Below are 72,089 nucleotides of genomic sequence, written 5' to 3' on the forward strand. Positions count from 1 at the left end.
AAAGGGACAAATTCCTTACTGTGCTTGGGGCAGATTAGAAGTGGGTCTTTTCTCATCTTTAAAGTTCTTTCTGACAACCTATTGTTCTTGCCCTTAATCAATCAGTGGGACTGCTGTAGAATACACATCACTCCCTGAGTCTGCCACAAAGACACACACACACACACACACACACACACACACACACACACACACACACACACACACACACACACACACACACACACAAAACACAGGCAACAGACATCAAAGTTTCCCCAAGCAAAAAAAAACAAAAAAACAACTGTGGATGATGCAATAGAACTTACACGACAATTAACAAATAAGAAGAAATAAAAGGAATATATATATATATACAATTTCTTAAGCCAGCTGTGCTGTACAATAGAAAACACAATGCCTCTTTCCTCTACATTCACAATGCTTTAGCTGATCACACAACAAGTTCTCACAGTTCTCCAACCACAAACATTGTTCTTCAGGGCAAGATTCAACATGTTAAGACATCGTCTTTCATTACACCATTCTCCTTTTTAAGGGTGATCTCGCTATAGTTTGAACCAAGTTCAACAAGCCATCATTGAAAAGACTCCATGAGGTCTGCATCAGGCAACTTCATGAGTTCAATAAAATTCCTCCTGCTTAATAAAAAGCTTAAAAACTGACTGAACATTGGAATCAATGATAGTACAGTTGTATAGTAAAAACATTTGTATAGTAACAAAGTATAGTTTAAAGTTAACAGCCCCTATGGTCTGTTTGATTAAAGCATTGAATGAAAATATCTTACATTAATATGTAACATGTATCTTGACTTCAAAACCATTTGCTACAGAGTCCTTTGTACACAAATTTACATGTTGGTTCAGATTGACAATGAGATTTAGATGCTAAAGGCAGGCAGAGTGGGTGGCCGAGAGCTTGCACGCTCTCTGAACTGTCATGTCTTAGCCTCAAATTCCATTCAAGGATGTGGGGGAGTTTCCAGCATCAAAATATATGAAAAAAAATAAATCAATAAAATTATAATATGCAGCTGATTGAAAAACATCCTTACTGTTTTTTTAACCTTGTTAAATACAATATCCTATGGCGATTAAATGTTGTTCATTAAAAGTCTTGCTTATTGTGACTAGTATAATACATGAAACCCTACTTTTACAGAAGAATACAATGTACACACAAAATCTCAGGGACTGTAAAATTCTTAGGTATAATTAACACTACAGCACCGCAAACTATACGTTCCAGAAGACACAAATTTGGGTCATTCAGAGAAAGACATGTGATGTTTCTCTCTTGACAAGTGGGTTCTATCCACAGCTGTGTTCAAGTGGAGACACCGGCTGGAGCCTGCAAAATCGGAAGCCTGTTCTTCACAGTGCTGAGCCCTGCTTCTCATCTCACTAATGACAGGGTCCCAGACAGCCAACTGTTTCCAAACCAGAGATGAGTAAAGCACAAAGGGGTGCAAAGGGGGAGGCAAAAAAAAAAAAAAGCTGCTTCTCCTCTTGCTAAAGAGCCTCAGCCTCCATTTTTTGGCAGAAAACCAGGACAGCCTTGTCCAGTGTACAGAAATGTTAAAGGCTCCTGGGCAAAAAGGCCAGTGCCAAATTCAAGTGGAGGTTGTGCACTTGTCTTACGAACACTGCTCAAGTTTACACGTAACACTGGTCTTATGAAGATAAACTTTTGTTGAATAATGTCAGTATAGTCCGTATTATAATGCCTCAAGTTCTGAGCAGTCAAAAGTAAGCACACAAATATGTATAATAGTCTATTAAAAATCTATCAAAGTAATACCAAGAAAGAATCATTAAACCTGCATGATTTTTTTATCAGGAAAAATTGACCAAAGATGATTTCATTGCAACGTTAAAAGCCAAAAAGTCAAATAGTATAAGAACATTTTATAATATTTTGTTATGAGCCTTCAACTTTATTAACACAATTCTTTTAGCAACAAATCTCTGCTTGACAGCTGTGAGTGGATGTGTGGATTTTCTAAAAAAACAGTCACACTACACTGAAATAATCCATCATCATGCCTGCATTTATCTTAGACATAGACACAAGAACAAACAGTTGTGTTCTTACCTAAAGCGCAAACAGCAACTCTCTATCTCCAAAAACACTCCACTGCCCCTGAGCACTCCTCTACCCTGCACAGCAACTGTCTAATTGAGCAAAGAGCCTGAAGCAGCTTGCAGAGAGACAGAGGGAGGGAAGAGGGAGGCAGTCTGTGTGAGCACATGGGGAGGGAATCAGAGATGTTGTCCCACTCCACAGAGTCCAGAGGGAGGAGTGCATGGAGAAGTACAGAGTCTCCTAACAAAGGCAAAAATAGAGACACAAACACAGACAATGTAAGATTAAAGAAAAGAGGATAGTGAACGTGTGCAGGACGTGACAAAGCATGCACCATTAGATAATTAAAGACTCAAGGACGAGTGTTAAATCTTTCATCATGGCTGTACAGGAATGCAGGCAAAATGTGTGCAGACAGTTACAAAAACACTTTCAATATAAAAAAAAATTGTGTTCGTTGTTTGTATTTTTGCTGAATGAATTCCACTCAGGTTATGAGAGAGATTTGAATTGTTGGAGACCAAGGCAGATGCGACAAACACCTTCTTTCTATAAACAATCATCCAAAAACTATTCAATAGTAAAACCAAAATGTTTAGGTGTAAACGAAGTACGTTATGGTTAAACCAACAGCTGTCAAGTCTGGACACATTGCTGACACCAGTTTCCTTTGCCCTCATGTGACCTCTGACTTAAAAAATCCCCACCAGTTAAAAGCTCAACTAAATCTAATTATGAAGAATAACATTCTCCTCTGTATTTGTGGTGTGTATGATTAATGAGGAAGAGGGCAAAGCTACAACTGGAGAAAAAAGCTACGTTTCTTTATAGGGGTCCACATAAGAGCATAAAAAGCTATTTTTCTAGCATGTTTAAAGAAAATTACAGAAGATCACAAAATAATCACTGGTTTAAACAAACAAACAAACAAACAAACAAATAAATAAAAAGCAGACAGCTGTTGCACTCTTGTGAATTCAGTCGTGAAAATCTGTATTCAATTAGAAAACAATCTGGATACAAAGACCAACACCAATTGCTTGCAGAAAAGACAAATACCACACACCCCTCCTCCCCCCGCCTATACAATGTCCCAAACCCAGTCTTCCCTCCTTACAGGAAAGGAGTCTGTATGCACATACAACCTATTATCTGCTTCTTTCATTCCCTGGGGCTTGTTGGCACATGACAATGTTTTAGGAAGTAAAAGATCCAGGTTCACCTTTCTCACTGAGAGAAAAGGTCACTCTGTTTAATGGGGGCATAAAGATATTCTGAATGACTAACTGAGAATGATCAGAACTGATGAATTTGGATATACAGTTTTAAAAGCCGCATTAAATGTTTTATGAGTTACTTTTACTTAATGAAAAATGTGTTTCTGCTGTAGTGAATACTGAATTTAAAATGAATTTTAAATTAATTTTGAATTTGCACTTAAGAAATGATGCTCCCTTACTAGACTACTGCAACAAGTCTGAAGTATTTTGAAAGCCAGCCATGCTAAAAGATGACGTTTATGCTACTAAGCACTTGATTAACCCATTAACCCATAAACTATTGATTATTTTTCTGTGATGAGTTTGTATTTGTTGTTCATTTGTTTCTTAAAAACGAATGCTTCTACAAACAATATTAAATTTTCTAGACATTCCACTACTTGCTAAAAATCTTAAAGATCCTGTGACAGTTTTCACCAGATGACAAATCCAATCATATGTTTATATGTATTTATACGCATATTTTGATAGTATTTATTAACTGTTGTCCTTTAAAACGTTCTTTAAAACCCACACCAAACTTGGGTAAATTAAATGTGTATTAAAATGATATTCTGCTAATTCAGTTGTAAGAAAGCACAATATTTAAGAGGAAACAATGGACTACTGAGAAATGCAATAGTTGACTGAATTATTCAACACTGACATCTGCTGTTTAAACATGTGGCCCAGAATTTCAGTAATTGCTTTATTCTGGTCAGGGTGGTGGTGAATCCTATACCAAGAACCCTGGTAGAAAAGACATATGGGATGACACTCTAACAATAGGTGCAATATTGCGTTACCAGTTCATTTACCTACAAGTTTTCTGACAGGGGATCGACAAGGAAAAAAACACAGATCCAAAAAGTCCACAAACCCAGAACACTGGAACTTAATCCTTTTATTCACAACCAATACGTAAACAACCACATACAGAAATGTTATATGAAAACACATACATAAGCTTTCTGCTATCAAATGTTTAGTTTCTCTACAGGTAATAAACAATTATCAGATAGAAAAGCTTGGTAAAATGTTCAGACAGCTGAAAAGCGAGTGCGAATCCACAAAAAAAAAAGAAAGAAAAAATAAAGAAAAGTGATCGCCCCCAAACCAAAACAAGACTTGTTGCTTTGCACTGCTGCCAGAAACAGCACGGACACAATGCATGTCAAATGGACTGTAACATTCCAGGCATTTTCAGTGTGAGTGGTAATTGCTTTCTCTCTAAGTTTGGCTGTGTGGTGTGCATTTTGTGAATCCTTCCTACACCCACAATTAGTAAATGAGGTTCAGCTTTCCTACTGTGACTTCATCTTGTGAGGTACAGACCAGAAATCTCTTCTTTATCTGTCTTTTTAACATGGAGTGCAAAGGATTTTTTTGTTTGTTGTATGTGGTTGTAACCCTAAATGCTCTCAGTGGCTTGAGGTTTGTAGAGAAACTTCCTGAAGATTTTGAAAACAGGGATCTTAGCAAGGCCATTTTGGAGATGCTTCACATCAATAAGCTGTCGGTTCCTCAGCAAGCAAAGCCACATCCATATATGAAGCAAATTTACCATCTTCTGAGCACACAGGAGTCGAGGACGAGAAGCAATTCAGATGGGACTCTGGTGCAGAGTTTCCGAAGTGTACAAGGTAAGAAACTTCCCATTTACTCTTTAGCACAGAACCTTAAATAGCGTTGATTTTTATCATATGTAAAAAAAAAAAAAAGATTTTTCATTTCATTGAAACAAATCAAGTAATTGCATTAATGCTTATTCATATGGCTACTATCTAGGCACAAAATATAGCAAACCTGGTTGGATCTGGTTCAACTTGTCATACATACAACCCTCCATGTCTGTTGCTGAGTTGATCTTACTGAGAAAAACCCTACACCCTGAACCACTTACAGTAACCGTGGCTGTACATAGCCTCTCATATGGAGCAGGGAACCTGAGCATAAGTGGCCCCCTCACTGAGTACCTGCTTACTCTGGACCAGCTTCCTGCATCAGGCTATGATGTGTTCAATGTGACAGAGTCTTTACCTCACCACATCCATGGACCACACATCCTGGGCTTCCAGCTGCGCTTTAGGGATGAAAGTGGCAGCCTGGTGCTCCATGAGGCCCTAACACAGAGCTTGTACTGCCTAAACACAAGCTCTCTAAGCCAGCCTCTGCTGGTGACTTACAAGGTGAAGCCAACAGAGCGGCCGATTTCTGAGCGCAGGCAGAGACAATACTGTAGAGAGAGCACTCATCTGATAAAACAACATTCACAACTGAGACAGCAAAGAAGCACAAATGACACAACATGCATGCTTTATGAACATCTTGTTGAAATAAATAAAACTGAACTGAGTCAATGGATACTGCAGCCAACTGAATTTAACATCAGCTTCTGCAGGTAGCTGACATGTTTTATTAATTTTTTAACTTTTTTCTATTCATCTATCTATTTATGTATTGTGTTACAATACACTATATATCTATTTCAAAGGGGTTTGTGCATGAAGGAACAGGCAAATCATACTCTGGCTCATCAGAAAACAAAGGATAAGCACTTGGAAAATAACAAAAGGTACCTGCACATGAAACTACATTTTAGTTGTATTTTAAACAGAAATGTGAAACAGAATCTGTTTGTAACCTTGTGCTTCATTCCAGTCCACACTGCACCTCACAGGAGACGTCTCCTCTCACGGTGATGTATCGGACCGCCTCAAATGAAATCGTCATAAAGCAGATAAGAGATATCAGGGCACAGAGATGTGTTTGCTCAGACAATATTAGATCAAGTATTAATGGGTGAAATAAAACTTTAATGTTTACTCAAATACAACACTAATGTGCTGGCAGAGTAAGATATATATTATCTGAAGCTGTTTAACTCATTAATAAGACTTGATTAAGTGTTTATGGGGTATTCGAATAATAACATGGTTCCTAAGGATGGTCCATGTTCCTGCCAATTATTATGATCTCCTTTAAGAATACATTAAATGGGAAACACATCTTGTTACAATAGATGCTGAAATCCATCATGTTAACTGGGGACTGAAGTTTAGGTGACTTCATGTGAATGGTTCAAAATTAGGGTCTTCATAAAATATTGCATAAACATTGCATAACTATATTTTATAGCAATACTGGCATCACATCAAAACTCAATAGATAATATTAAATAAATTATGTGACCTGGAAGAGAGAAAAGATAACCACTCTTAATGATCATTTAACCCTTCATTTAACCCTTTCATGATACTTAGTTGTAAGGAAATATATAATGTGTGTACAAAGATGTAGAAGATACCATGCAAACATATACAAAAAAAACCTATCTGATTTTTATCAGCTGATGCAGCTACATAATTCAAAATAAATATGTATTACTGTTGTCTTATGTAGTTGCATCAGCTATAATACAGTTGAAATGACAATAAAAGCCTCTTGACTATTAGAATAGCACTATATGGTAGTTTTAAACGAAAACAAAACACCAACATTTCAACTGAGCAGCATTTAATTTCATGCTCCTATATGACTCAGATACAGTAAATACTCACCTTTCAGCAGATAAGATGACAGGTGGACACTTTTATGAATGTGCTATTAATAAGAACAAAGCTATATATATATATATACTGCATCTCAAAGGTTTTAAAGCATACATAACTCCCCCAGTAGTGCATTATAAAGTATTTATGCAATGCTTATGAATTCGTTTAAAAGACAGCCTGCATGGATGTACATTTACTCTTTTGACCACAAGAGGACAGGAATTCCTACATTTTTACAAGGACATTGTGGATTTTCTAATGTATAACTATGTATAATTTATATTACTTGTATATGGTTATTCTGTCACTTTTCAGTTCATTTAACTATAATGTTAAGAATAGATAGTAATCTTATAAGAAAAAAGTGTCAGTAAACATCAAGTAACAAATTTATATAAGGAACTAGCTCCAGCAAAATTACATTACTGTAATATAACCATTTTCCAATAAACATATATTCTTTTGGAACTTATTAAAGACCACTTGAAAATAAATATTGCTTTTTACACTGTATGCCATCCAGCGGTCTCCTTTAGAGGTTTGTAGTTAATGGCTTCACTGTCAAGAACAACTCGTATTGCAAAAAATGCCAAAAAATGGTTGTTCATTTCAGAGATTTAAAAGATTCAAAAATGAAAAATGAGGCTGAAGCATCTTAACTGTTTAAAAAGCATTTCTTTTGCTTTGTAGTTTCTTCTTTAATTTGTTAGCCTTCCTCTCAGTAAGTGTAATATTATAACACCTGTTAAATTTAGCAAAGTTTGTATTAAATTTTACCCGTACATTATCATGAATATGAGCACTGTTTGAGAAGCTTGTTTTTGTCAGTTATACTTTAAATGTACTTGAATGTGATTTCAAATTAAATGTGGGATGTGGTAGCTCAGTGTTTAACGTGTTGTACTACTGATCGGAAGGTCATGGGTTCATACCCCAGGACCAAGCCCCTGAGCAAGGCCCTTAAACCTCAGTTGTAATTCACTCTGTATAAGGGTGTCTGCTAAATGTAAATTTCACCTTTTCTCATTTATATGCACAGAATAAGGCCTGAAACACTTAAGAGCACTATATGGTAGCAGGTTGTTTAGCTAGCAAATGACAATGTGATATTATATATTATGTGTGTAATGTTTCTTACAAAAATCATTCCAGCTAAAAAGCTTGTCGACTCTAATTGAATTGAACAGATTTTTTTCAGATTACATTGAAATAGCTTTCAAATAATCGTGAAAGACTAAATAAGCACAAGGGTAATCTTAATTGGTCATTATAAACAGTCGACTAGCAAAGACCAGAAAGTTTGGGTGGTTTTCGGGGAAAATTTGCACTGAACCATTTGGTAAGTCATAGAGTCGACTCTTATTGGTCAGCTGAACCGACTCACTAATAAAATACGGAATATTCATCACACAAAGGCGTTTGCTGTCTCCCCCTGCAGAAGTTTCTGACCTTCACATCTTCCTGCAGGTTTTGCATTAAACTCCTCTGCACAACTGAGCCATTTTGAGACCGAAGTAATACCCTCTTATAGGAGGAATCGTGTGTTACTTCCAGATGACTCGGATCCATACTATCAAATATTCATCTTTTGCACTGAACGAGCGACAAAAATATAATTTATACATACGGTTAGGTGCTTAATTATTAATTAATCTTCTATTCATTTTTAATTAAAAAAAAAACGCTATTTAACAAACGCACGTTGAGGTAAAGTCTAAGAATAACAGTGATGCAGTCTTTAGTCCCGCCTACCGCTTTTTCGCGAGAGCGCATTTGATTGGTCGAGATTTCGGTCAATCAAGATCAACCATGTCAAGTGTAAGCAGAGAACTAATGGTTTAGATTAACCGTGAAAGTAAGCCGAGATTCATTGGGTTTATCAGGTACCTTTCTGATTGACCGCACGTCCCGTGAATATATACATTAAAGTCTATAATATTTAGCTGAGTCAAGGACTCCATCCTTAATGATGTCTCTGTGTGTATAAACCACAATGCGGGTGCTTCTATTAGACAAAAAGCGGTAGTAAACAAACTGAACCTGCTACACTGTTCCTCTCAGAAAGGACTTATGTGGACGAGCATCAATGATGTCAGGAAAGAATTACAATGGACAGGAAGTCAGCTGCTGCATCAAATACTTTATATTTGGATTTAACATAATATTTTGGGTGAGTGTATATTTTGTTTTGTTTGAAGCTCGCGCTCGGGTGGCGGTTTGTTCGTGTTTAACGATTTCCAAACGGTGCGGTCTTTGTGAGAGGAGTCTGTGTGAGAGGAGTCTAGACGACGAGGAACGATATAAATCGGTTAACAGGACATTTCTCTTTTAAGAAATATTCCCAGTAAACACCGACAGACCAAACGTCGTCTTATTGAGTCAGGTGGGTTTGTTTATTAATACAAAACACGCTGATATTCGTCTCATCCTGCTATTCTATACTATATTGTCTTCTTCCGTCCATTTTAAATCCCCTTCTTGTAAACGAGCTTCTTTTCTTCGTCCTTCGGAGACCAATAAAACTTTTTAACGTCCGGTTTTTACACGCTTTTTCCCTCCTGGAATCGTTTCACTTTACTCAGGAGAGTATTTTCCAGCCTGCATGCAGAGTTCACTGTGTCGAGCGCGTTACTGTACACAAACATAATCGCCTTTCTCATGAGCTTAGGTTCGAAACCACTGAGCTAATAGCATGTCAACGGAGTGTATAGTAATGGCACATTGTCGCTCAATCTCCCTCTCAGCTCACAAGCCGTTTAAACCAAGCAAAGAAAACAACGTGTGCTAGAGGACACAAATATAATAATAATAATAATAATAATAATAATAATAATAAAAAAATATCTACCATCTTCCTGTTTTTCTGTCCTGACGGTTTTCTTTCCATATTTAAATCAGTTAAAAATGTAAATTTTTTATAGTGGACAGAGTATTTAAATTTGTGTGTGTATTATTTTTATATATATATATATATTTTTTTTATATACATTATATATATATATATATATATGTGTGTGTGTGTGTGTATATATGTGTGTGTATGTATATACAGGAAAGCAAAACAGAAAAATTCTAGATATTTTATTATTATTATTATTATTATTATTATTATTATTATTATTATTATTATTATTATGCTTATAATAATAACAACAATAATGGCATTGGACAGGTATATGTGTGTCCTCCAGCACACTTGTTTTGTTCTTTGCTTGGTTTAAACGTCTTGGGAGCATCGACAATGCGCCCTTACTATAAACTGTGTGTGTGTGTAAAAAATTTACATTTACACCAAATGAGCAAGCCAGAGGTGCTGGTGGCAAGGGAAAAACTCCCTGAGATGCCATTAGGGCTGATTTCTCTCACCTAACATCTGTTAGTACTGCATGCCCTATGTTTATTATCTACAGCTAATCTGCATTACAGTGTCTCTGTAACGTCACTCATTACTCAGTCCTCTGACCCTCACCATTTTTATTTCTGTTTTAATCCAACATGAGAACTTTCAAGTTTAACTTGGTTTTTGTGCGATTGCAGCCTTATAATCAGGCTGTTGTGGTGTTTTTCTGGTGCATTATTCTTTATCTTATTTGTTAGAAAGGTCTTGCACATGAAATGTGCACAGGTTTCACTTTAAGGTATAATGTTAATATTCAGTTTCTAAATCAGGTACAGATTTGGTGTCCTATAAATTAGAGGCTTACTCTGATTCCACTGCCGGCTGATGAAATAAATACTCTTTATTGACCTCATGCCTCCTGTAAATCCTAACACTTCTGCTGCTGTTGGCTTTTTTCCCTGAGAATCCTGATTAGCTTAGGCAAACCCAATCTTAAATAATTTATTAGAAAAAATCAAATTCCACTTAATTGGTCCTATTTTCCAGCAAAATGTCAAGGAAATGTTGCACTCCCAAAATTTGGGGGCAATAACATGCAATAACATAATAGGCTTTACAGTACATAAATTACACCTAAGGGTTTGTTTTATTTCGATTTTTTTTTAATAAATGCTTGGTTTTATTCAAAAGAAAAAGAAAAAAATATAATTCATGCAGCAGTATTTACGGTGTACATTTGCTTCATATTGCTCTCACTTAATATTTTCAGCTTCACAGTTACACTTCAAAGCACTTCCCATGTTCTGTGTGTCATCAGAGTGGGTCTCCAGTGTCGTGCTCCACTAGTTCGGTCTTTCCAGTGAATGTAGTCCTTTGTTTTTCTGCATTACATTTCCTGGGTACATGATGTAGGTCTTCTGGGGCTTTTTTCCATTTTGTTTCCAATTAAAAAAATGTATGCAAGGGTGCAGCATGAGGACACAAAGGAGGCTTTCATGTGAACGGTTAATGGAGATAGTGAAGCATTGGAAAGATATACAAAATGTTTTAGCATCATGTCTCATCAAGGTGATGGTCGTATAATTATCACTAACTTTGCCTTTCACTAGGTGAATGCTGTGTTTCAGTTTTCCTTATAAGAATGAAAGTAAACCTACTAGATAAACAGTCCTGGAAACCTCACTGAAGTACAGGAGGTGCTCATATTGTAATAACTTGAGGATTTGATTAGGAGCCTAAGCCAGCATAGCTCTTGAATGGGCTAATACGATTAGAAAGTCCCCTAATATCTGTAAACACTATTTGAATTTATAGTACAAGATGGACAAGAAATAACCTGGTTATATCTTTGCATGCAGTTCATGCAGTATATTGAGTCGACTCCTTAGTAGCAGTTTAGGGCATGTTGTTGTGTCCAGACATTTAATACAACTAGACAGATTAAACGAATAAAACAGCCTTGTCCACACAGTATCTATAGCGGAGTTTCTAACATGTAACAACAAGGGAATGGAAAATGTATGCTAATGACCAAAATTGTATTACAATTAATCTTTGTTCCTTTAATTGGGTTTAACATGTAAATGTAGACTCAGAATTCGATTACATTCGATTGCATTAGGTTCGACTTTGTTGTTGTGCCGATTACAATTACAATCAAAATGCAGTACAGTTAGCATCTAAGCAGAAGTGAAAATCACAATGTAGTGTGTATACAGTGGTTTACAGAAACACTTTTCTGCTGGCTACAGACAAAAGTGTCTTTTGTGAATTCTGGATAGTGTGAAAATGTTGAGCAATAGTGTACTACAGGCCCTTTCTGTATTTAATACTCATGTACAATATTCAAGCCCCCACAACACCAAGCCACTGTTGGGCCCTTGAGTGAGAACTCTCTCTGCTACGGGGATGCTGTTTCATGGCTGACCCTGTGCCCAAATTCCAAAGCTGGTACATATGCAGCAACAGATAAAGAAAGAAATAAACAGAAAAAGCCTTTGTTTGTTTCAACTTCTAAAATAAAACGGGGCTGTGGGTCTTGAATTTAGCGCATGACACTTCCTTCCTTCTGATAAGCATGACTTTTAGAACTGTTACTTCCTAAAGGTTATTTTCAGGAACAGAATTTTCACTTGCACTATGAAAGCTTTTCAGGTGAAGATGAAACCGGAACGAACAAATCACTGTGAGTTTGTACAGTAGCAATGATGCACAGATGCTGCCTCACTCTCTTGGACACTCCTGCACAAACTGACATCTGAGGACATTAAATATTCAAAATGTGTCTTGGGCATCATTCAGAGAAATAATCCCCCGGTACAGCTTCTGGAATTCATGTCATGGTTTTATTGCACAACACACTAGAATTGGTGTTTATTTGGGAGCACAGCAGTATCTGTGGTATGGAGCTGGACACACCAGACAGGGTGCAAATACATTTACATTTACAGCATTTAGCAGACACTCTTATCCAGAGTGACTTACATTTTCTTATTTCAGTTTATGCACCTGAGCAATTGAGGGTTAAGGGCCTTGCTCAGGGGCCCTGCAGTGGCAACTTGGTGGATGTGGGATAAATAACGGTTGTTCACAAAATTTGTAAAAGTAAGATTGGCACATCTGGAAAACAGAACAAACCTATTTAAACATCTTCAAAAAGTACAGCAGTAACAATAAATACACTTGGAAATACACTCCTTGTGAGAAAAGTGATTCTATGACATTTTACCTGGCCAATGATGATGGTCATAAATGGTTTAAAAAAAAATCTCTTGCGTATAACTTAGCAAGTCACACCACGTCATCTCAGCTGTACATAGCATGTGAAGTGCGATCAAATAAAACACGAGTAGCTTATATTAAATACTTTAAAGTACAATGTTGACTCTGTGCAGTAGTTGTGATAAGAGCTGTTATAAGAGCAGATCCAAACATCCGGTTTCTGAGCACAGTTGGATGCTTCCTGTTTTACTCTTGAAAGGTCCCTTGTCCAACTTCAGTCCCACGTAGGGACATATCGTTATGTCAACAATTCATATCAACTAATATAATAATCATATAGCAGAATAAGTAATTCATGTCATTTTATATTGCCATAATGTTCTGTATTCCCAAAGGCATTCATTAACTGATGATTGATGATTTTAGATCAGAAATGTGTAATCTAGCTAGGAAAAGAGGTATTCGTTTTTAACTCCGATTTCCTATATGAATGTCAGCAGCGTTAATGATTGAAACAGGAGATGACAAAAGCATCCCATAACCACTCCAGGCCCTGTTTTACAAACAGCATCAGCTTACTAATCACATTAAACAGTCAAGTCGAGTGTTGGTGTTCTCACTGTCAGACCGTGTGTGTGTGTGTGTGTGTGTGTGTGTGTGTGTGTGTGTGTGTGTGTGTGTGTGTGTGTGTCTGTGTGTACTATGATACAAAAAAGTGTTAAAAATCCTGCAGCTGTATTTATTATAAAAAGAACTTTATTTAAAGCCTGGTTAGTGTTTGGTTCCTATTCAAACTGGTTAGCATCAGGAGCTTTTCTGATCTCATTAACTACACTATATATGGCCATATATATGTTTGTGCACCGCTTACCATCACGGCCATATGTGTTTTTTACCCGAACTCTTGGTTGGAAGCACAGAATTTCTGTGTCTTTGTGTGCTGTAGCTTTACAGTTTCTTTTCCATTACATACAAGCTCTAGGGAGATGAGCTGATTTTAGTGTGAAAGAATTGGAGTGTCCTGCACAGAACCCTGGCCTCAACCCCACTGGAGACCTACGGGATGAACTGGAATGCTAAATGCACATTAGGTCTTCTTACTTTACATCAGCACCCAATCTCACGAATGCTCTCGTGGCTGAATGAGTATAAATTCCAACAGCCATGCCCTACAATCTAATAAAAGCCTTCCAAGCAGATCGGAGGTTGTTCTAGCAGCAAACTGTATATTGGAATGGCTAAATATTGTTTTCCACATCCTTTAGTCAGTATGCAGTGTGTATGTCATCTCATAGGGACTGAAATTCTTTGAAACACTATGTTTCAGACTGAACAATAAATCTGATCATTTGAAGCATCACTGTCAGTCAGTCCTAATCTCACACTGTAAGAAATGCAGATTTTCCTACAAGATTAGGGTTCCTGGAGTTTTCTAGAGAGCTTGGCACACTATTGCTGCCTGTAAATATATTTTGAAAGCTGAATCTCGGTTCACTTGGTTCTAGATATTTCTGTAAAGTTGCTTTGTGACTACTGTCTGCTGTTAAAAGCTCTATACAAATAAAACTGAATTGACCTGAACTGAGTTTTGTCAGAAATATATGAATTCAGAACATAAATTATTCATTTATTTTTAATGAGCAAGCCAGAGGTGATCGTGGCAAAGGTAAAACTCACTGAGATGATATGAGGATAAAGCATTGAGGGGAACCAGACTCCTCTGGTCTCATCTGTGTGTGAACACTGGCAGTTTAACCCCTCATATTCTGTTGGTTACTTAGCAGTGGTGTGCTCTTGACTTTTATGTGGAACATTTATTAGGTAAGAGAATCACAATCATTAGTATATAAATAGTATACTGCATAAACATCAAATAAATGGATGTTTGGGTGTGTGTGTGTAACTGTGCATGGGTGTAGGCATGTGTGAACACGTGGCTTTTACACAATCATTACAGAAAGCAAGCTTATTATTTTAACCTTGTTATTCATACAAATACAATAGATTATATCATCTCAAACCTCACCTAGGTATTAGAATTATATCAGTTGATAATCGCCCTGGAAATGTGTTTGTACTTGTTAATATGTCTTGCATTGACTCCCTTCACTTTAAGGCCTGATCGTTACCAGGGTGAACTGTTGCAATCATAAATTCAGTACACGTTCACTCTCATTGACCCCGGTTTCATTTCCTTTCTGGTACATTCCGTACATTTTCCGGGTGGAGTGAGAGACAAGACTTCTGTTTGTAAAGAAAGATGTTGCATTGAACTTATCAGGTCAAATCCTGAACACATGTTGTATATTAGAATAAAGTGTTGAATTACAGAACCTTTCTTCTGTTTTGTTTTTAGTTACTGGGGGTGGCCTTCCTGGGGATTGGACTATGGGCATGGAGTGAGAAGGTAAGAATGTGTCAAAAACACATTTGTTAAGGAACTATCTTAGTGTTATAGTTGGTGGGCTATTCTGTATTCAGCTAGTGGGGATTTGGCAAACATGAATGTATAATAAAGTGTATTCTTATTATTGTTCTATTCGTCTTCATTTTATCTTCATATTTTATTAATGTAATCTAAATTCATCCCAGCAGGGTGTCAGACATTTCTATGGTTTAAAGCGAGCATCTTTCCACAGTAAGGTCAAAAGAGTAAAGTCAATTGTTTTTAACTCTTTCTGTCTGCCTCTGTTTGCTAACCCAGAGTGGGTATAATGACAGACCTCAGCTTTCTAGGTGCTGTATAGCAAAAAGAGCCAGATATTAAGCAAAATGTACAGAGTAGGACTGTGGCGGTCTTTAAGTGGTAGATAATTTTGGTCTTTCTCATTAAAGCCAATGCACCTAAAAAAATCTTTTCTGGAAAGTTAGCATTTGTCCTCAATTGCCTGCCTTCACATTTTTACTGATCAGAACACATTGTAGCATGGGGAGGATGTAACTGTGAAAACAAGCACGGTCGACACTGAAGACAGAGAAACTTCTCCGTGTACATGGAAGAGAACTGGATATTTCGGTTGCTCAGGCCGGGTTAGTCTGTTCTCAGCAGACACGATCGTGTTTTTGAAACCACTTCAGACAACATCAAAGCCAATTCTCATGAAAGAATTTTATGCACAAAGAATGATATAAATCAATATTTTATTCCATTATATAATGATGCTGGGGGCACGGTGGCTTAGTGGTTAGCACGTCTGCCTCACACCTCCAGGGTCGGGGTTCGATTCCCGCCTCCGCCTTGTGTGTTCGGAGTTTGCATGTTCTCTCCGTGCCTCGGGGGTTTCCTCCTGGTACTACGGTTTCCTCCCCCGGTCCAAAGACATGCATGGTAGGTTGATTGGCATCTCTGGAAAATTTTCCGTAGTGTGTGAGTGAATGAGAGTGTGTGTACCCTGCGATGGGTTGGCACTCCGTCCAGGGTTTATCCTGTCTTGATGCCCGATGTCGCCTGAGGCACAGGCTCCCCGTGACCCGAGGTAGTTCGTATAAGCGGTAGAAAATGAATGAATGGATATAATGCTACTCTCTTCACATTTGGTATTGACATCTAATACAAAAGATTTTAGTGAACTAGTTACAGGTGAAGTGGGGGGCACGGTGGCTTAGTGGGTAGCACGTTCGCCTCACACCTCCAGGGTCGGGGTTCGATTCCCGCCTCCGCCTTGTGTGTGTGGAGTTTGCATGTTCTCCCCGTGCCTCGGGGGTTTCCTCCGGGTACTCCGGTTTCCTCCCCCGGTCCAAAGACATGCATGGTAGGTTGATTGGCATCTCTGGAAAAATTGTCCGTAGTGTGTGAATGTGTGTGTGAATGAGAGTGTGTGTGTGCCCTGCGATGGGTTGGCACTCCGTCCAGGGTGTATCCTGCCTTGATGCCCGATGACGCCTGGGATAGGCACAGGCTCCCCGTGACCCGAGTAGTTCGGATAAAGCGGTAGAAAATGAGAGAGAGAGAGTTACAGGTGAAATATAGCAAACTGGATACTGCTTTATTAAGAGATCCTGTAAAAATGTTGCTGTGTTTGACTTGATGTTAGACTTCAAAATGTGTGAAGATCAGTATTAGAGTTCTGTTAGTCTATATTTAGCTGCCAGATGTTTCTGTTAAAGAAAACACTACACTATTAAACCATAAAGCTGTCAAGTGAAATTTTTTAACTCCCTGAACACTGACAGCACAGACGTAGACTCTTACACTCTCCCCCACACAGTAATGAATAAGTGTCTGTAAATTTGACTTTATTTCTTGCTCTTTTTTTTTTTTTTACTCTTTATTCCTCAGTGCTGGTGGTGTAAAAAGCACATGAAGAGAGATTCATAAAGCAAATGTTTGGCCTTCCATTGATTGTATGATATCTTGTTGACCAACTGGTCAGTAACATTGCTCAACAGTTTAATGAGATGTTGTGCAACAGCATTTTCTCTGCTCGTTTTGAACTGATGTTAATGTTTTGGAATTTCTGGTGAAAACTTTGGTCGAGAAATGTGATGCCCTGTGGTCAGTGAGGACATAATCAGGACACGTGTGTGAAACTTCTGATCAGATCTTAATACTACATCTGAACAGGACCTAACCCTTTCTCTCTCTGTCAGGGCGTGCTCTCAAACATCTCCTCCATCACTGATCTGGGTGGCTTTGACCCCGTCTGGCTCTTTCTGGTGGTGGGTGGTGTGATGTTTATCCTGGGTTTTGCTGGATGCATCGGAGCTCTGAGAGAGAACACTCTACTCCTCAAATTTGTGAGTCTTTTTTTTTTTTATCTCTATGGTATCCTCTTTAAACAGTCAATCTTAGTCTCCTTAACACTGGCAGCTCGGGTTCAAGCCCCAGCACTGACAAGATGCCAATGATGCCAATGAGCAAGACCCTTAACCCTTTCTGCTCCAGGGACACTGTATCATGGCTGACCCTGTTCTCTGACCCTAAGCTGGGATATATGAAGGAAAGGATTTTACTGTGCTGTAATGTACATGTGACACATTTCTGAGGTGTGTATATGTGACATACAAGAAAGAGGACAGTTCACAAGATCCGCACATTAAAGTGTTTAACTTCGTTAAATAATGGAGTTATAAAATTAAATTCATACATCATTCTTGTATTGAAATAGGACTCATTAGCTCTAATTAAACTTTTGAGCTCATGCCAGTTATTCTGTACATTTTCCAGTTTTCCTATGTAGCAGTTTTCTATCATGTCGCTTTTCATCTGTTGTAATTTTAGTATTAGAAAAAAAATGTAAAAAGAAATTAAGCCTTGAACTATTATTATTATTATTATTATTATTATTATTATTATTATTATTATTATTATTATTATTATTATTAATACCTCATGTTCTTCCTGCCCACTCCAGTTTTCAGTGTTTCTGGGGATTATCTTCTTCCTGGAACTGACGGCAGGGGTTCTTGCCTTTGTCTTTAAGGACTGGATCAAAGACCAGCTCAACTTCTTCATTAATAATAACATCAGAGCCTATAGAGATGATATTGACCTCCAGAATCTCATCGACTTCACTCAGGAATATGTAAGTGTGGAAAGTTTGTGTTGTGTTCATTGCATGATGCTGTAAAAGAAAAGAATCAGAAGACGCAATAGAGTGAACGTTGCTTAATGAGTGTGAATGAGACCGAGAGTGAGAGGAAGATGAAGACAAGAACCTAGATGCCACAATTGCAGTATATCTGTTTTTCATAGGCAGTTCATGGAGCCAGTTACCACAGCAATATGTTCTACATCACACTGGCTGTAATGGGAGGAATTCCCACAAGGCAATTCTTATTTATTTTCTGTATTGTTAGCTGACAGGTTTGATACTGTACGTTCATCCCAGCAGGTTGCTGAAGCTCATCTGTTTTTCTGAATTGATCCGTTAATGTTTCATTTTTTGTTAAACAAACCATCTTAGAAAACTGGAAGCTGTCAATAGTACTTTGGCAAATATAGTATACGCACATTTTGATGCCACAACACTACATGTGATTAAACACGCATTTGTTTTACACTTTAGCATAGTTAATGTAGTTTCACGACACAACTTCTCAGCTCCATTTTGAGGCCTCTTGTATCTGACTGCAGTTGCCAGGTCAGCTCCTACCTGATGAGTCACTTAGGAATATAATTCAGTATTGGAGTTTAGCAGAGAGCCCGGAGCCTGGTGCTGTCACAGAGATGATCAAGCACTCTAGATTAGCATAAACTAACATAGCAATTGTTTTAGGTGGCATCCTTAAGAAGTGTATGTATTACATACTTGAGATAAACGGACTGTGGATACATTAGTTTTACAATGGAAAAAAAAAAGAAGAAGAAAAACGTTTCTTTGTTGGTTCGACTGTAGATTTTTATTTTTACTGAATCAGATTCACTTTTGCACGTATTATAGAGTGAAATTATGCCAAACAGTTCTGCTGCTGAGTGCACTGAAACAGAAAGGACGTGCACACACTAATTTCCACACCCATAAAGATCCATTGCAATTGATGATGATGATGATGATGATGATGATGATGATGCAGAGCACATTTAGATGTCGTAGTCATAGAATTGACCAGTAATCGAATCTTTCCAGCAGCACTATGAGAAGCAATGTAGAAATAGCTGATTAAGGCACAACCAGGACATACTACATGCTGTACTGCCTGCTCAGTTTATTTACGCCAAAGCCACTGTCATACTTTATGTTTAAGAGTAACTCCTACTCCTCTGAAGACCTTCATAACACATTTCACTCCCAGCTTTTAACTAGGAATTCTTTCAGCATTAAGTAAACATCTGAGTGATTCTCATGTTCTTTTCAAGTATTTGATGATCTGATGTGTGCAGTGGGAGTGCTGTGGGGCATTTGGAGCCAGTGACTGGAATATGAACATATACTTCAACTGCACAGACACCAACCCCAGCCGAGAGAAGTGTGGCGTTCCTTTCTCCTGCTGCACCAAGGACCCAGCGGTAAGAGAGAAATGAGTTGGAGTAGAGATATCAGGAACAGTACGCAGTGAAATGCGACACCGTTTCTCCAGGACTCTGGTGCTATATAGAACAAAGACAGAGCTAAGGACTTAAGTAAGTTAGTCCTAGCCACATAAAGTGCATCTGTGCAACCTGGTGCATACTGCATATTCTATATTACATGTTCAGAAAATACTGGAATGAACACTTAATATAATAGCCGCAGTTATATGTGGTATTGTAATGTACCTCATATAACTCACAATGTACCTCATAAGTCACAAGTAATCTGCCACATATATGATTGGCTAGCGTCGCTCTGATTAACCGGAGAGAGAGAGACAGAGATAGAGACTCCTAGTCATAGAAGACTACAACATCATCAGGATACAAATATCAGATGTAGGATTTAATGACAGGAGGCGAATTAGATGACGTAGGACGAATTCTTATCTGTTGTGCCACTCAGGAGTCATAGACAGCAGTTAGACTAGTAAAGTTACAAGATAATGAGTGCATGGATGATGAGTTCACACATTTCCCACACAGCAGATCTTACTGAGCTTACAGTGCAAACCTGCAATAACCATATTATTTTGTTAACCATATATCGTGCAACGAGCTGAAATGCTGAGGTTAGACTGAGGTCTCCTCTGGGGAGGACATGTTGAGCTGATATTCTTCAGCATAGCAGTGATCAACTGCAGGAACCTTCCAAAAGAGGAGTTGTATTGTGAAATAAGGACAGAGCCAAGCCTAGATCTCACCAAACATCACTCTATCAAACTCCATAAATCTCAAAACAGAGAATTATCAGGAGAATCCGATTACAGATTGTCTTTTTAGATTACAACACAAAAACAAGTGAGTCAGAGAAGGCCATTTAAGGTAAAGAGCATTTATTAGAATATGCCATGAGCTGTCAACCTCTTATTGTTTAATCAGCTGTAACTCTTCATCTGAAATCGTTAAACATTTTGGCTGATTGCTGAAGTGATTTAATTACACACAGGAAAGAAAAACCAGTCAGTCCTAGTAGATGTGTAGCATTTACTGTTCTTTCTAGTTAAATAGGAAAATGACAGGAAAACAAAATTAGGATTTTCTTAACCTGCAAATTGGAGTAAATACTGAACATAACAGAAGAAGCCTTTTTCATCCAGCAGAACCAGCCCACATGTACCACAGTACTGCCTTATATGTCTAATCTTATGAATGCCTTCTACTGTGCTAAAGAGGAACTATTATTTCTGCACTACTTCCCTTTCTTTAGGAGGATGTCATCAATACACAATGTGGATATGATGTCCGGGCTAAATTGGTACGTCGAGCTATTCTTTTCTTCTGCAGTCCATTCCTCAAATTCAGGAGAATGAAGTCACATTTTATAAAAACACTAGAAAACATTCTATTGTAACATGGAAAGATGGAAACGATCTTTCTCATCTTTATACACAGATTGTGTAGGGTTACAGGATGCAAAAATGAGAATTGATCACCCTTGGAAAATTTTTAGAAATTGCCCTGATTAAGGGGGCCTACTATCTGTTGCAAGTAAATGATCCAGTATGTCACAATGGGCATGTGGAGCCCTCTGCAGGCCAGGAATCAGACCACAGATGATGATGATGATGATGATGATTCTTCTTCATCATTGTCTTTGTCTTCGTCTTCTTTGTCTTCATCTTCTGCTTTGTCTTCTAGCTGTTGTTGTTTATTATAATAATAATAATAATATTACTGTTGTTATTGTCATTGTTGTTGTTAATAATATTACTATTGTTGTTATTATCATTATTATTATTATTATTATTATTATTATTATTATTTATTATTATTATTGCTTGCAAACCAAACAAAATGAAAATGAACATTGTGCTACCTTTTAATCATATTATAAACATTATAAGAGAGAGTCAACAATTCTGCAAGAGTCATATGTAATAAATGTAATTACATAAATATGTTGTTGTTTCTGTAGGATGACGAGCAAAAGACCTACATATACGTGAAGGGCTGTGTGCCTCAGTTTGAGAAGTGGTTACAGGACAACCTGACCGTGGTAGCAGGCATCTTTATAGGAGTTGCCCTGCTGCAGGTGAACTTCATGAACCCCTCTGTGTTTGTATTTATAGCTAAGACTTTTCACCTTCGCAACATCTTACCCCTTTATATATGTTTTTTATAAATATGAATGCCATTGTATCTGTCACTGTATAAGTACAAGGTGATTTAGTGCAGTGTTCACCATCAAGCCGTTAAATCCACTACATGGTGACATCTGGCCTTCACACCCAACTTTTTGCCACAGAGATGTAGAATGTATTTGTACACTGTGATTTTCTTTGACTTGAAGAAGAGGCCCTAAACCTGTGCAAATATACACTCATTTAGCACTTTATTAGGAACAATACATGAATACTGGGTGACCTTCTGCTCAAAACAGCCTCAGTTGTAACATGGATACCACAAGATATTAGAAACGGTCCATGTTGGCAGGACTGTATCACACAACTTGTGCAGACTTTACAGGTGATTTAATGCACTGTACTGCTGTTACATGTCCGAGTAGGTCATTGCATGACTGTGCAGGTGTTCCTAATAAAGTGCCTCGTGAGTGGATACGATCACTCTGTACAATGTGTCATAAATATTGTCATAAATTACATCTATTTACCTTTTCTAATCATTTCTATTTGAACGCTATTTTCTCTATTCCCACATAGAAGAACATTATTTGGTTTAATGTGTATATAAGATGAGAAACGTGTCTAAATGTGCCTTCTGTTTGGCAGATTTTTGGTATATGCCTGTCCCAAAATCTAGTGAGTGATATTGAAGCTGTGCAGGCGAGCTGGTAAGTGAACTTGCTCAATCTAATAACATAATTAGTGAAGATCTCTTTGCTTATTCTTCTGCATGCATCAGCAACTCACTGCACACTAACCCACACTGTATCCTCAGTAGGCCTGCTTCGTTTCCTTTCCTTCTGCTTTTATAGAAATTCAGATTTGACCTCAAGTACAAGAAACTAATGCTGGAGGCTTCTCAGAATGAGGATCATACAGTATAAGAAAGTCAAATGAGCCTTTAATACTCATTTAGTTTCTGTGTGGCTTTATATAAATATAATTAATCTAGATGCCTGGTGTAGTTTATTTTCTTTTGATACAAATGATTTTGTAAATGCTTCATTTGCACACATCATTAGGATTTTATCATACTTTTATTTTATAACAGTCATACGTTAACACCGTTAACTATTTAACTAGCAAGCTGATAAACAGCACCACCTCTCCTCCTCCTTTTCCGCCCATCGCCCCCTGTACAACTCCAGAGAGAAAGCCTTAGTGTACAGAGAGGTGCTCACCTGGTGGGTACCATTGTAGGCCACTTAGAAACCTTTACCAATGTCCTTTTAGACATGGAAATAACCACAAGACTGAATGATTGTGCTGTGATCGGCAAATAAAACTGAATCAAACCTGCTCATGCTAAAGTTTTACAGTGTTAGCTTGTTATTACTCACATCTAAGTATGATGTGAGTATTAAGGTTAACATGTACAGGGACATTTGCACTACATCTTAACTGAAAAATCAATTCCACAGACCTACTTAGTATGGATTTTTTTCCCTAATAGCAGGCTTATTATTTTGATACCCCAGCATCTCTCGCTCTCTTTGCCAGTTGCTTTCCTAAGTCTCCTTTACGTGTCCATATGAATCTTGCCTTCCTCGAGATTATGGATGTTTTCACACCAACACTTTTTTCATAAGCATTACAGAGTAGGATGTAATTATTTGGACAGCTTATTTTATTGTTGTTTCAGCTTTGTACTCCAGCACATTGGATGTGTCATAACAATATCTGTTAGGCTAAGGAAAAGTCAGCTCACTATTCCTAGTTTGCTGATGGTCTTCTCATACGCTAGAAGCTGCTAATAAAATAGAAATGAAAACAAAAGAAATAGCTGCTTGTCAAACATTCAGGTGATCCAGTCTAAACCAAGGAAACTCTTAGTAGCTGGAAACCGCAAGCTGTGGCTAACTTTCCCTTAAAGTATAGAATGGGAAGAAGAAATTGTATTGGATCAAACATTTAGCAATCGCTGCTTTTACACCGTAGCATCACACACAAGGATATGAACAATGTAAGAAATTATATTAGAATTTTAAGCTCTTAGTTGTCTGGAATCTTTAAATCTTTTCTCTGGTGATGCTCGACTTGGTCTGTAATGCAGCCACTTTTGCTAGTTTCAGTGGCTTGTCACCTTCAGTGATATAAGATCAGTGGACGTCTGCACTGATCAAAAAAAGAAGACGTTCTTCATTCTGGAGAACTTTCCTGAGCTGTTCAGAAAAATCGAATGGCTTTTTGGAAGTAGACCTGAACTATTCGAAGCGATATTAAAAGGGCCGTGAGTTTACATGGTTCACACCATATTAGTAGGATGACCTTTATATTAAATAGCCATTTTCTTCACAACATGTGCTGGGGTACTGTATAGAGCCAAACCTGAGGCATAATTCATGCACTGCTTATAAACAATGTGATTATAAAAAAAAAAAGATTATTAAATTATCAGTAGATTATTTCTTTTTTAATCTACTTTTAAATTCTTCATTTATTATTACTTTATCTATTCTTTAAGTATTTTTTAAAATAGTGATTTAAAAGTACTCCAGTAAAATGTGGTCAATTCAGTTAATTGACCACATTCGGGGTGTTTTTGTCTGTATAAATCCCCACATACTGAATCAATCTTCATGAATGGATTGTGCTAAGGCATACAGTAGACCTGGGGAAGAAAAAATTAAGAATTTCTCCAGCTTTTCAGATCCTAATGTGCACAGCTGGTGGGCAAAACTCCAGAGGTTCTGTATATCTGTCTCTACAGCGCTTTACCACTCATGCCTTTATGGCCATACAGACTAACAGCCAGCTCTTGCCATAAAAGGCACTCGACAAGTTTTCCAAAAAGATACCTTAAGGAATCTCGGGACTCAGAAATCAGGATTAAATGGCCTGATGTGACCATAATAGAACTTTTATGATTTGCATTGCTCATCACCTGACCAGCTGTAGACTAAAGCATGGTGGTGGTGGCATCACGATATGGAACCTCAGACTGACACAAACCTTTAACAGTCTGGGAATGTCTGATCAGACAGGAAATGAAGGAGAGGAGGTTGAATGATTTCTGAATGTGTTATATGTGTATAATTTGGGCTTTTTAAAATGAACAGAGTTGTGCATGGAGTAGATTATTCCAGCAATGACTAGCTTCAACCCTGAAGCAAGCAGCAAAAGCACTGGACCTTTTAGTGTGTTCTCTTCCACTTACTGCAACCACAGTCATTTTAGTGTTTAATTCAGAATCCATTTGATACTAGTTATATTGGTAAGAGGTTATATTCAGGTCTTCACATGCATTAGTCTCATTGATTCCCATAATGCACTGCAAGCCAACATCAGTTTAAAGTGTAAGAAAGCAATTTTGGTTCATCAATGCAAAAAAATGTGGAATACTAAATGTAGTGTAATATACCTGGAGTTATATATACACTGATCATTCTGTACAAAAGTTTACATCCCCCTGGCTCTTACCATGGTGTATTTCCTTCTTGAGGATGTTTGCACCTTTTGTAATAGCTGTGTATGAGTCCCTCAGTTGTCCTCAGTGTGAAAAGATAAAGCATCAGAACCTTGCTGTTCTGAGTTAACAGTTAACCTGCATGTGTTCTAGGTATTAGCAAACCGCCATAACGACTCTACTTCAACTAGCTGATCAGATGATTTGATTTTCTTTCCTACTCTTCATTTGTTCTCTTTTTTCTACTTTGCAGTTTGTTCACATGAAGATAAAGTTCCTTCATTTATACACAGGTAACTGACTTTTACTAAACACACTTTTACACTGTAAAGCCAGAACTATTTTAAGTAAAACAAACTTTTTTTTGTGTGTGTGTGTACTTAAGAGGACACAGGAATAATGACCCCAGCAGCTGAACTCAACATGCCAAGTTCATCAGACGTGTTTGTCTATTAGAATGCACTCTTACACCACATTTTTTTTCACCTGTTAATGTTCCATAAAGACACACATATAGATATTATTATACTGAAGAAACTATTTTGGTCCAGTTTTTGGACAGTGACTTCTTATTTCTTTTTCAACACATTACAATTTTGATGAGCATTTTTTCTGTCATATGTCAAAAGGTATGAACCTGTACTCTATATCAGGTGAAAGTCCATCATCTTCAGTGAACAACCTCTGACACCAGCAGGATGTACCATGAAAGTATCTTCAAATGATTTATAAACCAATCGAAAAGTTCAGAGGTCCCGGCAAAGATGTAATGTCAGAAACAGGGAATATCAATTTAGATTATAAACCGAATTCAAAAAGTGTTCAGGGCACACTTTCTATAAAACTAAGTATTTTTCAGAGTTATTTCATAGTGGTTTTCCATGGGGGAAACAAGAATACAGATTATTTAAGCAGTCAGTCAAATGGAATTAATATGAAGAAAGAAGAAATGTCAGATAATAAACAGAAATGTGTAATGTAAACTATAAGGATGTAAAATGTATAAGGGAATGTTTCTGTAACACAGACTTACTATAATCAGCTTAACTGTTATTGGAGGAAGTGTGAAATCTTGATTCTGTGCTGTTCTTTAACCATTTTATCAAATAAACAAAGTCTTTTTCACCTGCTCACATTGTGTCACATTATTGATGAGACGAGGAAAGGATTATGTATGAAGTTAGTCTAGTGAATGCAGTACATCATTTTATTATTAGTGAGAATAATCAGCCCTATTATTAGCTTATGGATCTCATTCTGCTTCACATGACCACATTTCCCAGATTAGTTTACAGGTGATGTGGGAAGGGAAATAAATGGTTCTCTCGAGTGTTTGGATGAATTGTGTAACTGAAAGGTAATAAAAATGCTATTAACTGCAACACTGTCACATATTTCAATTGATTTAGTACACATGAACAAATGTTTAGTGCTGTCGTGTATATTGGTAACATTTTTCACTGGTGTAAAACCCCCAGCAGATACTACAGCACAGCACTCAATCTCTCTCACACTTTCTCTCACACACACACCCCCCACGCCTGAAGTTACTCACCTGGAAAGTGTAAACGTCAGTCAGTGGCTATATTAATATTAATATGGATCCATACATGTGGAAAATTATTTTATATAGTCTTAAATTATGCTAATAAAAAGCATAGTTTTTTCCATTAAACAAAACGCATCACAATCGCCTTGTATCTACTGAGGTATTCCAAATGTTCTACTGCTACTGTCGCCATTCTCAACACTACACAGTTCTCTCGGAGAGTAAAACATGTTCCACTGCAAAAATAACTGACAGACAGGAAAGGTGGCATCTTGCAAACACACCTCATTTTGATGGTGTTAATGTTTTAGCTGCTGATTACAAAGAGCAAAACACACTTTTCCCTGCAAGTTAATGGTAGTTCTGAGAATAGAAAGGCAGTTTAACTAAAGTGTTGCTAAAGCAGAATTAAGGATTTCATAGGTTTAAAATTATTCGGTTGGAATAAACGTAGTTTATAAGAAAAAGTCATAAAACCATGAATCCATCGCCAGCAATTGTCTTTAATAATCATTTTCTATCTTCCAACTGTACAATTAATCAGTGACATTTACAACAACTAGTCGAGTTTAAATATCTGTAATGCAGTTAATATAGATATATTGGATTGCTGAGCGGTTCCTTAAGGTTACAAATCTGATAAATAACATTTACCAAACAAAGTGGCAACAGAGTGGTACGGTATCCCAACATGCAGTGGAAAAGCATGTTTTGGGATATTCAGTGGATTGTTAAAAGACAAACCTGTAAACATGCAAAAATCAAGCTCAGGAAATAATGTGCCACAGTATCAAATGTACACCTTGGATAGAGAGCGCTCGAGAGCACTCAAGATCACTCAAGAGATCTAAGAGACTCAGAATAGGTTGTTACTCAAATGGTCAAGGATTATGGAACTGTTGGCAGTATTTCAACCACCTCAAAACATAAAAACACACAAACACACACTGACTTGTCAGAGTCCATTCTTGACATTTGACATGATTGCATTATTTATTTATGGACCTGTAATGATCCATGTCTGTAGGAGTTATTATACCTGCTGTAACGGCAGACATGTTAAACAGTGTGCTATACCCCAACACATTATATAGCAGAACGTTATTAACATTGTACTCATCATTTATCAATTTCACTATCCTGACTAAGTGTACGCAGCAAATAGAAATAGTTAATTAATTGTTAACAAGACGCCATTATTTGTTCATAATATCCATATGACTATTAATCTGTTTCAAAATTCAACAGACTAGAGATATATATAGAATTAGCTCGTTCCGGAAAAGTGGCTTATTAGTTACGAACATGAGTGGCACTAGGACCATGGGGGGAGGTTAAAATGTAAGGAGGTTTCTCTCTGGTCCTGTTATCCCACATACAGTACAAACACATTTGATCTCTACTCGAACATGTCAAAGGCAAGTACTTGTATATATTAAAGGAGAGGAGTGTATCTGGCTAAAGAGCGAGGTCTGGCTAGCTGAGCAGACACACTATTAAATTAAACTACTTAAAAAAAACATGCAGGTGTCAAAATCAGCAAGATTTCAAGCTACACAGAACACGTGTGGTCTACACGGCATGAACATATGGCTGCGCTAGTTTCTCCTCTAGCCCTCATGTAGTTATTGTCTTTTTTTTTTTTTGTCTTCCCTTAATGAGATGCGAACGCTCTTGTTTAATCACAGCTATGGTCTTTTTATAAGTGTTGCACGCTCCCTAGCTCACTCGCACAACCTATTGCAGAAGGCAGTCTACGATGTCCTACGAAGTGTTGAACACATGCGTGAAACGAGCTGGGTGAGTAGAGGGGACTTTATAGCAGGGAGGATAGGCCAGAGTGGGACTGGATACCTTGGCACATGACAGAGGGAAACAGTGGGATTCGTAGGAGTATAAGAGATAGTGTATAAGGAGGGCTGGCAGGCAGAGAGTGGTTGGACTGTGTGCTGTGTGTTGAAAGAGTCTTTAGCTCTGTGCCGTTAGCCTCTGTTCTGTTAGCGAGGCCTGATGGGCCACCGTTTTGTTCTCGTGGGAGCGCAGTTTGGACACCACATCAATGAAGGCCAGGCTCTGTACTTCTTTATGTAGAGGTTCTGAAAAGAAAGAATGACGGTCCAAATCAAACTTCATGATCGCTTGTCATTCTCAAGCAGGACGTTGGCATGGCTGAATCTTGCCTGCATAATGACTGATTTGGTTTTGACCAGAATTGTTTGTATAGCCTAAAATGAGATATACTTTTTTTTACTTAAACGTAAATATATTTCCCCTGAAACAATGCAGAAATATTTTCATTAGCTATCTTTAGTTCACCATGTCCTGCCGGTCTACAAAGATCATGCTGGGTAACTATTAAACCAGTTCAACAAACAGCTGTAAATACAAGTCTGAATACAAGACTTTCACTTGCTAGTCTTCATGCATTGAACATCATTCATTTATCAAGCTGCTGCATGGCATCGTGAATTAATCATGAACACGTCTGGTTTATATACTGGACACTATATGGGCAAAGGTTTGTGGACACCTGATCATCACCCCATACATGTTTGTTGAACATCACATTGCAGATTTAGTCCCACTTTATTTTTATAATAAACTTCTAGGAAGGCTTTTCCACTAGATTGTAAAGTGTGGCTATGGGATTCAGCCAGCCAAGAGCTTTAGTGAGATCAGGCAGGCACGGAAGTCGATTGAGTTCTTCCACTACGATCTCAGAAAACCATGTCTTTATAGAGCTAATATACTTTGCAGTGAGGGGAAAGCTTCATCCTACAACATTCTAGACAACTGTTTCCGTTTGGGGTGGAAAGGTCAAGTGTCCACATACTTACGCCTGTGCCATGTATACTCTATATTATTTCATTTTATTAGGAAGACCTGTGCATTCTGCAGTAATCTAATAAACTAAACATGTGGCAACAGCATGATGCATAAAAATCATGTAAATACAGATCAAGAGCTTCAGTTAACGTTCACACCAAAACTCATCAGTTTCACTACAGAGTTAATTCATAAGGTACTGAATAATGTACTTCAATTTGAATACCATAAAAATCACAGAATTGAAGACATTTAGATTACATTTATTGCAGATTAGTATCAGCTGAAATGCAGATTCGTATAGACAGTAAAGACGTCCCTCACCTGAACCCATGACAGAGCAGATGAGGATCATGGAGTTGTATTTGATCTCAGGAGCGCTCTTCTCTTCTGTCAGCAGCTTATGTAGGACCTGTACCAGCGTGGCTCCAACAAAATCCTTCTCTGCCGAATCTGTCAGGAATAACACTTTTTTTTTTCATCTCTGAGTGAAAAGAAAGTATGGCTATCCTTGTAACTGAAGGTTGTGTTAGAATTAGCTTTCTAAGTTACTATACTGGATCCAGAGTGAGAGAAATTAGTCAGCAACTTTGTCAGAAACTCAAAATTCAAACACATACAGCCCCTGGATTCAATGTTCAATGAATGACAGACTTATAGCGATTTTAACAAACCTGTCAGTCATAGAATACTACTGACATTCTTCTCCCATTTAATCAGATTTCATTGATTTGTACCATTTGTTTTTCTCCTATTTTTAAAGCGTAAAGGTCCAGAGCGAGATTTTCTCATAACTAATAAATATGCCTTAAACCTATTCCTGAATCTCTGAACAAAACAAAGCTGAATAAATCATATAACAATTTATACTGTAAAATGTTATTTTAAAAAAGTAAAAAAAAAAAAAAATAACTAATTTATGCATCTGACCAACAGATCTCAGGAAGTTTAAGACTGATTAAAATGGCCAGTGGTTAGCAAGTTGTGGGCTTCTGTGAGCTCCTGCCTACAAAACAGAGCAGGGGTTTGATAGTGGTCTATGGTGTTTGGCTTTGTGTTTCTCATGCTAACTTTTCGTAGATGTCGCGTGTGTGTAGAAAGTTAATGAATCCCGAGATCAAGCATAATGTTGGCATTTTAAAACAATGTATATTTAATGTGAATGGGCTGATATATTTCTCAAATCAGGTCACACATCAGGTGAAGCTTTCACCTCTGGAGAGCTTCATGTCTGTTTTACCCAAATCCAATGATGCAATGAGACCCAAAGCCACCAGCGCTTCGTTTTGCATGATCATGTGCTCGCTCGTTGCCATGGTCACCAAGTGCTTCACACCCCCACACTGAATAACCGTCCGTACTACTTCCTGTTCAAAGCCGAGAAACATCCAAACACAGTTCAATTTGCAGAATCTCTGAATTTCTCATGTTAGTAATATTAGTGTGTAAGGCGTTGACCTTTGACTTGCTGTGACGGATCAGCGCAGAGAGCAAGCGGTTGGACTCTCCCATCACCCCTGCATGGTCTTTGGCTTCACACCATTCTACCAGCCTCTCCACCAGCTTACGGTTTGTTCCCAACTGTTCAGCAGCATCCACTGTATCTCAAAAAACACACATCATCCACAGATTTATCAGTTCTATACCTAATCCTACAAATCAATCAATTTAAAACAGACAAGTTGTTTTTAACAGTTTTGCCACATTAAGTCATTACTATAAATCTAAAACTCGACAAAAGCTCCCTTAAAACTACTTTTGTATCCATTATATTGCATTAAGATATTTGGATTATTCAATTAATCAAAGCTTAGTAACAGCTTAAAGTCAGCTTATGGAGCCGCTAATTAACTTATTCTAAAAGAAATCTGAAAGCTTGACTTGACTTTGAGGTTCTTCCATTTTCCAACTAAAGCTGCTTTTTTTTGGAAAGCCAGTACAATATACCCACAAGTTTAAAGCAGCAACAAACATTTTGAGGAGATTTCATCGTTATTGTCCTTTATGGGGGAAAAAAAAACCCACAGCCTTCCATTATTATGCATATAAATTTATGGATGTAAAATCATTTACATTTAGTAATTTAAGTGCCATGGAGCTGTATGTAAAGTCCTGCTGATATGTCACGGAAAACTAAAGCTTCTGGCTACATGCCGCATGCTGTGAATGCACCTGCCGTCGTCCTTGCAGGCTGCTGCAGTGTCACTCAATCTATAGCAATTAAATCTCAGCACCGTGGCAAGGCTCCTGGTCTTAGTCCATTTCACTTAGAGGATAACGGCTTTCTAATTCACAGAACAGAGGGGAACTGGCTTATACCTGACAAAGCCTCAGTAATAGGATAAATGATTGGCTCATGTAATCCTTCAGTGCAGGAAATTCTGTATTGGTAGTTTTTGGCCTAAAATATCTACGTTTAGAGCTACTTTCCCAATTTTTTGTTGCGGTCAGTAAACACATATCTGCAGTGAGTAGATGTGAGTAGTCAGAAGGGGAGAAGAAAGGAATAGCTAGATACCTTGTGTGTCGATAAGCATTCTTAATGTTCCCAGCAGCTTGAACTGAACTGGTGGCATTTCTGATTGGAGAAACTTCAACACCACGTCAGACACTCCAGCTGAAAGCATCTTAGACTTGTTCACCACTGATGTATAGAGGGAAAGAAAATAATGATGCTGAGTAAAAGGCTGCTTTAACACACAGCATATTTTAAAGCCTCTATAGGGCTGATGAAATACAGAACAACTTAAGAGGAGATGTTTACACTGACCTGGAATTGCCAGGTTCCTCAGGGCACTGAGGGCTGCATGCTGCACAGTTACATTCCCCTCCTCAACATGTCTGTCCAGCAGGTCCAAAAGCATCTGCACAATTCCTGTGTCTACCATGTGAATGCAGTTCCCATCTGAAAGGAAGGAGCCAACTAAATGATCTAACATTTATATAACAGCATGGTGGCACAGTGTGTGATGTTGCTACCTCACAGCATTTTATGTTCTCCCCCTGAGGCGTGGGCTTTCAATAGGATTCCTCCCGACTCTTAAAAATGCCTGTAGGTGGACTGGCTATGCTAAATTCACCCTAGGTGTGAACCCATGCAGCATGTGCACCAGCCAATACGTGACGACTGCATGGCAGTATCATAAGCGTATTGGCATTTAACATAAATGTATCCTGCAGAGCATTGTCTGTCAAGTCATATGCAGATACACCTCACTGAGGAAGAGATCTCTATAAACACTGAGAAATACCACAGGAATCCTCATTGCAGTGTCCAAGCCTTAATTTGGTCAAAGAGCAGCAAAGCAATGCATTACATGGTATGACTGTGTGTATCTGGTGTATGTAACACTTGGCTACTGTAAAGCTGGCTGTAACAAATGTACACAGAACTTGAAAGAAACATTCACACTCAAAAAAGAAAAAGAATATCGTCAGTTAATGTTAAATATATCTGTTAAATATATATATATATATATATATATATATATATATATATATATATATATATATATATATATATATATATATATATATTTATGATATGATAAACTGTGTATGATAAACTACAATATATTAGAAATCAGACCAGAGCTCTTACCATTGCGGGCGAAATTAGCGATAGCCAGAGCCCCAGCTAGCTGGAGCTGGTGGTTCTTGGATGGAACCCAAGAGAGAACCTTCTGGAACACACTACCTTTACCTCCTTCAAACAACTTTTGCATGGATTCATCTGGAAAAGAAAGAAATGACCCACTGTTCACTACTTTACTGTATACAATAGCACAGTAACTGTAATATTGTAAAGTACAATGTGGGACCATTTATGGGTTAACACTGAATGGCAAACATGACATGAGATGTCCTCAAAGATTTGTTCTCCTAAATAAATGAAGCGATTTATTACAATTCACAAAGGCCTACCTACAATACCCCTGAACTTTAAAGGATAACAGGAACTCAACACAGCCACATCAGCACAATCTAAACCGCTACATAAACCATGTAGTGCTCCATTACAGTTGAAATACATTTCGCCTGATTAAATGCAGCATCTAAATTCATGGGTGCATAACAGAAGGCCCTCTGTTCTCCTCAAAAACCACAGAGAAAAGTCCTCGCTCCATCTATAAAATGCCACACAGTGGAAGTGGAATTGTGTTAGCACCCCACGACCCATTCAGCCGGCATTAATTATTCAGAGTGAGATGAGAAACACACCCCGCTCTGCTAGCTGTATAATCTGCTGCCTACTAAGTAGTGAGAAAGAAAGAGAGTAACGGAACACATTTATTTCCACATAGAAGTAGACACTCATCTACTTGTGTAGATTTAACGTTATTTTGCTCTTGAAATATTGCATTTTTAAACAAGTAGTATTTCAGTATCTCAACTAAAAACAAAAAAACAAAAAAAAAAACAATATAACAACCCATTCAAACATTTATTTGTTGAACTCAGTCATGCATATGGGTTATAGACATTTTCTGAAGACTGATTTGATCTCCAGGTCAGAAATTAAGGCTATCTACAACCCATAACAGACTAAACACTAGACTATGTATTCTGTCCATAATACATCATTAACGCCATTATGTCTAGTATTTGAATGCTCATTTGCTAACAGACCGACACGTTGAGGTGCAAGTTGAGACTAGAGACTATTAATGCAGAAAGACTGCATTCTCCACTGGGACAGAAGAAGCTGCTACAGCTAAATATAGCCAAGTCTGCTGTAAGTCTGCTGTAACTGTTTGAGCATGTGATGCAAAGCCAGACTGTCAGCACACAGTTACCTAAAATGATCAATAAAGCAGGGATTATCAGTGTTGGTATCAGGACTGATAATGACTTGAAGGCTTAGTAACTGTGAGGATATCAGGATCAGTACTAAAAGATGAGTTTGGAGATGTTTGAATAGCCCTAGTGTAGTGATATATAAATAAATGAGAATACTTCGTTAGTTTTTTCCCCTGTATGAATCTACAAAAATAAAAATCACTAAGCATCAGTGGCTGAAGCTTTGAGCAGCACCTCCCAGCAGCAGCAGCACCATGAGGTCAGACGCTGTTTTGAGTTGAGCCAGGTCTTCCTCTCGGTCACTGTCCACGGTCTGAGTCACAACGTCCAACAGACACTCCACCAGACCAGCCTCGACCAGCTGCAGCTTTATTACATCTGACAGACAGACAGAGAGAGAGAGAGAGAGAGAGAGAGAGAGAGAGAGAGAGAGAGAGAGAGAGAGAGAGAGAGAGAGGCAGAAAGAAAGTTAGATAAACAGACAGACAGACAGACAGACAGACAGACAGACAGACAGACAGAAACAGAGTAACCGATTAAGAGACATTTGTTTTTAAATGAAAAACTTTAGAAGTTTAACAGGATGAAAAACACTTACGTGTTTGCACGGCTCTGTGATTTCCAAGACTTATTATTTATGCACAATATGAGTAATATGCATAATAATCAGTGCTACATGTGAAGAATTTAATATCCTACATTATGTAACAAAACAATCAGAAGCAAATTTGTATGCAGCCCATCATACAGGACCAGGAATCAACAAAAAATGTTGTATCTGAAAACAGGGTCCAAGGCTGGTTGTAGATTTGTGACCCTTTTTCTTGCTCTTGGTTCTAAAACTTGTGAAATATTTGAGCCTCTGCCTGTCGCTCGCTCGCTCGCTCGCTCTCTCTCTCTCTCGTTCTCTCTCTCGTTCTCTCTCTCGCTCTCTCTCTCGCTCTCGCTCTCGCGCTCTCTCTCTCGCTCGCTCTCTCGCTCGCTCTCTCGCTCTCTCGCTCGCTCTCTCGCTCTCTCTCTCGCTCGCTCTCTCGCTCTCTCTCTCGCTCGCTCTCTCGCTCGCTCTCTCGCTCTCGCTCTCTCTCTCGCTCTCGCTCGCTCTCTCTCGCTCGCTCTCTCTCGCTCTCTCTCGCTCGCTCTCTCTCGCTCGCTCTCTCTCGCTCTCTCTCTCGCTCTCTCTCTCGCTCTCTCTCTCGCTCTCTCTCTCGCTCTTGTAGTACAATGTAGTAGCTTTTAAGTAGGACGTTGTCTTGGAGACTGGCAGGCTGAGAGCGTTGTTCTGTGCACTGAACGATAAACATTCAGACGGTCACCCCAGCTCGCTTTTTCTCACACTTGGAGACTCCATCAGACTAATTTTTCTTTTCCTTTTCATCCCTTACATGTTCAAGGCCCTATCATCCCTACGCCTTTCAGGTCTCTCTCAGGGTTCGCAGGCTTCTTTCTCTCTCTCTTTCCCCTCTCTCAGGCATCTCTCTCTCTCTCCCAGGCTTCTCTCCCTCTCTCTCTCCCTCTCTCTCTCCCTCAGGCTTCTCTCTCTCTCTCCCTGTCTCTGTCTCCAGCTTCTCTCTATCTCTCCCTGTCTCTGTCTCCAGCTTCTCTCTCTCTTTCTCTCAGGCTTCTCTCTCTCTGTGTCTCTCTGGCTTCCCGCTTTCTCTCCCGCCCGCCCACCCGCCGGCCGGCCCTTGTTTTAACACAAGCTCTCCCCCTGTGCTTATTTACACTTATGTTTCTCTCTCTCACACACACACACACACACACACACACACACACACACACACACACACACACACACACACACACACACACACACCCATTTCCAGACTGCTTCTCTCCTAGTTTCTCAATCACTCTTTGATAGTTACTCGAATCTAAAAATGAATCGCACACGCTCACTTTACGTTTAAATGCATATATTCTTTTTAAAAAATTCAGTCCGTCTCCTGGACAAAAGACACAGTCTAGCAGCTGCGAGCCGATTTTACGCCACAAAAGTGGTGCGGATTTCAGCTGTTCACAGATCCCTGATCCTTAATGTGGGCGCTGATGGCAGAGAGAGCAAGTGACAGCACCCATTATCCAAACACAGACTATGCTCAAACAACTCCAGCAGCTGGCTAATTGTAGACCAGTCTCTTATAGTGCTATGTCTGGAGAAGACCCAAAGCGCAATTGGTCTATAATTCTGGTGTTTCTATTTGTTTAAACCAGCTTGTTTGAAACAGATAAAAGTTATTCTAGATGGTGAAAAAATATGTAGCGCAATGATCAGCCATAACATTAAAACCACCTGCCTAATATATTGTAGGTCCCCCTTGTGCCATCAGAATTGCTCTGACCCGTTGATTCATGGACTCCATAAGACCTCTGAAGGTGTGACGTGGTATTTGGCACCAACATGTTAGCAGCAGATAATTTAACTCCTGGAAGTTGTCAGAGGCCTTAATGGATCAGACTTTTTTCCCGCAGCACATCTGATGTTCGATTTTTTAAACTTGATAATTTGAAGTCATGAACTTTGTGAAAGGATGCATTTTCTTGCAAAATCAGACAACTGCCATTAAGGAATACTGCTGTGGGATTAATGCCAGATGGCATTAAGGAGTGTACATGGCTTGCTACAATGTAATGTAGGTCAAAGAAGCATCTACATGAAAGTCCAGGACCCAAGGTTTCCCTTCAGTTCATTGCTCGGAGAATCCCACGGTCTTCAATTCTTCCCACAGTGCATCCCATAGTTCCATCTCTTTATAAGGTAAATGACACATACACAGTCCGCAGTCCACATGATGTAAAAGAAATGTGATTGATCAGACCAGGCCACCTTCTTCCATTACTCCATGGACAATCTCTGACACTCTCATGCCCATTGAAGTGTACTTTCAGAAGTAGACAGGAAACAGTGTGAGCACTTGGACCGGTCTGCGGCTATGCAGCCCCATATGTGACTTCTTAATATAATATATACAGCATTAACTGTTTTCAGCAATTTGTGCTACAATTGCTCTTCTATGTCTTGGACCAGACAGACTCACCCTTTGTGCTGAAAACCCTGTTACCAGTTGTTCTTCCTTGGTAGGTATTACGCACTACATTCCTGGAACACCCTACAAGAACTGTTGTTTTGGAGATCCTCTGACCCACTCGTCTACCCATCACATTTTGTAACTCAGATCCTTACACTTCCTTAGAGTATTTTAGTGTTATGACTGATCAGTGTAGATTTCCCCATTTTAGATAGTGAAAGGTCCAAGTTATTCATAACTCTTAAGATTAAGCCTTACTTTACCATAAAACATTTCATGTCTGACACTTACCGTTCTCAGCCAGAGGAGCCAGCACCTCGAAGATCATCTCCTTCTTTTCATGTTCCGCTTGCTTACGGAAAAGTCTCACTAGCTCCTCAGCGATATTTGTAGCAGCAAACTGCTCCTTACTTGATTCTACAAGAGACACAGTGACCAAAAACATACTCTTCAGAGTAATCACAATGGGGTTAAAAAAGCTTTAATAAACGTCACGCATAATATAGAGGACTGGACAGTTTACACTTAAAAAGCAATGTTCAAATGATATCGTATTGAGAAAGATAAACACGCCTCAGTACAGTTACAACTACACGTGCTTGAATGGTGTTAGGAACATCTGTCTATATAATTTCTTGTAGATCAATCAAATGATGATGCATTGCATATAACAACATGGCAACAAGACAAATCACAGATTTATATTAATGAGCACGGTTACTGTTGTTTCTATAGATTCTATATAATTGGACTGAAAAATGTGTGTAATTATAGTTTTCTGTGGGGGAGCCATTTATTTATCATTTTGGAAGAAGTCTCCATTGTCAGCACATGAGAAAGCTCCTTAAGGTTTTCCAACATTGAAGATTCATAACATGACAAACTGAATTTCTTTGGTCTTTGTAACTTATCACTTATAAATGATTACAGGAACTAATGTAACTATAAAAATGAACAAGAGTACTTCTTTAACCCTTATTTAACCCTTTCTTATCAAACGTTTTCAATTAGTTTAAACTTCTAAACTGTTTTATCGCTGCAAGTCAAGACAGATATAAAATTAGTCACGACACTGCTGGCTTTTCACTGTGAGACATTTTAGGATAATAGGGAATTCAATGCTGAACATGGACCACAAATTGGGTCCAAATACCATTTTTTGGTCTCTGACAAAAAAACTAAATAATTACTGGCGGTGTGTCTATTGAAGGAACCTTAATGTGCTTTGCTCCTTTCTTGTTGCTGCTTTGTCTCCAACAGTTATACCAGGAAAAAGAAGGAAAAAATAATTGCCAGAAAAGGCTTAACCAGCATTAAGTGCTGATGATTCGTGTTCCGGTCTAGTTCATTTATACCACTCCATTCCTGCGAGTTCTCACTAAAAAATGTTCCTGTTTGGTTTCGGTGTAAGGTAGCAGAAATAAAAGAGCATCAAGATAGAAAGGATTACAGGAGAAATGTAAATGTAAAAGTCTGTTCTTGAGAAGGCCAAAACACTGCAGAGTTTAGCATTATATCTTCAAATCAGTCATCTTATTAGCAGTTTAGGCCTCCTTGACCAAAAACTTGGTGTTACAAGGCCTGAGACTAATACTTCTGAATTAAAGGCAAGGTGAGTACAGAACGTTCCTCCCTACTTACAGAGAAGCACAGAAGCATCCAGAAATAGACAACAAAACAAAATCAGGAATCACATGGAATGAATTAATAAGGACTCAACAGGTCTGTCAGTTATTTACCCAGTTCTGCCAGGTTTCCAAAGGCAATGAGGCACATTTCTGTGAGTGCTGTGTTATGTGCATGGACTCCCAGGAGCTTCACCAAGGTGGGGATCACTCCCATGCTAATCAGCTGGGCCTGCAATGTGTCTGAGGATGCAAAGAGATTAAATACATCTTATTAACGTCAGCATTCACTTGCATCAGGGCACCAAAATGGAGTTTATTAGCTGTAAAATAAATGTTTTTGTAACCATCATTGCAACATTGCAGATATTGCTGCAACAAATTAATCGCAACCACTTGTTTGAGTGTTAATTAAAATAGAGATTTCTAACATAAATAAAAAAATAAAATAAAAAATAGTAAAGAAAGAACTCAATCATCACTCTCATTTAGGAATCATGTAGATCTAAACAGCAATAACAGATCAAAACCCTGATATGATAATCTGACTGATACAAAAGTAGGGCCTACAATGATGATATCCATTCTGTCTCAGATTTATGGCACCAGCAGGATGAGATCACATGAATCTTTATGCTGCGTAATGAAACGAATCAGACGCCATTGTTTTTGTCTCTTAATGCTGCAGTATCGGTAGCCCTGTCACATTCAATTTCATCACATAACGAGCAAACACATCCCCCTCCTCAATGCAGCAAAAGAGTGATAATACCTAAGAGGAAAAAATATATATTTCCTCGCAGTCAAGACTGCAAAACTGCACTCAACAACCCTGATAAAGACAGACAGAGGAGGCAAGAAAAAAGAGAACAGAAATAGACAAAAAGGGGACCACTCGAGAGACAATAAATAAGATGTACGAGAATGAGAGACTAAAGAATCCAGGAGACCTAATGAAAAAGGGAGAGAGGGAGAGAAAAGGAGTGGAAACAGTGAGATATAAATGCCAAAATACTATAGAACAAAAAAAAACATAGGGTTAGATAAGAAGCATTTTCTCATCTTCAGTGGTTTCATTCCAAGTTATGCTTTCTGGATCATGAACTACAACACAAAAGGCCAAAATGCCTTATCTTTCTTTGGCAGTTAAGATCTCTTTATTTATTTCAGTTTTTCCACTATTTATTTCCACCCTGTAACCAGCACTACACACTGGCTAGCTTAGATTAGTTATTTTCTGTACACTGTAATTACTTATAGTCATAGCTGTAAAAATGGCACTTTACCACTCTGATTGTTGACAAGATTAAAGTCAGGTACCTAAAGGAGTCAACAGATTTAGCTTCTATGTCTCTCCTTAATAAAATACACATACAAACACATCAGATTTTAGGAAATCCATCCAGTGACTATATCTGCCACACACCTCAGTGAGCAACTCCCTTAGCGCTCATCTGAGCAGGAATGTTCCAGATGTTTTTGACAAAAGAAGAAGAGGCTATGCCTCATTCTGCATTCCTTTAGTCTGGCAACTACTGGCAAAGCTCTGCAGTACTATAGCCTTAGCATCAGCATTAGCATGAAATACATAAGCCACAGTGTACAAACACATTAACACCATATAAGTGCAAACACTTTTTACGCATATTACAGACCGCCCCACTTCAGCCCAGTGTACGGTCAGGAATGTTACTTCTCAGCTTTGACCACATGCGTCCTGGGAAAGAGAGAACGTCTGTAAGGCCTCCATGAAGCAGACACCATAAAAGTTAATAATACAATCAAATGTGGCAATATTCTGTCCTGTGTCTGAATCGTTGGTTTGATTTCTGTGACATACAAATTGTCTATATTTGTATATGTATATTTCATATGTATATTTAAACTGCACATTTCACATCTGTAAATGTGTACATACAATTATACTGTATATGTCATTCTGTTATACTGTGGAGCTTCTGGCACTAAAACAAATTCCTCGCATGTGAAAACATGCCTGGCAATAAAGCTGATTCTGATTCTGATATGAGGGATAAGACGATTCTGTAAGCCAACAAAGCTCCTTCCACTCAAATACAAAATAACTACACCAAATTTAACGCCATTCATTTGTTCAATAGTGAATATATGCTAGATTTTGTCACTCTCAGCCAATGCCATGCTGATGTCAGTGCTGTTTGTGCCTTTAAATTGGTGATTTTTTGTTTTGTTTCAGAAACAACAGCATCAAACAAACAGCCTACTGTAAGTTTTATTTATTTTATATCAGAGACCAGCTAAGAACAACTTACTACATAGGAGACCATAGTAATGAGCTCTACTCTGGGATCTGCTGAAGAGGTTTGGAAACATTTGATTTGCTCACAATCTTTTAAAGAAAAAAGGATCAGTTATACTATATCAGGATCTTTTATTCTATAACTAGGTTGTCAGTTATTTGTCATCTAGCACCAAATTAATTTGGATGGATGGATCGATGTTAATATAGTGTTTATAAGGTCATAGATGTAACAGCAAATTAAAATGCTGCACAAATGTTAATATACTTATTATAGGTTTGACACTGGTAGCGGAAAAAAAAAAGATTTGTATTTCCACTTAATGCAATGCGTAAAACAGGTTTGCTTTAGTATTAAAGCTAATCTATTACTGCCACACAGACTGACTATAGACTTACATCTCTGAGTAAGAAATTTTTTATCCAATTACACTACAGCGGGGAACACGATTCACTGAATTAGGACTTTCTCGTTGTAGTCTTATCACACTGATGAATCTGACAAGACTAAAGATTGAGAACAGTGCAGAAACGGAAAGAAAGAGGACAAGAGCAAAGAAAGATTTAGAGACTGGAGGAATGTGTACATATAAAGCCCTTATATGTACCCCAGGTTAGTATTCCGACATTCAGCTTAAGACAGATCAAACAAACCCTGCTGTGATTTATTCAAGCTTATAGTTACGAGCATGAGCGGTGTAAGCTTGGAGTTGCTGAGTGGTTTGTTCACTTTACAAATCAAGTCATCATTTTCAAGTACTCCTATGTACTGGTTTTCAAGCAGCAGGACAGTATGAGAAACTCTGACCCCAATTTAGATTGCTAGTTCTGAAAGGTAAGGCACTGGAAAGTAATTACCATTTTATGCCCAGCCACGATGCCAGCAAGACAGAGAACAAAATGGAGCTTGGCTTGTCTGTTCATTATTCAGTGCAGAAACAGAGAGATAAATACTCAGCATGCATTTTTAGTCCAAGTAGAATTCTAGCTAGACTTCCTTTTATTGCTGATACCATGTGCTGTTACCATCAAACAGCCACAGTGATTAGAACAGAAGCTTTGTCTTGGTTTTGAAGGCATCAGACGCTGCCTGAAGCAGGTTTAAATTTAAAACAGAATGTGCCCACAAGAACATATATTTAGTAACTGAAGAAGAAGAACAGCTCAACTTTCCTTACTTTTCTCAAAGCCAGAATCATTTAAGAGCAAATGTTCAATATTTCATCTCACAGCTGAGTTTTTTGACCCACTATGTCACTAACAGATAATTTATTACAGGAGAGCTCACATTCTTTGTATCAGGGACTTCTATAAATGTAAAATAAAGTTCACTGAAGAGCAGTTTACTTAAGATGGTACTGTTTCACACATATCTTGTTCATGTTTACAATAAATTTGTTAAAAAAAAATACTAAAAAATAAAATAAAAATAAAAAAAGAGCATGCTTTTTAAGAAATTTTCAAAGCTCACAAAATGCATTTTTCATTAACAAAACAAAACTGGCCATTGGTTAACTTTTACTATTATATTACTAGAGGGCTATTGCAAATTACTTTCCGGTGTGTGATTAGTGACCCATTATTTAGAACACACTGTTCAACATTTATCCTCATTTGAATGGTCCCCTAGAGATTTTAGCATCGACACTCAACAACCTGTCAACAGTCTAGAACATTATAGAACACACACTAAAACCAACAAAGCCAAATAGTTATCAGCTACTAAGCCAAGATTCAAAGAGGAAACTAAATTATCAGTTTCAAATAGCCTAATAAATCATTGACAGTTTCTTGAGCATCTCAGAATTCATCTATAGGGAACCATCCAAATGTACGTTTCCCCCAAGATGGGGTTTGGTCATTACCATTATCATTGCTATAGTTCATCAGCATGCCACAAAAGACAGTCAAGAGCTTCCCGGTGGACGGGTCAGTGTTATGGGCCAGAGCCTTAATGTGCTCTGCTACTATCTGAGCAGCGCCCGCTTCGTGAACTGCACTTCTGCCCTCATCTGCAAAACAAAGAGGTCACGTAAAAATAAACAGGACAACAAAAAGATACAAAAAAGACAACAACCTACAAATCATAAATGACAGCAAAAGGGGGAATTAACGCAACTTAAATTACATATGATGGGATTGGGATATTACAAAATAAGTGCAGGCAGTTATTAGAACAGGAAAATTTTAGATATGATTCAAATAAAAAAAAAGAAAGAAATAAGAAAAAGAAAGAAATCAGTCACACACAAAATTACACTACGTAACACCCAGTTCGTTTTTATTGGTGGTTTCTTTTTAGTGTCTCTTGTTTCTCCAGGGTGTCAGGCTCTGTACAATCATGATCTGAAGTGAGGAAGTCATTTTCAACAAGACAGCTAACTCCAGACTTTAACACGGATGCCCCACAGGAAGCTACTAGTAGCACTGTGCATGTTATACAAAACATCCTCTTCATTTGTCTCGTTTTCTCTACTAGAGAAAATATACTTCCAGTAAAAATCATGTCAGATAGAGCCTCACTAGCCCAACCCCACTTTCCGCTCTTCTCTCTTCATTCCCACTCCTCCATTCGACTCAATAACTCCCTACCTTTTTCACACATCTCCTCCACTCTGCTAGAGGAAGGAAACATCTTTTTCTCTCCCCCCAACAAATTACAGGCCATCACTCAAAGCTGCAGCTGCAGAGCTGACAGCAGTACAAACATTGGGGATGAAGCTAAAGGGAAACATTAAATGGATTCAGGATTTCTGGTACCCACATGATATTTACACAAAATTGAGTTTTACGTGTTACTGATTATTAAACCTTGACAATAAATATGAGTCAGCATACCCATTTAAGCAGAAAGGCAATCTTTTTCAGGAACATTTGTTGGACCATATTGTTGGTTCCGTAAGTAAAATTGATGTTCTCAGCTCTGGAATAACGGTAATGTTAGTGTACACTTGACTATTGTATGATAACCACTATGAAAGCACAAAGAGAAAAGCCAAAGCAGTGCGAGTGTCTGAAACGCAGCTAAGCAGTTGGAAATGTCTGTTGATGATGACATTTTTCGAAGGCAGGGTGAGCGTATTAGACGCACACACACACCCCTTAAGAGTGTCATGCTGGGGGCTCAAGTTGTGTTACACAGCAAAAATGACATCTTGGCAAAATCTTGAATGTCTTGAACATACAGGTGCGACTCAATAAAATAGTCGTTGAAAAGTTAATTTATTTCAGTAATTCAACCTGTGTAACGAAACTCGTGTATTATATAAATTCAGTACACACAGACTGAAGTAGTTTAAGTCTTTGGTACTTTTAATTGTGATGATTTTGGCTAACAAATCAAAAAAAATATAGAATACTTCATAAGACCAATTAAAAAAAAATAAACATTTTAGTGAATTGTTGGCCTTCTGAAAAATATGTTCATTTACGTACAGTATATCTACTCATTACTTGGTATGGGCTCCTTCTGCTTATTTACTGCCTCAATTCGGCCAGTCAAGCACACCAACACCATGGTCATTTAATCAGCTTTTGGTGCTTTTGGCAGTGTGGGCAGGTGCCAAATCCTGCTGGAAAATAAAATCAGCATCTTTTAGAAGCTGGTCAGCAGAAGGAAACATGAAGAATCTAAAATCTCTTGGTACTCGAGTGCAGTGACTTTGGTTTTCAAAACCGACAGTGGACCAACACATGCAGATGACATTGCCCCCAAAATCATCACAGACTGTGGAAACTTAACACGTTCTTCTCCTTAGCTCGGCTAAGACGCCTCTGACATTGTCTGTGGTTCAGGAGTGGCTTAACACAAGAGCAATACGACAACTGTAGCCAAATTCCTTGACACGCCTGTGCATGGTGGCTCTTGATGCCTTGAACCCAGCCTCAATCCATCCCTTGTGAAACTCACCCAAATTCTTGAATCGATTTTGCTTGACAAGCCTCTCAAGGCTGTGGTTCTCTTGGTTGGTTGTGCATCTTTATCTTCAACACTTTTTCCTTCCACTCAACTTTCTGTTAACATGCTTGGATACAGCACTCTGTGAACAGCCAGCTTCTTTGGCAATGAATGTTTGTGGCTTACTTAGGTGGGTTTTTGTTAAATGTGAAAAAAATTATCACAATTAAATAGTACCAAAGACTTAAACTACTTCAGTCTGTATGTACTGAATTCATATAATACATGAGTTTCACTATTTAAGTTGAATTACTGAAATAAATTCACTTTTCCATGACATTCTAATTTATTTACATGTGCCTGTACTTCAATGTATTTACTACTTCCTATTATAATATTCTATCAAACCAAATATAAGGTTATTTCCTGAGGCATTTATCCCACACAGGGTTGCATTGAACCTGGAGCCTACCTAGAGAACTCAGAGCAAAAGGCTGGGGAGAGTGATGCCAGTGGCACAAAAACACACTCCACACATAATTTAGAAATGCCATTCAGCATACCACACGTCTTTGGCTGAGGGAGGAAAACGAAGTACCCAGAGAAAACCTCTGCAGCATGTTGAGAACATGCAAGTTCTTCACATACACGACAGTGGCCTGAAAGCAGAGGAATAGGCCATCGAATCCCAAACCCCAAAGCAAATGTGCTAACCGCTAAAAATCGCACAAATAACATAAAAGATGACTAAAATTTGTTAGTTGCATTTCCCACATTGTACGTCCATCACAGTTTTTATAGCAATACTCTCCATGTGGTCACCAGAATTATTGCTGTATTTAATGGTCAGTCTAATCAAATCCAAAGAATTCAGAAGCTGGTGTTCAATAACATTCAAGTCTGGCTGCTGTTCCTAAAAACCTTAAGCAGGGAGAGGAATCTTTACTGTTTGGACCTGGGTACAATATATACACACTTAAGATACAGTTATGATATCCCTACTATGAGGAGTACCCAAAGGAAACCCTTCTGAAGCACAGGGAAACATGCAAAAATATCTGCTAATAGAACAAGACCATTTCAAGCTTGAAATTAATCATACAGTTGGTAAGTGGTGTACCATAAAAACATGAAAAATGAAAACAGCTGATGATAGACGACAGAGCAGAATAGACAGACTGGTTTGAGCTCACAGGCAGTCCACTGTAACTTAAACAACTACAACTTTACAACCATTGTGAGCAGAAAAGCATCTCAGAAATCACAGCGCAGAATTCAGAGAACCTGGAGACCACTGGGCACCAGCAGGGTGATAGATAGATGGATGGATAGATTATTTCCCTTACATTTAAAATTAAATAGTTTTTTTAAATAATTTTTTTTAGGCCTCTTTAGAAACTTCCCTCATGAAGCTGGTTAGGAAATGCCAAGCCTGCCAAAGGCTTATTGAGGAAAACTCTTTAAAAGAGAGAGACAGAGAATGAAAGAGAGAGGGCGCTCATCTATGAGCAGGTGTGTTTAAACACAGTATGTTTTATAACTCAGGAATTCTCTCTTGTTTATAGCTATAGCTATGTGTGTGAGCTGTGAGTCATTCCATTTGGCATGAAAAATGCTCCAGGTCTCACTCACCCATGCCCACGCAGAGTCTAGGACAGCTGCCCACTACTCACAACCCCCACATAAACACATGAATCATGAAGAAAGAAAGAGAGAGAGAGAGAGAGAGAGAGAGAGAGAGAGAGAGAAAGAGAGGGGGGGGGGGGGAGCAGCCTGAGTGAGATCTGAAAGGTGGAGGGATGATATGGCCTTGAACATATAAGGGATGAAAAGGAGAGTGAAAGAGTGAGAGAGCGAGAGAGCGAGAGAGCATTCACAATCAGGCTATTTGATTGTTACCGAGTATCAGTCCTCGAAGGAGTCTTTTCATAATTTTTCCTAATGATCCATCAAAACTATTCCGATATTACACGATATTCACAGACATACATGCAGATTCTTTGGATAAGCATGTTCACCAGGATGAGACACTGAGGAGAATTAATCTCACTTATAAAATGAGCAAACGCCTGCAGTGGACTGGATGTCGCTGTGATGATTTGCTGACTTAGACCCAGGGTCATTCGCAGCTGAGCTCCATTTCAGCTGCTCCATCAGCCGGCTCACCACAGAGCAGCGGCACAGGAGTGACCGAGAGACACTTTTCTATGCTCATAACTGCATGGTTCAGACATTTATGAGGAATTCAACTGCCAGTAATCAGCCAACACATTTGTGATTCATGTGTTTCACTGCTGGGGGTTCTCCAGACCAATTCTGTACATACACTTCTGTTTTATCAGTTTTTCCCTTTTGTACTTTGGCTGACTAAAAGAGGCAATTACTTATGACAGTGCTGTTTGGGAGCGGAAATAGTGAAGAGATGCATAAGCACTCACCATGTGCAGGCGATCGCAAATATGGAGAACATTCTGTGAATGTTACCCACATCTTTATCTGCTGTTTACATTATGGTCGTGGTCTGTGCATCTAAAAGCACAATACTGTATGTGGAGTCCAGCAAGCAGCAGTGAATCCATCCTTCTCTGTGTCTCATGATAACAGGATTAAGCTCATATTTTGTTATTTGGCGAGTTGCTCACTCTCTATATGTTTTCATCTCCTACAACATTATTTATATCTATTCACTTGGTAGATGTTATTTGAGATTTCCATACTTTCTCCTTCCCTGAGTGGGTTATGCTACTTTAAAAAAAAAACACATTGCATTTTAATACAAGTTTACACTAAGCTTGTCACTAAGGATCTGAGTGACTTTAGCAAGGGGCCAAACGGCCATGGCTAGACGACTGGGTCAGAGCATCTCCAAAACAGCAGGTCTTGTGGACCGATTAAGACCTCAAAAATACTCAGAGGAAGGCTCATTGATGTATATGGGGAGAGAATGTTAGACTGCCTGAGTCAATCCCAAAGAAGATCACAAAAGGTAATGCTGGCTATGATAGAAAGACAGCTGGCTATGATAGAAAGCACTGTTTTGGCAGCACAAGGGGAACCTACACAATATTAGTCAGTTGGATTTAATGTTCTGGCTGATCGGTGTGTCGCGTAGGACATAAAAAGTAGAGAACACTATCTGTATTTATGTGTTTATTTGAGGTTTATGATTTATTTATTTATTTTAAATTCTCTCAACATGTTTAACACAAAACTCCTAATTTTAATTGTCAATAGAAACAAGTCTCACACCTTACTGTTTTTCAGACACTTGACCTAGCAGCACTCTATAGCAGTGTTTGGCTATGAACATGTGTATGATTTCTTCTTTTGTTCTATTCTAAAGATACAAAACACCCACACAACTCTGTATTTGCTGTGAAAGACTCAATACTATTCACAAATGAAGCTGATGAAATGTTCACAAATGAACCGCGCTATTATATCCATTCTGTACACCGTTTTGTTATTGCAGCACTTCGCTGTGTGCTTAGCATGAAAACTCACATTAAGAGACAGCAAAGCGTCTTCCAATTTCTAATTATCAATAATAATAAAAAAAAAAATCACAAGTTGCCATAAAAGGACCAGGCTAATTAGCAAGCATACAATGTGAATAATTATGGGGAGAATTAAGCAGAACTCTAATGAAGCAATACACAGTAGGCTGTTATTATTCCTGCACTTTGAATCCAGAGATTAAATCAGATCCATAGTAACAAAGCAATTATGAGTAGGTGAGTGAGCAAGTGAGTGGGTACGAGTTATTTGCAGCGTCTTGAACAGACAAATTTAAATGAGTCACGAAAAGAGCGTGTGTCCAGATTTATTTGCTATATAATCAAAAGAACACAGCCTTGACTGTAATCCACTTTCCCAATAACGCTCTACAATTTCCTACAGACCCTAAAACACGACAGCAGCAGGGGACGAAGACTTACGGCTGTCATAGCAGATGTTACCCAGGGCTCGACCCGTCTGAAGAAGCACCTCCTGGTCCTTGCAGTTAAGCAGCTGAACCAGTGGGGGGATGAGGCCTGCGTCCACACAGGGACTCCGCATGAATTCTGTAATGAGACACGTACATTACAAAGCAGTCTATACTTGTATTGACACTGTCCCTGATTGGATAAGTTAAAACAATATGCCACAACACTGTGTATGGGCTAGAACAATTTTTTAATTTAATTACAGTTATGCTACAGCGAGTTTATGGCTCCAGCTCACAGCTGCTGTTATATTTAATGCAGCAACTGTCTCTCCTGTCAAACGTGATGTTAAAAGCATGCAGTAAACTAACAGATGCTTTTATACAAAAATGTTTGAAATCTATAACACAGGTATTACAAATGCAATATAGTGTGTGTGTGTGTGTGTGTGTGTGTGTGTGTTATAAATCCTATACAATTCTTTTTTTAACACTATTACAGTAGAAGCTTTAGCTTGTGGTTAAGGTTATGATTAAGATTCAGTGTAGAATTTTTTAGTACCTTCAAGTAAGTTAAATACAACAAATACGTAACAAATACAACAATCTTTAATACAAATTTTGTGTTTGATGTTTATTTTTTGACATCTACTTTATTGACATCTACTTTACAAAAAATGCAAGCATTTCCAAATACTACTCCTCAAACTAACAAAAAAATTCAGCGTTACAGAAAATGTTTGTATGGCAGTAACATATTAATTAGCACACCAAACAACTAAAGGCTGGCAGGTTTTATCTGGAGAAACAAAGAAATTGTGACAATCAGAGTCTACAGTAGAACTGTGACAGATTCTCCAAGATGCTCAGTAAAACTTACTGGTCAATTTCTATATAAAACTGCACAAAGTGTACCCGAGACTATTGAACCATTTTTCTAAAAGCGTGCCTTTGTGCAGTTTAATACTGTTCGCTGCTCATTAATAGGTTTGAAGATGTTATTTTATTATTTTTAGAGACATCTTTAAAGAATTTCTTTACGCAAGCTTACATTTTAATCCCCATGGGAATTAATAATGTACTCTAATAATCTACAACATTTGATTAGTACTTTATATAATCCTACATCCTGAAAAAAAAAAACCTAAAGTAGAAAGTGTTTAGCATAGAAAGCATTTTTCTTTAAAAGAAGGTCTTTTAAATGCCTCTGAAGAAATGGGACATCAGTCTCCATTCCCCATGCAGTGCTACAGCCTCAACCGGACAGACCATAAATGTTCCTGGTGCAAAGCTGCTACCAGTAGAAGGATGCCAAAATCATGCTACATCAGCGGGCTTGCCTCATTAGACACCACATATTACGCTAAAAGCCCATTCATTATTTTAAACCTTTTTTCTTTCACAAACCCAATTCACTGCCAGTCTGTCCTCTCCAAGCTTTCCTGCAGCAATAAGCGCTTGTATAATTAGCCTAAAAGCATGGACGTAGGCCAAGCACTGACTCGGCAGAATTTAGGTTTTATGGCTTGTGCAGGTTGGCAACAATGCAGAGCAGGACATAAACTTATGCAGTAGCTGGAGTGAATATTGAGTTGATTCAGTGTGCATGGTTATTGCATTGAGCTGAAAATTAGTGTTGTAGATACTTGAAAAGAATAATTATTCATATTAACCGATTGCTTTCTGGGAAAAACTGAAAGTAAACTGGGATTTGAGCTTCAAAAAGAATAAAAGCCTGCTGTGCTGAACACAGCATTTTAGGTTCCATGAACATTTAGCCTGTCTAAATCTGCTGTAAATGTTCGCAAAAAGAATAGTCTCACAGTCTAGACAGTCTGCCAAGTCTTCAGGAACAACATAACTGTGTCTGCACTTTGGGGACTAACAGTATGCAAAAATCTACCAAACCTTCAGATTATACTCTTATAGCAAAAACACAAAATAGCATTATTTTTAATAATTATAAATACATTTCTAATGATTCTAATAATACATCCCTTCTGATATGTCATTTCAGCAGTAACACCTTACACAGGGACAGTAAGAAAGATGCAGTATTTACATTTTAACGTATGTGATCATTGATACAATGAAGCTGTATAATGCTAATGATGGAGAGCTTTGTGGTTTCTCAGTAAGCTGAAGCAAGAAAGTTTGTGTACAAGTAGGTATATCGCTGTTACAGCTAGAGCTCATGGTAAAGCAGGATTAGGAGTCCTCACCGTTTTTGGCCACCTCCGCTATGATGCTGGCGACTTTGGGTGTGCAGGAGTTCTGTGTGGCCAATAAAGAAGGCATCAGTGAAAGAATACCTATCTCCTGGATTTTTCCACTGGCTTCCACATCTGAAAGTAAAGATGAATTAGGAAGACTTAATGTCATGACAGAGGAGAAAAAAAGCATCACATCACATTTTCTTTTTGTTTTGAGATCATTTATCTCTAGCTCTGTTAGGAATTTGCGATTTCGTAATCACAGAAATTTATGCTAAAGAAAACCAAAATCGACCAAAAAAAGCCTGCGAGCTTCTGAGGGCTTACAATTTTTCTGAACTACGACCGATTTATTAAGATTTGCACCATTGTGCACTGTGATGTCATCACAGCCGACATTCACTTAAATCCTTCTTCGATTTAAGTTATGTGATTACAGCAATCATAATAAGTAATTCCATTTATACACACACACACACACACACACTACTTCACTCGTAGTATATTAAAAGAAGACATTTAAGAAGCTTTACATTAACAGCACAAAAAAGTTGAAAGTGACGTGGCATACGGCTAAGTAAGGTGAACCATACTCAGAATTCGTTCTCTGCATTTGATCCATCCAAAGTGCACACACACAGCAGTGAACACACACACCGTGAACACACACCCGGCGCAGTGGGCAGCCATTTATGCTGCGGCAATTGGGGGGTTCGGTATAAATGGCTGCCCACTGCTCCGGGTGCGTGTTCATGGTGTGTGTGTGTGTTCACTGCTGTGTGTGTGCACTTTGGATGGGTCAAATGCATTGTGGCAGTAAAATCAAGCATTTAAAAAAAATGCGTAAAATCCTGGAGGAACTGATTGCTGCTTCCTGTTAAAACCTTACAAAAACCTGCTTCACTTCAACTGTAAAATCAAACCAGAATACTGTACATATGCTGTGACTAATTAGTGACTAACATGCAGAAGCACAAAGGGACAGTTTCACTCTTCCTTCTCTGGCACGCTCCATTATTATGTATAAGTGCCCTGAGGATCAGAACAGCCGCACCTCTCAGACCAGAGCACTGCTCCCATCTGAATATACATCAAGAGCAGATTATTTGGGGGACACTGAAAAAAGTGTCACCCTTCCAACATACATTTACAAAATACTGCAAGATCAGACAATTAAAAAAAAATGGCAGTACAAAATATCCAAATTGTAATCATCTATAATGTACAGTACATCCTTCCAAGTCAGTTTCTATCCTAAAAGGCTAAATGCAAAAAAATGATGAAATAAAAGTCTTCTGTGATATAGCAAGATGTTTTGCTTACTGTTATGGACCAAAGCTTTGAGCAGGCAGTCCAGGCAGCTCTCCATGCTGTCTGATGCACTGTCCACTGAGGAGAGCTTCAGCGTCTTCAGGGCGTCGTCCAGGTTATCTGCCAACACAGATCACAGATAAAAAACTAGTCTCAAACAGTGTAAAAAGAAATGCCAGTCACATGAGTCAGTCTTGTAACTAAAACACAACACGAAACTGCCTCATTTTACAGGAACAGCACACTGGACTTTCATTTAAGTTCACTGATATCCGAAAAGCTTATTTTCTGTCCCTAAGTCCAGCTGGAGTTACCATATTGATTTTCATTTTCTCACTATGTTAGTTCAATTTCACTCCAGATGCTGTGAAGAAGAAACAGATGACTAAGAAGTTAACATATGAACTTACAGGCATGAAGATTTCCATAGCGCATGGTAATATAATCTGTAACTTTTACCCAATTTTCATATCATTTAGGGGTTTCTGTGACTATCTACATAGATTTTAAAGAAAATCTGAAAATGTGTGCTTTTCATATATAAATCAATAACATTAGCTTATGTTTAATACATGACAGGCAAGTGTAAACTATTACTTTACCATTTTACACTGGGAAAAGATCAAGTGTACATACAGTAATACCGAAGTGTTCTGAACACTGTACTTACATACTAGTGTATGTTTCGTTTGTATGTTTTACACAGAAACACAATGTTATGTTATCATAGTATATGATATCTCAAAGAAATGCTACTCAGAATAGAACAGTATACATTTTTTTCATTGCAATATATGTGTTCTGAATATTTATTTTGCATACAGATGAGACTGGCTCCAAGCTACTAGTCTTAATTCGACCTGTCAAAAAGCAATGCGCCTGATAAGAAGATTTTACTAGATGAAATCAGGAATTCGTGAATTATACTGAAACGTATAAGAATGCTGAAAACGTGTACAGAGCACCGCACTCCAACATTAACTAGCCTCCAGCCAGAGCTTCATATCTACTCAGAGTGTAAGCTTTAAGGAATGGGGCACTAGAAAATAACCTAAAATAGAATAAATACCACAATTCCACTAGCCACTATCACTGACAATGTAAACAACGATATGGCTGGAAACAAGAAACCAGCTTCCGCCAAAAATGACAGGAAACTTCTGATATCAGGAAAAAGGTGGAGTGGTTTTCCTGTTGAATATGGTGTACAGGAACATGATTGATCCGACTACAGCATTACAAACCCGAGCTGGAAACATTAGGTTCCACATGAAACCGTTAAGGAAACGATTTGATTGATTAATTAATTCATACTATTTAGCAAAATTTGATTTCGTAGCTTCTGATCCATTTGTGGCCTGAGTAAGGCCTTACATTAATAAATGAAAATCATGACAGGGAACAACGACAAAAAATGACCAGGCTAAACCATTAGATTATTTACACAACAGTTACCTGTCTTTTCTCAACGATAATCGATTTAGAATTCGCTACAATTGCTAATCAATTTATGATTGTTGACTCTATTCATGAGCATCTGAGACTAAGACTGGAAGAAAAAATAATAATAATCACATTTTTATTTCACAAGAAAATCCTCTGATTTTACATTGAAATGCGCACACATTAAATAAGCTGTTTCAGTACTAGAAACTCTGTGACTCAGGAAATAAATATCCTATAGAGATATCCTATCCTATTATAGAACAATGTGATATTCTATTTAAGGAAAAATTGCAAATAAAGAGCTCTAGGAAATGTTTAACTCTCATTATTACATTAAAGACATGTACTGTAATACCAAACCAGGACAAAGAACATCATCCAGAAGACACTGTAGGTAATGAATCTCAGTTCTTCTAGCAGGTATGGCGGCTCTACAGGGGAAGCCAATTAAATCATGTGAATGGCAATGCTAGGGACTTCTGGTCAAAGTATAGGGATTAAAAGGGATAGATCTGTTTTATTAAGGTGCCTACTTCAGTCATGTTTTCAAGGTCAATAGGAGCACTCAGGAGGTGAAGAGAATAAGCAATGTTTCAAATGGTCTGTCAGACTACTTTATTATATACAATGGAAAACCTTGCCTGAAACACTAGCACAGTAGCTAACTGCTTCTGAAGCAATATAACACCCACAAACCTGCTGAACTGCAGACTACAGAGAGCCCAGACTTTACTAAATAATAAATAGGTAAGCAAATAAAGGATTTGAGAATGGCCATATGGTGGGGAGGCAATTCTTCATGGACAAGTGATGAAAAAGAACATGCTGCAATTCCTCCTAGTATTTGCTGACGAAAATAAATGGGATGAAAATAAATCAGCAAGCAGCTGTGCCAGTTCTACCCATTTCTGGGTGAAGTGTTAAAAAATAGTAAGCTTTAAGAAAAACACATCTTTAGCTCAAGATTAGCATGGATTTAAATGGAAAGAAGCCACAGAGACCAGGGTTTACATACACCATGCTGCAGCTATACATTTAATTATCTGTAAAAGAATTACACGATCACAAAAGTAACTGCTCTGTGCCAACGGACCAATAACGACATTTGTCTTTCACGAGTTTCCAGAGTGCAATCATTATGGACCAATGGTTTATCAACACAATCAATTTAGTGTAATGTCATCTAGGCTACCTATAATTTTTGAGGACAATGTATCCTGTGGTGACTCGAACATTAGTTTGATGCTGGAGTATTCACCTTTTATTCTACTTTTACTTTACACAGAAACAAAATTAGCAAGAACGATACAAAGCAGTTGTCAAACATTACTGGATCAACATCAAACATGCTGACTATAATGCTTTTCAGATGCAGATACTAGAGACCATCTTATAGAATTGTATGTGTGAGGGTTTTGCAGATTGCTTGAGGTTTGGGTCATGAAATATTAGTCATTATAGTCTGTTGTGTTTTAAAGTATAAGGAACACGTGTCAGGGATCACTCCTTAGGACAAGACGTACAGATAGGTCAAGTGCATTTTTGGCCTTATCTGATCCATTAAACAGGACAGGTGTTATGCCCTCAGTTGCAGCATTCTTTGCTCAATCCTAAACTGCAAGTGGCATAACTGTCAGGCAGTGACAGGACACCTGAAATCCACTGCCAAATCTAATAATCACAGTGATTGAAAGCCAACAAAGCTTCAGGCTTAAAAAGAAATCAACTTAAAAGGATCTGCTGAGGATAAAAATACAGATCTGGCTGAGATCTGTACATAAGGGGCATAGTTTATACTTTGGTGGGACCAAATGTCCCCACAAGCTTAAAAACCTCTGACAGGTTTGATCTACTAAGGACATTTGGCTGGTCTCCATAAATAAAGCTCAAACACATTCATTCATCTTCAGGAACTGCTTTATCCTGGTCAGGGTCATGGCTGATTCAGTGCCTGTTCAAGAAACACTTGGCATGAAGTGTGAGAATTCAGTGTACACCAGACACCAGTCCATCACAGCACAAAAAACATTCATACGCACATTTAAAAAAAAAAAGATGTATACAATCATTCACACCTTTAGACAGATAATCTACCTACCGGCATGTTTCTGGACTGTTGGATAAAACCCACATAAACAATGAGGGAACATGCAAAGCTAAACACAAGTGAGCTTAGGTTTGTGTCCAGGACCTTAAAGTACTGATGCGCAAAAAAACTGCAGCTTTTTTTTTTTTTTAAAAATAAGCTAAAATTATTCCTTTTTGGTTATGGGGATTAATGTTAAGGTTGGATGAAGGCATAGAGATAGCAGTAATTAGCTTGATTCAAAATTAAAAGGTCCTAAATGGCATATTAAGACAAATATGGTTGAATACACTGTGCACACTCACTGAGCATTTTATTAGGAACACTATACTAATACTGGTTTGAGCCTTCCTTTGCTCTCAGAACATGGATTTCATGGCATGGATTTCACGGCATGGATTCCACAAGATGTAGATTTTTCAGGAGCACTTCCATGCTGTGAATCTCCCATTCTAATCACATCCCAAAGGTGTTCTAATGGATTCAGGTCTGGTGACTGAGAACAACATTGAAGAATACTGAACTTATTGTCATGTTTATGAAACCAGGCTGAGAAGACTTTAGCTCAAGGTTTGATATGTTGTGCATTGTGAGATGCTTTTCTGCTCCCCACACGTGTACACATTAGTTATCTGAGTTACAGTAGCCATTCTGTCCACTTAAACCAGTCTGGTCATTCTCCATTGAGTTCCTCATCAATGTGGCATTTGTGGCACCAGAACCTCCTCTCACTGGAACTTTTTTCTTTATTACACCATTCCAAATAAACACTAGAGACTGTTGTGCATGAAAATCCCAGGGGATTGGAGGTTAAAAAAATACTCAAACCAGCCCATGTGGAATACACAATCATGCCACGATCAAGATCACATTCTTTCCCCTTTCTGATAGTTGATGTGAACATTACCTAAAGCTGCTGGAGCGTATCTGTATGATATTATGCACTGCACTGCTGACACATGATTGACTGATTAGATAATTGCATGAATGAGTAGGTGTACAGTGTTCCTAATAAAGTGCTCAGTGAAAATATATACTGAAGTAATTGAATAGACTGATGTTATATATATATATATAAAAATGTAATTTGTCAACTTCTACTTGAAACAAATCACTGTCACTATGTATTACATATCTAGATCTAGAACTAGATATCTAGTGTATTTTTAAAAAAATTAAAATGAAATAAATAAATAAAGTGAAAGCTGAGACCTCTCTTCTTACACCAGTCTCCTCTCCAGTACATCAGAACATCCCTCAGTCACAAGAGAGATGGATGTGTCCAGGGCGTTGATGAATGTGACCTCTTTTAAACAGATTTACCTTTTTTTTTTCTTTGATCACATCATTCCATTTTTCAGGCTCGTTATGATCGCACGGAGAAGCTCAACACTACGTACAAAGCCACATCTCCTGATGCAAGACATCCAGACTGAAGGGAGGGAATCAGGCAACAACCGGGTTGCCATTTAAACCACAACAATCCACCGATACTGAATACAGGGATGTTCAGTGACACGGTATATGGGATTCATCTCAGATCACTGATGTCTGGTTTGGTCTGAGCTCTCTCTCGCCCCCCCCCCCCCCCAGCAACACCATTTACGTTAAAGCTTTCATCAAAATGCTCTCTTATAACCCAAGCCGTTACAGTAACACAGTAGACCTGCGTGCAGAGATTTCTCAGTGCAGTAACCCACTGTGTCCCACTGATCATGAACACTGTACACTTAAACTGCTGCTTCATGTTTTCTCCTCTTCCTCCTCCTCCTCCCTTGATGCTCGGACAGCCACAGAAACAGAAACCAACAAGCAAAGACGCCTAAATCGGAAACGGAACATCGTTTACTATGCTAGACTGGCTTTCCTATTGAAACCACACACATTTCCACAATCATCACATGTCCATATTTGGAAAGGCTGCAACACTTACCCATTTGCATGAGAGTGCTTTATTCCCCCTTGTGTACAGTTTCAGATGATAAACTTCTAGCAGGTGATGGAGACGCTTTTTTGTGTCACTTTCCCTGTACAGATATCCGGACAAGGCCCACGTTAACCCACGCTGCTCCACACACACACACACACACACACACACTCTCTCTCTCTCACACACACACACGCGCGCACACACACACACTGTCCACTCCAATCTAGTTAAGCCGTGAAAGCTCTCCGGACAGTGCAGAAAAATCCCAGCGCCCTTCTTAATCAGATTATATATATCTTTAGACGTATAAATGAACCGACACCGACGTGAAAATAACAAACCGTACTATGCACTTCCTCCTGCCGGGGAGCAGCCTGCTTTCAAAGCACCGACACCGAGAGAAAAAAAAGGTACCGCCTTTTCTCTCTGCTAATTGGCTAATGGCTCCAGAGGAGATCCTCAGCGCGACGCTGATTGGATACAAATATTAGTCCCGCCTGCATTTTGACGGCCACTGTGTGCATGCGAGAATGATCAGTTCTGCGGCTCTCGAGGCAGAAAATCTGATCAATTAGTGAAACAGATAACACACAGCACATGTACTCGTTCTCCCCAAAGCGGTGTTTTATTACCTACTGTTTTATTAGCTGCGTCGTTACAGATACTGTATTGTGCAATATCAAATATTCGTTTAAAATAAGATGCAATTCATTAATAGTGCTATTTTACTGCTTTATAAACGTGTGTATTGTGTGAATAAAACGTATAAAGGTCAGATCAGATCCCTATGAAGTGCTTTTTTACAGTTATTTATGTGCTACTTATCCCATTTGGTGAAAAGGTTCCTGCTCTCTAAAATGGGCATTTGTTGTGGTGTGCATTTATTTGTTCATTCTGGTTGGTAAAACGTTTCAGAGTGAATAAATCTCTTGCAAAATGTGAGATTTTGATAGTAGAATCTTTTGACATTTGTTGTTCTACTTCCTTTCGTTCAAAATACATGCTTTCCTTCTGAGCATATTTTCCATTTCCTGTGAGCCATCACCTGGTGACCACGAGCTCACGTGTGCAGCCTATAAAAGTCTACATCACACTCATCCTTTTTCCCATTCAAGCTTTGTTGAGAGAGTGGATTCAAGATGCTGAGCTCAGTAGACTTTTAATCCTTTTCATTTTAAAATCTGCACAGTAAGAGAGAATGTTGAGGCCCATCCGTACTGTTTAAGTTTGTGTGTAGACGTGTGGGTGCTGCAGATAAAGAGGAACTAATCCTAAAATCTTCGAAATTCTATAAAGCTTGTTTAAATTGTTGAAACTTCCCTGTGTGCATTTCAAGGCAGGAGTGAACCAAACAGCAAAAAACAGCTGAAGAGGCTGCTATGAAGTGGATCATAATGTAAGCACCTTCACCAAGTTGTAGGAACAAAAGTAGGCAAAATACTCAATGGCAGAGGGTGGAGTGTCTTTTCTGATTACTGGAATACAGATTTTAAGTGCTGGCTATTAGTTAAATGCAAGAGCTGTTTGAAGACATCCAAGAGCAAATTGAAGTGCTGGGAATAAAGGAGCCGAGTACAGCCTCAAATTCGGATATTTTATCCGTGGTACTTTCTCATTCACTCATTCAACCCGAGGTCCATGTTGGCAAAGAGCTCTGATACTTTCAACATCAAAGCTGACTGAAGATTGGAGTTTAAACCAGGAATACAGCAGTACTGAATCAATTTCTACTGAAACTACATCATGGCCTTGGCAAAATTAACACTGTCTGTGGTCCATCCACCCATACTTTACAGCATAATAATTTCATTTATAAGCCATTAAGAGTGATAAAGTTAGTATCTGATAAAATAGCAGGCATAGCATTTGTGAAATCCATGCTTCTGTCTCCATTAGAGAGGCTGGTTGTCTCTTTTTTTAGTAAAGGATGATGAAGTTTTGCACAGTTGTTTGTGCTGCACACAACCCCACGACTAGTCTGACACGAGTAGTCAGTGTAGCAGTAAAAACCTTTGCCTCATGTTTCACTGTAGGGCTGGACTATGGTTTGAAAGCTGATTTCTGTGCAATGTGCACAGAATCAGGGGTAAAGGGCGAAAAGTGTATAGTACACAGTGCATTATTGCATATTCTGAGCTAGTGTTACTGTCCAGCACCACAGCAGACAGTAAGTCAATTTAGCATCGGAAAGTAGCCCATCTGTGTCCTCCCAACATATTCCCAGATCTGGGATAATATGTCTGGGTGTAACATCCCTCTCAGTATTTGTGCCTTTAGGCTAACCATTTTGTAAAGGTTTTTGTAAAAAGGCAGAGTCATCTAACCTCCTGCTGCCCTATTGATTAATGTATGTGACCTACACAATATTCTTAAAAAAAGAGTATCCTGGAAAAAAAAAATGAACCTGAAAAAAAATAATTTTTTGAAGGCTGCCCTCACTGTCAGCTGGTACTCTCACCCTGGGGATCTGCTTCCTCTATATCACCACATTACGCAAGCTAGTGAGGAAGGTATCCGTGGTGACTAATTCCACAAACAATGATAGTGGCCTTGTGTCTAAATTTCAATATAATGAATGCTTTATTTTACATCATCTTATCTTTTAGGAGAGCAAGAAAGAGGAATAAAAAAATGTCAAAAGATGTGGTGACATAACAACAATTCATAATCACTGTAAGTCATAGTAAGTTTGTTTAGATTGCAAACCTTTGCTGAGAATGAAACATACTTTTAACTTATGTACAATTGCTATAGTCTTCTTTATACTTTTAGGAAATCTATTTGTATATCACTTCTAACAACAAAGCCTGGCAGAAAGTAGACATGGATGCATAAACCTAATGAGCCAGGAAACTGTCTCATAATAGTATAGAATATTCCACAGGGCATAGCAGCACCTGAAATGTAAATCCCCTTGGCATTAACCATAATAACAAGCATAGACTGCTAGTTTCACAGATAAAGCCTGTGGGATTATGAAATAGTTCCCCCCAAAGGCCATTTTGTGCATTAGACTGTGTGATACAAGTTTTATCTACGTTGTAATTCTAACAAACCTACTATCTTTTTCACATATAGAGCACAATGTTGATTTTCTGTAGTATATATTTTAGGCCATATATATAATCACAATAAGTTAGCACAGTATATTTTCCATAATAGGTCTGCTTTGTTCTGGAATTATTGAGCAAGAGAAACAGCCGTTGGTGCCGAGAATAAAGACATGGTCGAATAACATGCAGAAGCTGTTCTTGGTTTAATCAGTTAGTGCTTATTTATTCCCACTGTGATTTTATATACATTAAGATATCAACCAGAAACCCATTTAGACAGGTTCGGCATATTTTTACTCAGCTTCTTTGTGTGTTTTAGAAAACAAAATTCCTTGGCTTTAATAAGGCCCACATACACATACGTATAAGAGAGAATAACTGGCCTCTCTATATATATATATAATTATTACTATTATTATTATTGTTGTTGTTGTTGTTGTTATGTTAATGTAGTAGTAGTAATACTACTACTACTACTACTACTACTAATAATAATAATAATAATAATAATAATAATAATTCTGCAAGCAGCCTTTTAAGGGGCCAAGCACCCAAATTGAATGATAGGCACTTCACAGACATGCTATAATTGTTGTCTAAGCAATCACAGTACAGTAAAGGCATACATTTATGCAAAAGGGATTCAAGAGTGCATTACAGTTTCACTCTTGTGTCTATGTTGAACATGAACAGTCTGGAATTCTCTGTCTAAAAGTGGAAATGTCTAGATGAACTGAGCAGCATATAACTTTTGCTTAGACCAGTTTCAAGCACAAAATTTGGAGGAGTAGCAAAAATTGCACTAAAAGGAAGCATTATTGTCATGTTATTGTAACTTTGATCTAGCATAAGAAGTAAAAGTATTGACTTTGTGGCAAAAATCCAATATTATCGACTTGCAATACAGTTGAACTAGATCCTCACCAGTCAGATTTAACAGTGCATTTACTTGCTACATGTTCTCTGGCACACGGGGGCAGTAAACATCACCATATCACTGCTACTGCTTTCTGAAAAGGAAGCGCTTCCATAATTGTCCTAAAAAATGTAGTGTTTTATAGTAGTCAAAAAAAAATCACATATTTTAGATTTAATACATAATAAAAAAAAATCAAAGGTGATACAAATCAAAATAATTATTGTATGTATATCAGAAGGTATCTAATCTGTGACACTTGCAAGGTTTTTATTTCCTGCATTATATAAATATGAGAAGGATTTTGTTAAAGGAACACACAACACACCTTTCTCTAACAAAAAATAAAACAAAGGTGCCATTGCAAAATGATGTAATGTTTAACTGGCTTGTCATAAAGTTTTGAGCTGTGGTGTCAATGTAATGCATGGTATCAATGATTACAAATTTGCAAGGAACTTTTTTCTAAAAGGTTGAATTACTGATTACACTTTTAAGTCATATCATTTACCATAGTGCTGGATTACATTTCATAAGTAATCTATTCAACCCTGGATAGTTAAATGTTGAATTTTTTTGTTGTTTGTTTTTTTTTGGCAATTTTGTCAAGTCTTTTCTTTCTGGTTATATATTTTTTTGGTTTATAAAAAATTAGTTTATCCCATTTATTGCAAGATTCACAATTCTTCTTTTTAACATTTGACATTAGATATTAGATGCAGTTAACAAAGATTTCTGAAACTACACAAATAGCATTTTTAATATAAAAAAAAAAAACTCCTACAAATGGGGGATGGGGTAGGGGGCGGGAGTAGACAGGGGAATAATAAACACCCTTCTCTATAAAAAGGTGGCATAATATCCACCAGTGCATAATCACACTGCAAGAAAACAAGCACTACAGTCAGGATATCTGGTCAAAGGTTATTATGAGAACCAAATCCTTCCCAGCAGCTCCACACACACTCGTTTTGCACACATTTCACTTACGCTCCGGCTCCTGCTTCTGCCTCCCTGCCTCACACCCCCACCCTGTTGGAACTGACAGCAGCATCCTTTATAAAGCCGCTTCGTTGCATTTGTAAAAGCTTCTTCTCTGCTCATTCCTGTGCACCCTTTTGAGAGATAGTAGAGCTGCTGAGAGGTGGCAAGTAACGTTTTGGTTGATCGTTTGCCTGCCTTTGTGCCTTGATTTGGACTATGAGTATGGACATGTTGGCCAAGAAGGAAAGGAGAGGCAGAGATGTGAAAGGCATGCTGAAGAGAAACTGGGTTCTCATAGCAACCATTGCCTCTGTGTTTCTGGGTAAGTCTGCTACAACATTATAGATCTGTCTGAACGTAAGGCAGGACAGGTGGCTCTGTAGTGACCAAGCTGCATGTTTCCAGAAATAATGATGTCTTTCATCTGCTTTGTCTCCTTTGGGTTTATTGTGTGTGCCGCATGCGAGCGTGCTGTAACAGAGAGCACCTCCATTCTTCTGCAGCTGCAGCACTCTCCTTCTCCCTCTCTCTATCTCTTTTTATACAGAGTGCTATTTGTCTGTATTGTGGATATCATTCAACAGATCAATTGTGGACAATTGTTGACAAAATGCTGCCAAAATGGGACAATCATTTGCCTTTTCCTCTCCTGTATAATTCTAAACTCTATAATTTTTTTGTACCATGTAGCTTCATAACAGAGTTTTTGCAAGAACTAGTGTGTTATTTAAAGCACTGGTGTTTAAGATGTTTCAGATGGTTGTGTTCATATAGGTAATTAATCACTGACCAGCTTTCCCATGATCTTTGTATGTGGGCGTGCCTGTGTGTGTGTGTGTGTGTGTGTGTGTGTGTGTGTGTGTGTGTGTGTGTGTGTGTGTGTGTGTGTGTGTGTGTGTGTGTGTGTGTGTGTGTGTGTGTGTTGTGTGCGTGCGTGCGTGTGTGTGTGTGTGTTGTGTGCGTGCGTGCGTGTGTGTGTGGGAGAGAGAGAGAGAGAGAGAGAGAGAGAGAGAGAGAGAGAGAGAGAGAGAGAGAGAGAGAGAGAGATTGGTGTCCAAGTTGGCTGTTCAAACATTTAGCAGCCACCACAGAGAAGCGTGACTAGACTCAGCATGTGATTATGAAAATTCTTTTTTTAACACACATTAACATCTAGTGCTGGTCTCAATTATTTTAATGGGGAGCCTTTGGTAATTCCCAAGACTATGAACGAGCCCTCATACACCAGTTACTGCAATGGTGTACTGTTTAAAAATACTTGCAGAAAAGTCATATCACATCATCATATGATTCACATATTAATTTTACACATGTGGTTCACACTTCTTGTTTGATTTATTTTGTTTCACATGATTCAGTTACGTGCACCTGTGACTCACTCTCCTGCTGGGAGTGGTCCCATATGAATATCCCAGAGATTGCACTTAACAGAAAGAGTGAATGCTCAAGACTAACCCCTGCCTCAGCAGAAAACTTCACTTGGGTACTCTAGAACTGTTCCTGAAAACTTCTGCTGTAATCATAAAGACTATAAGTAATATAGTAATAAGTAATATAGTTGTGGAAGAATAAGGATATATAATTGGGCTATCTGCTGTCACCAACAATAGGATGGGATCCATTTTGAGTCTGGTCCCTCTCACGGTTTCTAACATTGTTTCAGGGAGATTTTTCCTTGCTCCTGTCACCGCTAATTTTTAGTATTACATCCAGATTTCTGTAAAAGTGTTTTGTATCGTAATATTACCAAATTAATGTGATCAGATCTTATTAACATGCCATAAGGTTTTATTTGAGTGATGTGATGTTTCAAGACTTAAAATGATAAAATGCGACTTTATGTGTTTTATCCTTATCATATGTTCCTCAAATTATCATGGTGAAAATCATATGATCACATGTATGTTTACTAGCAAAGTAACCACGGAAAGGTGTGACAAACAATATTGTGAAGTAATATTTCTAACTCAGATAAGATAAGATAAGCATCAGTTGCATTGAGTGTCATTCAAGTATATACAGATTCCCTGTAATTCTGATTCAAATTCTGGTGATTCATGAATATCATCCGATTTGATTGTAAATATATTTAGCATCTTTTAACAAATATCTATCCTGCTTTGTGAAGTACTGCAATGTGTTTAATGCAAGAGTCAGACTATACTGATTTCATGTTGTGTGAACTGTAAGATGCACTAAATTGACCTTATTTGATGATTGCCCCATAAAGACATACTATTGCAGAGTTCTGCATTTTCGTATATCACAGTTGAGCATTTAGCAGTCTTTTATTGCTGTTATTCACTTATAAAGTACTTTAAAGTCAACGCAGAACCTTCAGAGTCTTAACATATTAAAAAATGTACATGCTGGTAATTCAGTTTACTTAAAAAATATATTTAAAAACCCCCGATTGGTTAGGTTTGGTGCCCAAAGGCTACTTTTTTTGTTTTGCACAGGAGCTATGAGCCTAATGTTGTTAATAAATCAGAAGTTTCATTAAATTCATTAACCTCCTTGTCTAAGTGATCGACATCACTCACTCACTCACACTTAACTACAACGACCATGTTTGGCTAACAATTGTCTTCTATGCTGCTTAATAAGTTCTGTATAAAAAAAAAATCATATTATATGAATCAAATTTGGGTTCAAACAACCTCTAACCTACAATTTTTCCTTCAAATTTTGGGCTGCACATCCAACCTAACAGTGAGCTCCAGCTTCAACATGGCTACAACAACTGTATTTAGCTCTCTGTTGCACTTTGTGCTTTTTTATACCTGTTAGTGCCTCACACAATTATACAACTATTCAGACACTAAATAAACATGTCTATTGCGGATTGCATAATGCCTGAGAAGTATGAGTCAAGAATGTATGATTTACTATCTACTATCTCTCACTTATTAGCCTTTATTATTTTAAAATTGTTTGGAATTTTTTGAAGCATAATTTGGAATCCCCAGTTTGGGTCCCAAACCTTACAGATAAATCAAAATCAAGAAAAGAATAAAGTATAAGAGTCGACTTGGAAACTATGATCATATACACGACATTGGGAATGTATAAGGAATGTAGAGCAGTAAAGTGTAATAATCCTTGTCTTGTAATATATCCAGCTTAGGTATCCAAACTCTTCAAATTCATCTCTTCAATCTAATACTTTTACTAAATATGTTTTAAAAAAAAGGAACCTGTCAGAACATTTATTTATTAAGCAACCGTACCCACTTTATTCCGATCAGGTTAATGTTAGATCTGGACCCTTTCCCAGAAACACCTGAGGGACTGGAATACACCCTGGATGGAATGCCAGTCCATCATCTAACTCATTAGACACACAAATGTATACTTATAGGCAATTCGTTTTTAGTCCACTGTATGTCTTTGGGAGGTTGGAGGAAACAAGAGAAGCCAGAGGAATCTCAAACAGACACAGCAGAGCTACAAACTGCCACTGCAGGGCCCTCGAGCAAGGCCCTTAACCCTCAACTGCACACTTGTGTAAAAAATGAGATAAATATAAGTCACTCCATATAAGGGCTGTGGATAAGGGATTATATGCTGTAAATTCACAGTACAGTAAATGGAAATGTGAAATTGCAAATATAAACATGCAAAGCTTCACCTGTGATAGAGATCAAACTAGAGACCCTTTGAGGAATCCATGCTACCTAGTCATAACATAGTAAGCAATCTTCATCCAGATGTAAGCTGATTTTGGGTTGTAAATTCAGCAGGTCAGCCTTGTTTATGAACTGCAGAAATATTTCAAATTTATGGTCCATCAAATAAAGTGATAAAAATAAAATTTCAGGTTTGACTTATAGACATTTCCATATTCCTAGCACTACATAAGTAATAATGACCCTCTGGCTTCTCTGGGGATTCACATCTTTACAATTGATCATCATAACCAAAACCATGGAAGTACTGCTTACAAGCAGTATTAACATCATGTACGAGACTAAAATGTAAAAATGTCCAGTAAGAATGCACCACCCACTATAATCAGCAATCCATTCCAAGCAAATGTCATACTTTGACTTATCATATGATTATAAATTATGACTTATTCCTCTGTGATACATATAACATATAAACACTACTTACACTGAAATTAAAAATTCCAAAGATAATATTAGGTTATATTTAACAAACCATTTACTGCAAAGAGAGGAATTTCACAATATTCCATGAGTTACTCTAATTCAGTGTAGGAGTCTCGATCACATGAGCATTTATCAGTCCAGGCTTATCTTTTGAGTGATTATACAGAGCTATTCATTACTGCAATGCTCTGTGTTTTGAAATAGTAGCGATTTTGTATGTGTGCAAATCTGATGCTTTCAGTCAGTTTTACAAACACTGTAAAAGTTTCCACTCGTTAATAGCTTGACTGGGATTTAAACATACCTTCACTTTTTAACTTTTCGGACAACAGTCTCTAGGCATCGTTCTGGAAAACATACGGATATACAGTAAATGTTTGATTTAAGCAGGAAAAGGTCACGCAATGTTTTGGTACTCGTGTGGAATTTTACTACTATACATTATGAAGTTCTTTTGTGTGTGTGTGTGTGTGTGTGTGTGTGTGTGTGTGTGTGTGTGTGTGTGTGTGTGTGTGTGTGTGTGTGTGTGTGTGTGTGTTCTTTTAACAGGAACTGGACTAGGTGTGTTAGTAAGGGAATATGCTGCACTCTCCGACCTTGATAAGCAATACTTTGGTTTTCCTGGTGAGCTGTTGATGAGAATGCTAAAGCTTGTTATATTGCCCTTAGTCATCTCCAGCATGATAACAGGTAACAATATATTGCGGGGGGTCTGGGAATTCTGGAAATACTGAAAAAGCATTTACCAAATAATAAAATGTAGTTGTGTTTTTTTTTTTTTTTTACTGCAAACTGATTTGCAGCTGTTAAATAAACATTGGACAGGCTTTTCACTCTCGTCCAAAACAACTGGTTACTGGTTGTGATATAATACAGTGTAGTATAGTACAGTATGGCACAAAATGAACTCTCAGTGTTGAATGCAAATGCAGGAGAATTTTACTGACTCAAAAACAAGTGACAGAGAGTGACCAATGATAATAACCAAAAGAGCAAAAGACAAAAATTGTCACAAAATAAGGAATACAGATCGTGTAATACAGATTGTGAGACAAAAACAGCCCAGGGTTGAACAGAGGCAATCAAACAAACAGACAGAGATACAAAAAACAGGAATAAACAGTGAGAATATAACAGCTTAGCAATATGAGATGAACATGAATCATATACCTTGCAGTTTACAAAAGAAGACACAGAGCTTAAATAGGATAAATGACATACAAACATAATATGTAACAGATAAGTATGATTAAAAGTCTGGTTTTTGAGAGTGTGGAAGTTTAGTGGCTGTCATGTTAAGTGCAGTGACATAGTATTTAATATAGTAGTATAGCACTCTGTACATGAGACATATTTACTACACTATTAGCTTTCCAGAGAGAGTGTAAGTAAAGGTAAAATACAGTTCATCTACATGCAGTCAGCTATGTCTTATCAAAGACAGGTACTTGCTCCCTTTCATTTAATTATTCACCATAATGTGTATATAAACATATGTACACTATGTGTTTTATTCTGCCTTACAATTCTGATAATTATTCTGATAATTATCAAGGTTTATCAGAGTGTACAGGACAAATAGCTGACAGAAAGGCTAGATCTTGTAAAAAGAAAAAGCCGTATAAAACCTAGGTTATTTTTTAAAAGTGTGGATAAAATCTTATTTAATAATAAACCTTGCTGTGTAGTCAATTAAACTGAAAACAAACATTCATGTTAGACCAGGCTTTACTGATCCAAACAAGTTGGATTGTGTAATGCAGTGTTTGTTAATCATTATCATAGTATCACATTAGCCAGACCGTTATGTACTGTTATTTGAAACAAATCAGAAACCATGGTGTCCTAACCATATTAATTACTTCTAAGAGGTGTTTAGATGGGTGGAACTGTGGGTGTTGATGTCTCCCACCATTGGTTTGGTCAAAGTAATGCAGGTCAAATGCAAAAAGGTTCATCAATGAGCTTTCTTTAAATATAGTGTGCAAGATATGTCATAGTCACAATATAGAGAATTCTATTACAGACTAATTCTTTATATAGTTTTTTCCTAATGTGCAAATAAATCTGTATGGTTACACAATTCTTGCAGCATTCTAGTTATTTTATCTTAATATTGAGAGATTGCTATTAGTTGAAGTCATGCTAATATCATTATGAAAAAAATGACAACAGTGTTTTTCTGCTACAGGAGTAGCAGCTCTGGATTCAGAGGTGTCAGGCCGTATTGGACTCCGTGCAGTCATCTACTACTTATCCACCACAATCATAGCTGTTATTCTTGGTGAGCAAGATTAACATTTTTAATGATAATGATGTAGAAAACATTTGTGTTCTACATTAAGACACTTCACACAAAAAAACTAACTTGCCCAACAGGTATAATCTTGGTAACAACTATTAAACCCGGAGTCTCTCAGACAGCAGACAATATTGACCGAGATGGATCCACTCCAAATGTCACCACTGTTGACACACTGTTGGATCTTCTCAGGTAACTACCTTATAATTTGAGCATTTGTTACATCTAACAATCTTTTTCATTTAGTATCACAAACTCAAAAAAACAGACACCAATCAAAAATGGCAATAGTATGTTTATATTTGATCACATGACTTTTCCTTTTTTACCCTTTTTAAACACATACGTATTCATGGCAGCCATATTTTTGCTCTCCCCAAAATTGTCTAAATATGGCATCGTCCGGAAGATTTTTATGTGCTGGTTCAAAGCGACTGAAGATACCACGTTGTCCTGCTTGTTAGTAATAAGCCGATAAAATGACAACATTTATTGTACTAATTGTCATTACATACCTTGTTTTTGAGATTTACAATAACAATATTTTATAATATGTTTATTGACAAATTAAATACCTCATTACACGTCTGATATTAGAAAATATATGACATGCAGCCATGATCTCTTTTAATACTGAAACCTGAAACCAATAGATTTTATTTAAAAATAGTTTTCAAATTATTATTTTTAATCACTGTTTGTTGCTGTACTTAGCACTAGGCCATGTGGCTTCTGTTGTTACAATATGACATTATACTTTCACCAGCTTTTTATTGTTATCATCTTACAGTTCAGGCTATATACAAGACTGGAACACATTTTTTCTTCTATGTTTTTTGTTCAGGTTTAATTCCATTTATATTAAATGCATCTTAAATAAAATGTTATATGAACCCAACTATGGTCCTTTTTATTTTATTAGAAATATGTTTCCAGAGAATCTGGTGCAGGCATGCTTTCAGCAGGTAAATGATAGATCTCATGAATGAATAAATGAATGAATAAATGAATGAATGAACTATGTAACCATGTATATCTCTCCTTCAGTACAAGACTCAGCGCAAGGAGATACAACCGCCTGTGTCAAACACCAGCAATATGGTTACAACAACATTCCCACCTTTAACCACCATAATTACAGCTGTTGCACAGGTAAAGGAGAAAACAGGCTTTTCCCCAAACACAGTTCTACTAACAAACCTCTCTAGTAAAGTAGCAAAGGTGGAAGACTTTAGGTACAAGTGAATATTTTTTGGACATAATATACCTGTCTGTCCGCCTACTTTCAGAACCTGACCAAAGACTACACTATAGTGGGCACATACTCTGACGGCATCAATGTTCTCGGTCTCATTGTGTTTTGTGTTGCGTTTGGACTGGTCATTGGCAAAATGGGAGAACGGGGACGTATCCTGCTGGAGTTCTTTGATGCCCTGAATGAGGCCACAATGAGACTGGTCCAAATCATTATGTGGTCAGTATTATTTCTTGAATCATTCCTTATATAACGTGTAATATAATAATATTTAATAAATGTGTTTCAATTTGGAGTCCTGGTCGCATTGTTCTTGTTTTTGACTTTGTAGTTACATGCCTGTGGGTATCTTATTCCTGATTGCTGCTAAGATCATTGAAGTAGATGACTGGGAAATCTTTAGGAAAATGGGTCTATACATGATGACTGTGCTTAGTGGGTGAGTATCTGCTGAAATGCTAACGTTCCCTTATTGATTGTCAGTGAAGTGGATTTACTACTGCAGTCAAGGTTGCCTTTACGTCCACAATACAGTGTTATATTGTCTGGCCCTGTCCGTGACCAGATTGGAACCAAGGACTTCTAAAATTGCACAACCTGCGGAGACAGTAATAAGACCTTTCGATGAATGTACGCACCTCTAAATTTTCTGTGACATGAATAATGCTGCTGACCCAACAGCCACGAAGAGATTCTGTGGCTAAATGAAGTGGAAAGGAATGAGGCTAGAGAACTGCTGCCGCTGAGTCATACCAAGAACATTTCGATTCTCACATGGCTGGATAAAAGATAAATAAAGTGCTATCATGACCTTGATAAAATTGCAGGGTGTGCGTAAAAGTGAACATTCCTCCCGATACGGTGTATTATAGCTTGGCACCAAGGATTTTCTCCAAAACATCCTATTTTTTTCTTTACTATATTTATATCATTAATTAAGTACACTGCCGTTACATTTACATTAACAGCAACTGACAGATTCTCTTATTCAGAGCGACTTACATACGTCTTATTTTATACAACAGAGTAGTTGAGGGTTAAGGGA

The 72,089-nt window shown here is 37.9% G+C and overlaps 5 protein-coding genes across 14 annotated transcripts in view; 3 read left to right on the forward strand and 2 right to left on the reverse strand.

Moving 5' to 3' along the window:
- The window catches only part of frem1a (Fras1 related extracellular matrix 1a), a 21,016-nt gene extending 18,767 nt beyond the window's left edge, over nucleotides 1-2,249 (reverse strand). For 2 of the 3 annotated variants that reach the window (XR_007140056.1, XM_047810661.1), the window contains exon 1: nucleotides 2,098-2,249. The gene's annotated coding sequence lies outside the window, so the exon portion shown is untranslated. The remainder of the gene's footprint in view (nucleotides 1-2,097) is intronic. The other variant, XM_027169119.2, reaches the window with a different exon arrangement.
- A 2,135-nt stretch (nucleotides 2,250-4,384) lies between these two features.
- Nucleotides 4,385-6,153, forward strand: LOC113657407. Its single transcript, XM_027169149.2, has 4 exons — nucleotides 4,385-4,990; nucleotides 5,136-5,748; nucleotides 5,842-5,922; nucleotides 6,009-6,153. Exons 1-4 carry the CDS (start codon nucleotides 4,636-4,638, stop codon nucleotides 6,151-6,153), a joined length of 1,194 nt encoding a protein of 397 aa, XP_027024950.1. The 5' UTR covers nucleotides 4,385-4,635.
- A 2,561-nt stretch (nucleotides 6,154-8,714) lies between these two features.
- On the forward strand, nucleotides 8,715-26,631 carry tspan5a (tetraspanin 5a). The gene is made up of 10 exons (XM_027169398.2): nucleotides 8,715-9,071; nucleotides 15,319-15,369; nucleotides 17,553-17,699; nucleotides 18,317-18,487; nucleotides 19,786-19,911; nucleotides 21,185-21,232; nucleotides 21,893-22,009; nucleotides 22,707-22,768; nucleotides 25,760-25,799; nucleotides 25,892-26,631. Exons 1-9 carry the CDS (start codon nucleotides 8,988-8,990, stop codon nucleotides 25,770-25,772), a joined length of 819 nt encoding a protein of 272 aa, XP_027025199.1. The 5' UTR covers nucleotides 8,715-8,987; the 3' UTR covers nucleotides 25,773-25,799; nucleotides 25,892-26,631.
- Nucleotides 26,632-27,538: 907 nt separating this feature from the next.
- rap1gds1 (RAP1, GTP-GDP dissociation stimulator 1) lies at nucleotides 27,539-58,827 on the reverse strand. Of its 8 annotated transcripts, none has more exons than XM_047816943.1 (16): nucleotides 58,766-58,827; nucleotides 58,423-58,516; nucleotides 52,970-53,077; nucleotides 51,656-51,778; nucleotides 49,447-49,572; nucleotides 43,476-43,622; nucleotides 39,447-39,575; nucleotides 37,999-38,124; nucleotides 34,916-35,059; nucleotides 33,483-33,614; nucleotides 32,652-32,786; nucleotides 32,400-32,525; nucleotides 31,340-31,485; nucleotides 31,095-31,248; nucleotides 30,206-30,334; nucleotides 27,539-29,151 (listed from the first exon to the last, which is right to left on the reverse strand). In XM_047816943.1, exons 2-16 carry the CDS (start codon nucleotides 58,430-58,432, stop codon nucleotides 29,024-29,026), a joined length of 1,863 nt encoding a protein of 620 aa, XP_047672899.1. In that variant the 5' UTR covers nucleotides 58,433-58,516; nucleotides 58,766-58,827; the 3' UTR covers nucleotides 27,539-29,023. The 8 variants fall into 8 exon arrangements, with proteins under 8 accessions (XP_047672899.1, XP_047672891.1, XP_047672878.1 ...); XM_047816935.1 differs by having other exon boundaries at nucleotides 52,970-53,080; nucleotides 58,766-58,826; XM_047816922.1 differs by lacking the exons at nucleotides 58,423-58,516; nucleotides 58,766-58,827 and adding an exon at nucleotides 57,702-57,935.
- Nucleotides 58,828-63,259: 4,432 nt separating this feature from the next.
- slc1a1 (solute carrier family 1 member 1) overlaps nucleotides 63,260-72,089 on the forward strand; it is a 13,611-nt gene continuing 4,781 nt past the window's right edge. Inside the window, exons 1-8 of the mRNA XM_027169183.2 lie at nucleotides 63,260-63,694; nucleotides 68,037-68,177; nucleotides 69,679-69,771; nucleotides 69,867-69,981; nucleotides 70,712-70,754; nucleotides 70,837-70,941; nucleotides 71,079-71,263; nucleotides 71,376-71,483. Coding sequence (XP_027024984.1) covers nucleotides 63,589-63,694; nucleotides 68,037-68,177; nucleotides 69,679-69,771; nucleotides 69,867-69,981; nucleotides 70,712-70,754; nucleotides 70,837-70,941; nucleotides 71,079-71,263; nucleotides 71,376-71,483 — 896 coding nt within the window. The 5' untranslated portion in view covers nucleotides 63,260-63,588. The remainder of the gene's footprint in view (nucleotides 63,695-68,036; nucleotides 68,178-69,678; nucleotides 69,772-69,866; nucleotides 69,982-70,711; nucleotides 70,755-70,836; nucleotides 70,942-71,078; nucleotides 71,264-71,375; nucleotides 71,484-72,089) is intronic.

This window comes from Tachysurus fulvidraco, chromosome 1, assembly GCF_022655615.1.
Source record: "Tachysurus fulvidraco isolate hzauxx_2018 chromosome 1, HZAU_PFXX_2.0, whole genome shotgun sequence".
Taxonomy (NCBI): Eukaryota; Metazoa; Chordata; class Actinopteri; order Siluriformes; family Bagridae; genus Tachysurus; species Tachysurus fulvidraco.

What these genes read in the sequence shown, in the direction of transcription:
- LOC113657407 (XM_027169149.2), top strand. Translation starts at nt 4,636, where the DNA reads ATGAGGTTCAGCTTTCCTACTGTGACTTCATCTTGTGAGGTACAGACC. An exon ending in TTTAACATCAGCTTCTGCAG is followed by an intron (nt 5,749 to 5,841) that starts GTAGCTGACATG and finishes TCTATTTCAAAG; the next exon opens with GGGTTTGTGCATGAAGGAAC. An exon ending in CACTTGGAAAATAACAAAAG is followed by an intron (nt 5,923 to 6,008) that starts GTACCTGCACAT and finishes GCTTCATTCCAG; the next exon opens with TCCACACTGCACCTCACAGG.
- tspan5a (XM_027169398.2), top strand. Translation starts at nt 8,988, where the DNA reads ATGATGTCAGGAAAGAATTACAATGGACAGGAAGTCAGCTGCTGCATC. An exon ending in ATGATGTCCGGGCTAAATTG is followed by an intron (nt 21,233 to 21,892) that starts GTACGTCGAGCT and finishes TTGTTTCTGTAG; the next exon opens with GATGACGAGCAAAAGACCTA. An exon ending in TAGGAGTTGCCCTGCTGCAG is followed by an intron (nt 22,010 to 22,706) that starts GTGAACTTCATG and finishes TCTGTTTGGCAG; the next exon opens with ATTTTTGGTATATGCCTGTC.
- rap1gds1 (XM_047816922.1), bottom strand. Translation starts at nt 57,735, where the DNA reads ATGTACTGGAGAGGAGACTGGTGTAAGAAGAGAG. An exon ending in AGCGGAGGTGGCCAAAAACG is followed by an intron (nt 49,573 to 51,655) that starts GTGAGGACTCCT and finishes GTCTCATTACAG; the next exon opens with AATTCATGCGGAGTCCCTGT. An exon ending in CTGCTCTGTCATGGGTTCAG is followed by an intron (nt 29,152 to 30,205) that starts GTGAGGGACGTC and finishes CTTTCTTTTCAG; the next exon opens with AACCTCTACATAAAGAAGTA.